Genomic DNA, 68,564 nt, shown 5'->3' with positions numbered 1-68,564 from the left:
GTACACACTTGAAATGTTAATTGAAAAGCTTACAAATAGTCTAAAATGGTTGTTTTTCGTTTTTAAAGCATCTCATTTTAGCACCCTATTACTACCACGCTTCAGATAAAAATGTAAAATGTAACACTGTTTTTCTTTTTCTTTTACTGTTTGGCTGTGATTCAGATACAGGCTTAGTTATAAGACAGTTATAAGACAATACTTTAACTATAATCACTAACCAATCAGAATGACAAATCCAACTTTCAAACTAGGTCTGACATCAAACAAGCACAGACTTCATAATAAATATATGTTTTAAATATCATAATCATAATTATACCCATTACCTTGCCAATACTTGTGGTCCAATCTCATTAATATCGATTTTTTCCCAGACTGCTCTGACAATGCTTCGCTCTTCTTCTGTCCACTTAACCATGACGCCATGGAATAAACAACAGGTTGACTAACTGTGTCCCTCCTTACGTCCACCTCATTAAAAGTAAAAATGTTCAACGATGCTAAACATCTTCAAAAATACATGTCTCTGTTTACTACTGTCTTGTTGCCAGCAGCTGCTCATTCAGATTATGCTTTAAATTTTCATTATCTGGACATTCAGGCGCACCACACCCAAATAAATTATCCGCAGGTCCACACAGTTGCCTTCACTTTTCGGAAACTCAATTACAAATTAGTTTGAAGTTTTAACGCCAAAATTAAAAGGATTAAGACTTATTTATTTAGTTTTCATACCATTCATAAACTTGAGTAACAGCAATGTTTCTACAGGTGTCATTACATGTCATCCATAAACTTATAAAAATAAATGTAAGGTGCAGGTCTCATGAAAGGCTTCCATGCTGACATATACAAAGTATCTTCTATAAAGTGCTGTCCTCTGCCTGTCATCTAAAATTTCTGTTTGGATCACTCACTACTTAGCATCAAAGGTCAACCTTCACAGTTCACAGTCTAGGTGGTGTAACTACATTTGGATTTAGGGTGACTCTTCTTTTATAGTTGCAAGTGTTTTGGTCTGGTCACCCCAAATTTCCAAACATTGAAATGCAATCATGCGTTAAAACCTGAGCACAGCAAAAACATGATTTTTTCTAAAACTGCTACTAATGTCAAGCATTGCATTACTATAGGCTATACTTTTTACAAGGAGGAGAGAATGAAGTCTGAAACGTACCATGTGAAACTTTCTGAAGTGGTGATATGGGGGTAGCCTTAGGTTGCAGGTTCAAGACCAAGTTGAAGTTAACATACACTTTAGATTTCAGAATGGCACATTTCCAGCTGTACCTCATGTAAAAGTACCAAAGACAACTGAGAAATGATGAAGCAAAAACAAATTAGTGAAAGTAGTTCCAAATAAAAGAAACTCAAAAGCACATGAGATATAATGGAAAAAAGTAATTCTAAATAAATTAATAATAAAAAGACTAAGATGTCAATGTAATTACATACAATAAATAATTTCCACATCATTTAGTTTTCTTTTTTTTTCGACATTTGTAGGCTACAGTCCTTAATGTGTCTTCATATTTCAGCATTCATTTTCTAACTTCATTGTCTTGGCACTGTTTGGTGTCTACAAAATGACCATCTTTTCAGTAGAAACACTGTGAAGTACATGTTGTTCACCTTGCTTTGTGTCTGTAAAAAGCTCCACTATTACATTTGTAACTGAAACATTGACCCGATGGTAGCAACTGAGGAGAAAACCCCAAAATGTAAGGTTAATATTGGGCTTATTTGAATCTTCAAATTTCTCAATATGTTTTGATATCCTGATCTCAAAAGCTCCACTGCCTTTCACTGCCACTTATTTGAAGAGTTCATCATTCACAAAAGTGAAGACATCTCTCAAGAGCTTAGACTCTCATTGGCACTCTATAAAGATGTTATTTGTTCTGTCTGTGTTATTGAACTTGATGTCAAATACAGTATAAACAAGCTTCTGAAGCCATCTCCATTTAGGACTAACTTTATCAGAAAATAATCCTGGTTTCTGTAAAGAGCTAAAGTATTTCCAAACTAGCTAAGTGCAAATCTTCAGTGTGAGAAATGCTGTGCACTCTAATAGTCTATTGTAACATTTTAGTACCTTTTACAAAAACCGCAAGCTTCTTTGATGTAAGTATTCAACCTGAAGTTTAATCCAGCAGCCATAGAAATCCTCATGAATGTCATAAAATACCAGGATGGCACTTTGCATGAGAAATCAACATTCAAGAAAACATGGTTGTAGCTCATGTGACTTGAGACAATTTTTTCTGAGAATGGCATGGTCTACATTAAAATACCTTATCTGTAAGTTGTTCCCTTACAGATTGTACTTATACACAAATAAATTTGAACATACATCTTTAAATGTTGTTATTCTATAAAATAACGTAGTTTCTATCATTTTAATGTAAAAGATCACATAGAGTTGCATATCCCAATTTTTATTGGAGTATTCGGTAACAATTGAGGGAATGATGAATGACTTGAATGACTGCTGATGTTTCTTTATGGAACTCCAGATCTTCAGTGGTACTGTCTGCCTAAGGCAGAAACGACCACGGCCAAGAACTTCTGCCAGGCCTCTTGGAAACCAGCGGTGAAGACACTTGGGCCAAACTTGGCAGCCACAACCACGGAGATGCATTCAGCAAGAAGCTAAAATTAAGAAACCAATCGTTAAAATTGCACTAAGTCAATTATTTGAATACCTGTGAAGTCATAACTTACTCTGAAGTTGTCAGGATCCACATGAAGCTTCTCAGAGTGCATAACACTCAGGTTGGCATAGGCATTCTTGATGTTGTCCAGGTTCTTCACAGCTTTTTCCAGCCCACCCATCACTATCTTTCCATGCTGGGCCACCTTAGGATTTCCCATTATGGCAGCAGGATTAGACAGGTTGCCAAATGATGCAAAGTGCCTCTGAGTCCATGGAAATACAATCAGAAGCCTGCAAGGACAAGAATAATAACTGTAACTACATACAATGTAACGTTATGAGTCATTTCTTTTATATTCAAAGTAGATAAAAGTTTACCTGGACAGAGCCTGTTGTCCAATTTCACCCACATCGATTTTTGACCACAGAGTGGCGATTGCGGTGCGTTCTTCATCTGTCCACTCAACCATGTTGACTGTTTAAAAGCCTTTTCTGACCTTATTATAAAACGACTTCACTGACCACGGATCTTTGTCTAAGTGTAAGTACATGTTTCTGACACCATTATTTATTCGTTACTGCACAGGCCATGTCACAGACCAGGGGGCATATGATTGGACAAGTTGTAGCCGCTGATTTAGTGACGTTCACGCCATGCGTCAAACGGAGTGCGTTATGCGTCTTTAATTTGGCAAAGAGTGAAGTGCTGTGACCTCAGCTGTTTTAGCAGTTCCCTCCTTCAAGAAGACTTCAATGTCCAAAGGTATAATGAGTTTATGTTGTTTTCAGATCACAGCACTGTTTCTTGAGTTGTAATTAGGAGGGAAAACGCGAGTAACGCGACCTTCCAATAAGAAGAAGCACTATAAAGTATGTTTTAAATGAGAAAGCTAGTAATAAAAAGTTTTCCAGAGGATTTGTGACTTCATTTGAAATTAAGATTTTTATTAAACCTCACTTTTTCCACACAAAACCAATAAAATGTTTAAACACACTGGGGCCACTTGGAATGCGTGTGTGAAGGTTTTGATTGGCGTTGCTTATATCCCTCCTTGATAAACAATAAGCATTAGGAAAAAATTTGGGAATAACTGACAAATTTGTCAGTTCCTATTGTAGACCCATCCACAAGATAGATTGGCGGAATTCCTGTCAATAACCGTCGTTTACGTAGCAATTACGTGATATTTAAGGTGTGGTAACTTTTATCAAATAAAACTGGCCATGAAATTTGGAAGCTTCGTTATCAGAGGTCTGGCATGGACTTCATACTCTGGCATGGTGCCTTTTGGTTTAATACAAAAGCACCGAGCAAAATTACCTTCAGCAGTCTTCTTGATCAGTATTTCCATTCTGCTCTCAATATAACTCAAAAGCAACCATGAGTCTCTCTCCAAAGGACAAGAACGTGGTGAGAGATTTTTGGGCAAAAGCTGAAGGCAATGCAAGCGAACTGGGTGCTGAAGCCATAGCCAGGTATGTAGTATGCAATATAATTGATGCAACTAAACTTGTGTTATTTTATATATTAATTCTGATCATTTTCTAGGATGCTGGTTGCCTACCCGCAAACCAAGACCTACTTTTCACACTGGGGAGATCTCAGTCCCCAGGCTGCACAGGTGAAGAAGCATGGTGCCATTGTCATGGCAGCACTGGGGAAAGCTGTCAAAAACATCGATAATCTTGTCAGCCATTTGAACGACCTCAGTGAGCTGCATGCCTTCAAGCTCCGAGTGGATCCTGCCAACTTTAAGGTAACTGAAAATCCAAAAGTACTGATAAAATTTAGAAATAACATCTTGTTAAAATAAGAGTCTTTATAAAAGAACTTCAAAAATAAATGACAAATGCTGAAGCATTAAACATTTCCATATTCCCTGCCTCAAGAACATTTTCACCGACTTTTTACATTTTGTGCAATTGCAGATCCTGGGTCACAACATCATTCTGGTCTTTGCCATGTACTTCCCTGCTGACTTCACTCCAGAGGTTCACGTCTCCGTTGAGAAGTTCCTGCAGAGCGTGGCTTTGGCTCTGTCCGAGAGATACCGTTAAACCCCTGGCGAAACATATCCTAATCAATGATTAAGATTGACATCATGTGGCATGCCACTCAACCATGTCAGCACCCTTGTGGGTGTGTGGGGGTTTAATAAATAAAAATGCTAAGCAAAAAAATAAGAAAAAAATGCGTGTCCGTTTGTGGCTTAATAAATATGGAAGATCAAAAATGCCAAAATTAACAATAAATACATAAATATAAAAATGGTTAAATAAACGAATTGATGCAAAACATGACACAAATTTATATTTCTTTTGTCATTTTCAACTGTTTTATTTGAACTTTTTGTTAATATTCCTATTTATTTACTTTTCCATGTAATTTTTGGAACTATTTATTTATTTATTTGGTGATTTTTCAAAATGTCTTTCCTCTTATTTTGAATTTGAAAATAGTTCAAATAGTTTTATTTATATATTTTTCCTGTATATTTGTCCTTAAAACTGATGGAAACTTGCATGAAGACAGAATTTAAATGAAGGCTCTGATATTCTCTACAATCCGAGAGGAGTTGTAGTGTTTTTCTCTGGTAGCAGCAGTTCCGGTGGACCAGGACAGGCATAAGGGGAATGATATTTCGGGGAAGGTTCTTTGAATTTTAGTTCAGCGGACATTCACGGAGCCTTTAAAAAGATTTTCATCTCAGGGATCCAGATAATATTCTCTGAGCATGACAGCCAACTTTACCAGAATCTTCAGCCTGTTGCCAAACAAAAAACAGTCATGTGCAATTTTTTAGCTAAAAGAGCTACATGCCAAAGATCCTGTAGGCTTCTGTTGAAAGTCAGCCATTTCTGCCGGGGTTCTACTGGCCTAAAACCTTCATTTCTCTCCCAAGGCCACAAGTGCAGAACCAGACAGACAGGGTCGACTGCACAGCTCTCCTGCACTAACAGCCTGTGACCTGCTCAGTGTTGATCGACCAAGACATGCCTTGAAAGGCTGCCCTCCTCGTTTACCAAATGAGCTAGAAATGCATACAGAAGTGTGAAAAGGAGACAGAGAAATGTAAAATGGTGACACAGCAATAAATGTTCTTGGAAAAATAAACAGAGGAAGAATATACAAGACCGGAAATAATGAGGATCTAAATTTGAATAAAAAAAGAAAAGAAGCTGGAAATAAAATACTAAAATAAACAATTATGGGGATAAGAAAATGTAAAAGAAAAGTAATACAGAAATAAATACTGGTATGAAAATAAAGGAGGAAAAAAATCAGAAAATAAATAGAACTGAAAATGAAATGGAAAGGTAAATAAACAGGATTATTAACACAAGTTAAATAAAAAAAAGTTGAAAATTACAAAAGAAATATAAATTTGTGTCATGTTTAATAGGTTTTGTAATGGGAAAAAATATAGTTTTTTGTATAATTTATTGGTGCATCAATTTGTTTACTTAGCCATTTTTATATGTCTGTTTTTTTGTTTTGTTTTTTTAGGCAATTTTGGTTAAAAGAAATGGGACAAAGTATTCAGAGAGCTTTACATTAAATGAAAACACTAATTTTAAAAGATCACGTTACAAGTTAAAGTCCTGTAATGAAGGCCCTGATTAAAATGACATTAAAGAAATTAAAACACACTATTAAGCAACAATATATTATGCTATACCTCAAATGAACATTCGAATGTATTCTTTTTTAAATCTACACACACTACTGACAAAGAAAAATGTGAGGAAAGGAAAAGAAAGGCATTTTAAGCACTGTCACCTTGCTCAGAAAAGTTTCCTGTCATAAGGTTAGCGCCTTTCTGTTTGGCATTTACACAAGCTTCCTGTGCCTATATGTGGGTTTCTCCAAGGCAAGGCAAAGAAAGTTTATTTGTATAGCACATTTCATGTACAAGAAAATTTATTACAGCATTACAAAAAGCATTACAGCGGGGTGCAGGAAGCAATAGCAAGTGCATTAAAAACTAAACTTAAAAGAAATAAAAGAAATTAAATGAAAATAGAAAGAAAAAAGCTAAAATAAAATAGATAAAATGCAAGAAATAAAGTTTCAGTGTGAAGAATTAGTGGTTGTTTAAATAAAAGGCAGCAAATAGATTTAAAACTGCAGAGTTTCAGCAGACCTGCAGTTTTCTGGGAGTTTGTTCCACATGTGAGGAGCATAAAAGCTGAACGCTGCCTCTCCATGTTTAGTTCTGACTCTGTGAACAGAAAGTACATTTGACCGTGATGACCTGAAGGATCTGGTTGGTTTATAACAAACCAGAAGATCCTGAATGTATTTTGGTCCTAAACCATTCAGTCCTTTGCAAACTAACAGCAGCATTTTGAAGTCAATTATTTGACAGACAGGAAGCCAGTGTAAAGATCTGAGGACTGGAGTTATATGATCCACTTTCTTGGTCTTAGTGAGGACACGAGCAGCGTTTTGGACTAACTGCAGTTGTCTGATGGACTTTTTAGAGACTTGTGAGGACAGCATTACAGTAGTCCAGCCTACTTAAGATAACAGCATGGACCAGTTTATCTAAATCCTGCTGAGTCATCAGTCCTTTAATCCTCAATATGTTCTTTAAGTTATAATAAGTTGACTTCACAGCTGTCTTAATATAACAGCTAAAATTCAGGTCAGAGTCCATGAAAACTCCCTGATTTCTGGTTTGGTTGTTAGTTTTGAACTTAGCTGTTTGAAGCTGAGTACTGACTTTTGATCTTTCTTCTTTGGCTTCAAAAACTATTATTTCAGTTTTGTCTTCATTTAACTGAACAAAGTTCTGGCACATCCAGACTTTAATTTTATTGATGCAGTTGACCAGAATTTGAATGGGACTGTCATCTCTTGGTGAGATGGTTATGTAGATTTGTGTGTCATCAGCAACTTTGTGTGTCAACTGTAATAACATATTATATTGTTTTTGCAAAATTTGTGCAAATGGCAGTGTCATCTTTAGTACACAGTCTCAGAGGCAACCGTCATGGGGAAAAGCACATAGGAGGCAAAATGACTGTGTAGCAGATTCCAGCATCTTCAAAATAAAGATTGGAACTTTTGTTTCATCCTGACTGAATAAAACATTTGAGGGATTTTCTCCTTACAGACAAACAGTCCCTCTCACTGCAAAGTGAGGTTTGACTGGTAAAAGCCCAGGACTCAGATTTATGACTTGGTTTTCAGTTCCACAGGTCAACAAAGGTCGATTCTCTCCAACCTGGACTGGGAAGTGCTTTGTTAAGTTATATCAAAGATCTGGGAAATTCCTGAACTTTAATCTTCTGCAGCACAAATCTGCCTTTTTAACGAAATAAAAATGTTTTATGGATTCCAGATGGAACTCCTCCAGAACGTTGTCCACTTTGAAGCCATTTTCTTTCTAAACTTGTGTTTTCTCCAACTGATAAGAAAAACCCCTTTCCTGCAGATTTCAACTCAAGGACCCTCAACACACCAAAAATGTTTATTCTTGACATACCAAAGCGTAATAAAACATGTAAGGTTTTCTCTGTGTTTCTTTTTGGACTGATCCAAAGCTGGACTTTTTATCTTATGCCATATCACCGCAAGCCATTCACTATCAATCCTACCACCAGCCGAGCTGCGGGATAGTCCGCATCAGCAGAGCTGCCTGATCCAAACCTTCGGACCACCACGTGACAAATCTTCTGGTCTTCTTGGGAGTCGTTCGGGATCCAAACCACCTGTGCCAACTTCCTCATTTGCCCAGGAGAGTCACCACAACAGTCGTAAGTCGACTCGATGCAAACAGAACCGGACAAGTCCTGCTTGGATCAATTCTCTGCTTGTCTGCTCAAGGAGTGGTTGGTGTGCAGTCCAGATTTGGCCTGAAGTATTAGTGAAGAAGTTATACATCTTAATTAAACTTCCAGCTTTAAACAGATGAGATTCAGTTTTCAGTCCCCCCCCAGTCTTCTTAAACATTAGTTGAATTAACACCACAGGTTAATTAACTTTTGTTTCACTTCTTCCATACATTTCATTCATTTTGACAAATTACATGATCTTGAAATAAGATTTGGGTCTGAACACCATATTCTGCATTTTACAAAGTTTGGTTTGTTTTCCCATGCGAAGTCCTTTCGTAAATATTTCCTTTTCATTTATGCATGATTAGACTAGTAATAAATATTTCATATTTATCCTAAACTTGTCTGGTTATTATGAACTCCTTCTTTGAGTCATGTTATGGGTCCCTTCGAATTAAGAATTCACGTTATTAGCGTCCTGAGACTGATTGATTGATAACTGATTGATTTGACTAGCTTGAATTAATTAATTTATTAAATTAATTAATTTAGTACTCTAATGGTGTCCACACAGCCATTAGATTAGTATAAAGCTATCTGTGTGGTGGTGCCCGAGGTTGAATCAATATTTTGACTAATAATTAATAATTTTTTTAAATTATTGAAATTAATAATTGAATTTAATTTAATGACGCTAAATCACTACAACTGGAAGTGACATTAGATTTCTTTATTGTCGACATTTTTTACATAAGATACCCTACACCAACCAAACAGAATGACCACAACTGACTGCTTACATAGTAGACGAGCTTAGTTGGATCGTACCATTTCCATGTGTTTCTAAAGGCAGCTATTTACAAAGAAAAAATGGAGAGCATTTACATTAAAAGCACTATACATATATTTACATAAACCCAAACTACTCAAAAATCATGTTAAATAATCCAACCAATAATTAACTAAACCATATAAAATTGCTGCCATATTCGTTCATAGTCTTGTCACCCCCCATCTCGACTACTGTAACTCCCTTCTGTTCGGTCTTACCCAAAAAACACTTCATAAACTTCAACTGGTTCAGAATGCAGCAGCTCGGGTCATCACAAGAACTGCATCCACCCGTCACATCACCCCTGTCCTGCAGCAGCTCCATTGGCTCCCCGTCACCTACCGCATCCACTACAAAATTTTGCATCCATAACCTTGCTCCTCCCTACCTTTCTGATGTCCTCCATGTCTCCATACCAGTCAGTTCCCTCAGATCCTCCTCCTCCATCCACCTCACCATCCCCCCAGCCCGCCTTGTTACCATGGGGAGCAGAGCTTTCAGCTTCTCTGCTCCTCATCTCTGGAACTCCCTCCTTCCAGACCTCCATAACTCTGATTCTATACAACTGTTCAAATCCAAACTCAAAACACATTTGTTTAAACTGGCATACTCACTGTAATATTTCACACTGCTTTTTATTATTGTTTTATGTATCCTTTAATTTATGAGTGTATTTATTGATTTGTTTTATTCTTGTGTTTTATCCTGTAAAGTGACCTTGAGTGTCAAGAAATGCGCCCACAAATAAAATGTATTATTATATTATTATTACTGTCTTTATCATCTTAATTATTTTTTACTAATATTATATACATTGAATATTGTAGTGATATTGCACCACAGATGAGTCGCTGTATTATTGTTCAAGATTAGAATGCCAATGTTCTCTGGTTAAAAAAGAAAAGAAAGAAAGAGCGCACCTTGGAGAGCGCCAAAGAGCACAGTCCTGACAAAAAAGGCTAAAAAGAAGAAGAAGAAGAAGGAAAAAAAAAACAAAAATAACTAAAACAATGGTGAAAACAAGACTTGGAAGAAGACGAGGAAGGAGAATCAACACTGGTGAGAAGGTGAAATGTGTTTGTGCTCATTTCCAGTGAAAGCTGCACTGGTCCACTTCTTGCATGATATAACAATGGAATAGTTCATAAGTTAGTTATATATTTTAGTAAAAATATAAATTAACATACAATTTCCACTGTAAAAGAAGTTACAAACCATGCAAATGTAAAAAACACTTTTTGGAGAGGGGGCTGAGTCTCTCAACATACTCTGACAACCAAGTGTCCTGAGAAAATGTTTGTGCAGAAAGCCTAATTAGTCACCTTTACCATTAGATAACTTGCAAGAATCATCCTTCTGATAAACAAATAAACACAATTAAGCATGTGGGTTGTACCACTTTTGGTATTATCTTGATGTGAGATTCATGTGCTGCTGGTGTGTGCTGATGACTGGCACCTTGTTAGCATCTCACTGATAAACAGACATTATGTGAATAAGATTCTGGGAGCAAACGCCTTCTTCTCTTTGATGACTCTTACTTCTTTGATATCATCTTCCAGCATGACAGCGCTCTACCCAGGGATTTAGCACAGAATTCTGGGCCCTGTGTACAAACCATCTTAGTAGGCCCCTGTTCTGACTTGATGAATGGTTTTCACACATAATCTTCCTAAGACAAAAATACAATCTTAGGTTAACTTATAAATGGCAAAATGGCTTTTTTGACCACAGTCATGGTTCATCTGGCAGACACGTTTCTGCATTGCTCTGCCTCCCATTGTCTTCCTGTTCCTCTTCTTTTTATCTCATCAACCTCCTCAGAGCAACCTCCACTTTTCATTTCTTCACTTGCATCTTCTCCGTTTCTCTTTTTCTCTGTACATCCTAAAGGAAAAACCAAACAAGCTAGATAGATGCAAGATTAGCTTAACCTGCTTATAACATGACTTACAATAGAAAAAGGTTACCTGATGTAGGTGTTTCTAAAATTCTTTCATCTGAATCAGCTGATTATTGATAGTATATTGATTAACTGAACTGCCTACATGAGCTCACCTTATCTCACATCCTCAGTGCAGTACATGACAATTGACCTGTTGCTGCATCTGAAACGGACTGAAAGGTTTAATATGTATGATTGTTGTGCAATAAGAACTTGCTAGGCTATACCACTAAAGACAATAGAGTCATGCGGTAACCAGGGTCATTACACCGTTTTCAAGGTCAGATATTTTTTTTAATCAGACATATAACAGACTCAAGAGCACCATGGCTTATAATAATCAGACACTGTCTTATTCATAATTCATCATGGCCTTAAAATGGTATTATTCTTTTCTTCTGTTTTATTTGATTAATTTAAAAATTACAATAGATCATGTGTTAAAAACATTATAGATTTTGGGGTCTGGTGTATTTATTGTTTTGTTTTGTTTTATTTTATTTTATTAATTTTTCAGATTACGTGATGACAGTGGTATCTTCACAATCCAGAAATTAATGGGAATCCACTGATACCAGATATGCTATGATTGATCACTGGGAAAAGACTAAAATATCTATACAATGTTAAGCTGTTTATATATAGAGAAAGAGAGAGAGGGGGGGGGGGGGGTCAAATGATTTGTGGTAACAAGTTAAATAAATTTCTGACCGTGATTAATCTATGTTGTCCACCTCTCTACTCCAAACAATTACTGAGAAGCTTCGGCATCCTCACTTTATTTTCTTATGTCGCTTTCTATCCATTTTCTGATACTTGACTTTCTTGGGGAAACACATGACTTTCACCTTCACGTCTTGTATGGGTTGTTTGCGCTGTATGTGTTGAGCCGAGCGGTGCGGTGTGGACTAAGCCATTTTGCACAATTTTAAGGGAAAAAGATGGGGTCCTCAAAGAGCATCCATCACTGTTGTTAATGTAACACACTGCACTTTGCTCCTTCATTCTGGCAAACTGAATTTGATCATTATGTCAATTAATCACAAATTTAAAAATGGGACACAATAAATTGGTGGAGGGAGCAACCCCTCACGTTAAGCTGTGGTGTTTATTCCACAGAAGCCCGATCCTTATGAGATACCTTCTTAGAGATTACTAATCAGGCTTCAACAATGTATAATACAACACCAATTGTTATTGTTAAAGGGGATAAATAATCGGCTAAACACAAATTTCCCTTAGTGCTGCTTATGTAACATTAAACATCATTATTTAAATTTTTTTTAATTAAAATTTATTTATTTTTGCTTGATCCTAATCAACTACAACTCACTTTAAAAATGAAAAGCTGTTGGACAATATTTGGACTTCTTCTCTTGCTACGGAAAATACAGTGCATGCCCTGTTTTAAGTAGTGTTAATCTTTCCTGGATGGTGTTAAACAGATGAAAAACAAAAGAACCAGCAAACAATATATTTATGTACCATACATATTTTTTTGCATTCAATGCTTTTATTAATCATATGCAGAGCAAATTCATGCAACTTCATCATTTAGTCCTGCTGTTTATCGGTACTTCTCAGACAGGGCCAGAGCCAAAGCAGCCAGGAACTTGTCCATAGCCACGTGGACCTCAGGAGTGAAGTCGTTGGGGAACAAGATGGCCATGACCACAAGGATGTTGTGGGAGAGAATCTGAGGAAAAAAAGATAAGAAGACAGATGTTTTAATGGCAGATCTTTACTTTCCGTCCAGTTTTCCCTCATTCGGCTTGCTTTTCATGTGCTACCAAATATCCCTTCTCAAATGATTAATATTTGAAATATAATAAATATAAATATAAGAAATATTATTTCAACCCATGTGGGCAGTGAATTATGTTAAAGCTGTTCCTTTTTATAGTCAAAAAAAGCAAACAAACAGACTCAACCCAAAAAGTCAATCTAATATAGCGACAACCCTGCACATTTTTCATGCAACAAAGTTTTAGAGAAACTTGTGTTAAAAGCTCTGGAGGTTCACCTTGAAGTTGGCAGGGTCCACTCGCAGAGTGAAGGCATGCAGCTCACTGAGGGTCAGGAGACCAGCAGTCAGGTTGTCGATCTTGCTCACAGCCTCAGCAACTCCTTTCATCACAACCATTCCGTGCCTCTTCACCGGGGCAGCGCCGGGGCGCAAGTCCTTCCAGTGGGAGAAGTAGGTCTTGGTCTGAGGGTATACTGCCAGCATCCTGCGTAAAAACATGAAAACGGTTGATGGGAAATGTGCGCAAATAAATAAATAAATAAACATTGATGATTTCAATCAATTTCTGGTAATATTTACCTGCACAGTGCATCATGTCCGATGTCATCCGCTTTGGTAGCTGCCTTGCCCCAGAAGGCTTTGACGGCGTCTTTGTCCTTAGCAGTGAGACTAGTCATTTTGTCTTAAATTTTTTTGGGCGAGTACAGCACTCAGTGCAGACCGTGAGGGTTTTATGCCGGAGACAAAATGTGGACACACCCAGCACCGCCCACAAGATAGGCACCGTTCAAGTTGAACACAAGCTGCATCCAGTCAGTTTGTGTAAGAAAAACAGAAATCTTTCTGAAGTGACACTGGAGAAATGTTATCTAGTTTATGGCCAGAACGACTTATAATAAATCATATATTATAGCAAAATTCACATGTAATAAATGATAATCTAATAAGAGGAAAATTAATTATTTTATCAGATACTCCTAAACAAAATACTCAGTCATTTTCCAAGTAGGATGTTTATAAAGTAACACTGTAGCTGTTTCTTTTGTCTAAATGTAAGTCCATAAACCTTCAACAAAGCAAACATTCAAGAAGAAGAAAAACAGATTCAAGACAGATTTGCAAGTTGTAAATTTGCCAACTCAAAGTGATTATTTATCTTCCCAGTTTACTGTACACAGTGACGACCAAATAGCCGAAACATGGGACGTAAGTGCACCTTGACAATCAATATGAGATGTCAGAAAATAGTTTCTCTACTTACCTTCCCCCTGCTATTTTAATTGTTTTACTTTTTCTGTATATTTTCCGTATTTGTTCAATAGCCTACCGACACCAAAGCAAACATTTTGTAGTGTAGGGGAAAGTAAATATTTTCTGTCCATATATATATATATATGTGTGTGTGTGTGTGTGTGTGTGTGTGTTGTTGAATTTTGCTTTTCACCCCATTGTGATCCATGCCTCCTCTTTTATTCTGCTTTTCATTATGATCATTTATCCTTGTCTTAATATGATTCATAAGTTTTCACTTTGACATAAATTTAGGGTAAATGTATTTGGAAAACAAAGCTCTAATAAGCAGCTTGGGCACCATCATCACTCGGAGTAACTTGGCACTAAAACAAGTATTTATTTAATTGAAATATTTATCACTCACTATGTTGGACTGACTTTTTCTCAACCAATGCTTTATAAAGTTAATTTTAGGTGACAATTTCACTGATTATTTCCTCTGTTTTAAGGACAGCACAGATAGCCCTTTTTATAGTTATTGTAGACTCATATCAAATTATTTTCTGTTCATTCATTGGGCTTTCCTAGGCTATATCTTGGGCTGGAAAAGTTAATATTGCATCTTCTGACAGAAAAGTAAGAGGTGAGAAAACGGCCAAGTGGACAGACTTTAAATGTGCCATTCTGAAGATCTTTTCCAAAGTCAGATATTCCTGCATCATAGGTTACACAAGCACTTCTGTTCATTTAGTAAGAAATAGATCTATTTATTTAACACTTGTATCCTCAGATGTCTGATTGCCTGAACTCTGAGGTATTTTGGTAGCTTTGAAACCCTACTGCCATTAAATCAAACTCATGGTTCCAGCTCAGTACCGAACTAGCTATGAAAGACATGGACAAAAGTGCACGTAAACAGATAAGTGAAAGACAGAGATAGTCTCAGCTCTTGGATAAAGCCTAATTGAACTCAAGCTTAACTCAGTCCAACTCAGAAGTGAAACACCCCCCCAAAAAAAATCAATTAATTTGGACTTGGACAGACATCTTTGGACTTAATAAATATATGGAATATAAAAGCACAATATTATACAGTTGCTATATCAGCTGAACAGCTTTGGTGTTTTTAATCTGTGTATAGTGTTAAACAAATGCAAAAAGAGAACAACAAAATAACCAACCAACAACAGTTTCATGTTTTGTTTTGTTGCATCCATGTGTTTATTAATCATATGCAGACCAAATTCATGCATCTTCATCGTTTAGTCCTGCTGTTTATCGGTACTTTTCAGACAGGGCCAGGGCCAAAGCAGCCAGGAACTTGTCCATAGCCACGTGGACCTCAGGAGTGAAGTCATTGGGGAACAAGATGGCCATGACCACAAGGATGTTGTGGGAGAGAATCTGAGAAAAACAAAATAGACAGAGGCTATAATTGCAGATTTTTGTTTTTTGTCTGGTTTTTCCTCATACATCTTGTTATTCAGGTGCTACATAATATCCCTATACTCAAATGATTATTATTTCAACCACAGTGAGCAGAATAATGGGTTATGCCAAAGAAATCTAATATAGTGACAACCCTGTACATTTTTCATGCAACAAAGTTTTAGAGAAATTTGTGTTAAAAGTTCTGGCTGTTCACCTTAAAGTTGGCAGGGTCCACTCGCAGAGTGAAGGCATGCAGCTCACTGAGGGTCAGGAGACCAGCAGTCAGGTTGTCGATCTTGCTCACAGCCTCAGCAACTCCTTTCATCACAACCATTCCGTGCCTCTTCACCGGGGCAGCGCCGGGGCTCAAGTCCTTCCAGTGGGAGAAGTAGGTCTTGGTCTGAGGGTATACTGCCAGCATCCTGCGTAAAAACATGAAAACGGTTGATGGGAAATGTGCGCAAATAAATAAATAAATAAACATTGATGATTTCAATCAATTTCTGGTAATATTTACCTGCACAGTGCATCATGTCCGATGTCATCAGCTTTGGTAGCTGCCTTGGCCCAGAAGGCTTTGACAGCGTCTTTGTCCTTAGCAGTGAGACTAGTCATTTTGCACCTGTTTGTTAGTTGAGTACCGTGATCAGTGAAGACCATGAGGGTTTTATGTCCGAGACAGAGCCCATACACACCCATCAACACCCACAGGCGGTCTAAATTTTGCAACTCATTCATTTGTGAGATACAATAAACCTTTGGGGTCTCTATGTGCTTCCAGATGCTGTATTAAATCCCATTGTGTGCACATTGAAAGTTACCATCAAGACATTGATACAACATATGCTATTACAGCTCATATCAAGTAGGGTCAAGAGATTTGAAAACCTTTGACAGATTTGAAGTTGAGCCATTTCAACAAAAACAAAATGTTAGTTTGTTAAACAAAAAAAAAAACAAAACAAAAAAAGGTTTTTCATATTAGTGCTCAGATGCAGTTCTAATCCAGGTTTCATATAATAATAAATAACAAAAGAAATTGTGAACATTAATGGACCATTGATTCAACTCAAATCTAAGCTCTGCAATCAAGTAATATTAATAGATTTTTTTGGAAACCTTCCAACTGGACAAGTAAAGCCAGTTTCTGCTTTTCCTGCCAACACGAGCTGCTTCTGAATCTTATCTAAGACACACACCGTAGCTGCATGGGTGGATCCACATATGGTGAACAGATAACTCTTTTTCTGGTTCAGCTGATGGTGTTGTGTTTTCAAGCTGCCGTCTTCTGTATAGGAACAACTGGACAATCTTGAAAACTGAACGTATGAATTAAATAGAATGTAAAACACATTTAGTGGGTTTGTCCCCCACCACACACACTCACACACAAGTGCACCTTTGAGGTACAACACCAATTACTAAAATACTAGAAAATTCAATGAACTCCTTTATTATGTATAAAAATAACTATCTTTTGTTTGAAAAGTTTTTTTTTTAAAGCTGATATAACATTTAAATAAAGTAATCCCTATCTGTGCAAATTCACAAACAACTTTAGAACAATAATTTGAATACAGAACAAAGCTCTGTAGGACACGCTTGTTTCATATACTGACATTTAGGAGTCAAAGGTTTTTATGGTTCACCTTTTTAAAATTCCATAAATCAGAAAATAGCAACAGCAATCAGATGACATATATTATCATGTTGTTCTCAAGAACAAAATATGAAACAGATTCTAAATAAAATTTGGAAAACAAAATCCTGCAAAAACATCTAGCACGTAGCAAGAAGATTTAAAACTGGGAATGTTAATATGTGCAAGTTTAGTGAAATCCAAACATCTTTGCTTGACAACTATATTCAGGTAAAATCTTCAACTATTGAATTTTTAATTAATTAGTCCATACGCAAATGTAATATTTGCTCCAATGAACCCTGTACACCCTCAAACACACACATGTATAGAAGCACCACCTGCAGAGAAAGGACGTTATAGCTCCAAAATGTTTGCGTAATTATCAAATGAATTTATAGTTTTATTTTCTACATACCATTAAGTATTAATTAGATCGTTAACACCAGCTGAGTTGTACAATTTTCCTGAGTTGCCACTTAATGTCCTTGACACCCTGAATGTATTTATATGTAGTTACATTGTCAGATGTAGAAGAAAATAGAATCAAAATCAATGTGGACTAGATCTTTACCAAGGTATTCCTCAGTATATAGTTAAGTAAAGAATATATTTCCACCTGTGTGATTCTTGTATGAAAATATTTACACAAATATTGTAGCAACATCTCCACCAGCCATTTTGGAGTTATCACACTATTATAGTGTGACAAGTAAAAATAAGGACGATAGTCGTGTGTAATACAGTGTTTTTGCAACTAACTTTGTTGTGCTTTAAGTCTTCTTAACTTCATGTCAATTGTAGTGGACACCACACAAGAGGTTAGATTTATTTTACATAAAACGTAATGGGTTTTGTCAGAACCAAACAGAGAAGTAATTTTTTTAATTGCTTATAACAGAAAACAAAATGACATGTTTAGTTTTTTTCTTTTCAGAAGGTTTAACAGAGTTTATAACTGAACTCATTCACTCATTCCACTTTCACAGAAAGGTTGAATTGGCAATTTAGGAAAGTTAGTGTATTTTTTAAACATCTGGATCACTTTCAGTTGACTGACAGGGATCTTTGGTCTTAAACATGACTCAAGCATTCATTTTAAGACTTAGGGCAATGGCTCCAGTTGTTCCTTATCTCATCAACTCCTCCCAAAGAAGCAGCTGTCTGAAGAGACCAGATGCTGATGTGACAGTGTTTATCTCATAGATTGGGATTAGTGTCAGCTTGCTCCAGATGACTGCACCGTTGTTTGTGAAGAGGTCAAATAAATGTGAGGTTGTTGCAGAATCAGCCCCTAATTTTTAAAGAAATTGACCTTTTTATTTTCTCCTAACAATAGAAGTAATAACTTTATATTAGCTATGCTATACCACTAGGGTCTCACTGATTTCTTTAAACTCCTCAATGGCCACCAGGGTTAATTTTAAAAGAGGGATGTCATCATATTCCTCTGTTTGTCATGTCAGCATCATTTTCCCAAATGCACACACAATACGTACAGCTGAGTCATCCTATTTCTTTTTTCTTTTTACCATAATTGGAAATACTTTATCAAGCATGTTCCGCTTCTGTCCTTTGCCAGAGTGAACTGTAAAAATATGCAATCATTTTATCTGTCACATACCATTCATCTATTTTTTATACCCATTTAATCCAATTCAGGGTTGCAGGGAACTTATACCAGCTGCTATCAGAGAAGAGACATGATATACCATGGGCAGATCACCAACCCACTGCAGAGTTTAACAGTTCACTCCTCAGGTCTGTTTAACGTAACATACACTGGAGTACTGGGGAAAGATCATGTTAACTCCATACAGAATGGCCTCTTGTTATGATGTCTCACAGATTTTTTTCTTTTCTTGAGAAATCATGAAAAAACACTGCATATGTAATGATACAGAGTATGAATCAAGTTAGACTAAGTTATCTATTTATTTATTTTATCTATATAAAAATTTAATGCTCATATGAAAAATGCATCATTACAGGAAAATGCTTCTTCTAAAGCAACTTTGCACCACTGTTGGTATGTTGATACTGAATTAAACTCCTGCAGCTGATTGTTGTGGGACGCCCTCTAGTGTAGCTTCTATAGTACGCACCACTCAGTGACCTTAAAGTGGTTTTAATGGACTCATCTGACAAATCTGTAAGAACACAAATGCGAAAATTATCATTCTGAATAAATGAAAAAAGAAACTTGTGGTCCACATTTATTAATTCTTTTTCAAAATGCACAAATTAGAAGAGACACAGTCTAGAATTTTACATAAACCATCAGATATCAAACTAGCTGTGTGATTACATAAGTGAGATTAAAAAATTCTACATGTATAAAAAGATAGGTACTTAAATAAAAAAAAAAATTATAAAGTTTAAAAATTTAATCACTCAACATAATTATGAAAATTGTGAAAAAATCTTTAAAAAGTAATAGAAATTTTGACATCAATAGCCTATGAACTTTTGTTCAAAGATTTCGGTTTTAGGCATGATAATTACAAGTTAATACTAACATATATTATTTCAATATTCATATCTTACATGGAGCATGCTTTAAAATCCAAATCTCTCACTTTCTGGTTTCCCAACAAATCTTCCCAGTTTCACCAGTGCTTTCAGTTATTCATCAGTGAAGTCCTCTTAGATCTTATAGCACACAATACACACAGATAAACTGCGATCCTTTCTAAACACCAACCTAAATACCCTCAGATGTTACCACCCCAGTTCAATTCCAAAAAGGTTGGGACACTAATTTGTGAATAAAAAAAAAACAAAATGCAATCAGCTAATCAGCTAATCTTAGAAACAGCTTTTTTATTCAAAACATAGAAAACGGGTCAAATATTACAAATGAGACCATATATTTGTCATGAGTTAAATTGTCTCATTTTTTGCATTTGATGTTTTAAATGTTCTACCGGGAATGAAATGACTGTTTCTAAGATTTGCAAATTACTGCATTTAGTTTTTATTTACATGTAATACAGTGTCCAGATGTTTTTGGGTTCGGGGTGTAGATAAATATAAAAAGCACAGTACCGAATCATTAACCTCATATGTAACCTCTTTCCTCCTTCATAATGAAAAAAAACCAGTGTTAATGTTTATTGTCTCAGAGTTGATGGAAGAGATATATCTATTGGCAGAGTTTGTGAAACAAAGCCAACACTTTAAATCAAAGTTTGTCTTCTGGTAACAAGTCAACTCCTGGTTGGGAAATAAAATAATGATCCTGGTAGGTCCTGAATTGAGTCAGAATAAAAATGTGTCAATACAAAAATACTCTGGCATAAATCAGTTTTGTGTAAAAATATTGATGTATGGTTGAGGTGGTGTGTTTTGTGTTATTATTTAGTAGCACCAATGACTAGTTGATGCAAGGACACTTATCTAACAGGGGTGGCTTTTGTTATTCCAAATGGCAGTAATGGTCACACACAATAATTATACTTTGTAACAGCTATTGTACAGATTACAACAAACACACTTAGCCCTATTAAAAACTAATATGAGACTGATGTGGAGTAAAAAAAAACAGGAAAAAGGTGTATAATAATGAACTGCATAATGAAATTTGGTAAAACACTTCTAACTTGTAACAGACAGTGCAGACAACTAAACGTTTGCATGGCAAGACAGATGATTAACAACTGCAACACCTTCACTTCATCTTTCTACATACGTTCAATCACTGCTGAGGTTACAAAAAGACAACTGTGTACAAAAAAAAACTTATGGTGAGGATGGTGCAATCTGTCATGCCATTATCTGCACATTATAATGTACCTAAATCATTCAGGGTGAAAGACTCAGACAAACTCATTGTTTTTCTAAATTACATGGATGAAGAAACATCTGTGGAATAGCTGCGTAGCTGGAGTTGTTTATTTTGGTTCAACAGCAGGAAGGGAGGAACCCAAGAGAGGAGACTTCGGAGAAACCTGGAAAAAATGAATAAAAAAAGAAATAAAATAAAACTGTTCCTAACTTTGAAGCTTAGAGGTTACAGCCACAACATCAAGCTTACTGGAAGATAAAGTGAGAGACACACCTCGTCTTATTACATTCTGAATTCATATGGAAGTTACTTTGTTATCCTGCTTTCCCCAACAAAACAGTAGTGGGTTCCACAAAATGCATTATGGATTAAGTTTGATTAATACTAGCTGCTTAAGATTCTTATAATAACAGAATCTTATATATCTTGTAATAATAAATAAAACAGCAAAGCATTAGAATACTAAATGGGTCACTGCAATAGTAATGGCCGAGGGTTCAAATCATTAGGACCATCCTTACAACAATTAAAGCTAGGTCAAGAAACATCTCTTAATTACTGCAACGTTGCAACTTTGCAATGTTTGTTGTTTTCCATGAATTGCTAAATGTTGCAGCTAAGGCTTAACTCTGAAGATTGTGTAAGCATTTCAATACTTACAGGGGAAGGAGGCTTTGCAAAGTTGAGGTGAGCATACAGGAGTACAGCAATGTCATTCTGACTGGCCTCCAGGGCAATGGATAAAGCAGTGCTGCCATCCTGTTTGACAAAACAAAATCCTTCTGGTGAGATGGTGGATTTGGAGTGGATGTGTGGAAAAAAAGGGAACAAAGACGCTTACATTATCAGTGAGTGTGGCATCACAGCCTGGGATGGACAGTAGTTGACGAACAATGTCCACATGACCGTGTTCGCAGGCACACATGAGTGCAGTGGAGCCATCGTCATCACGGATGTTAACCTGAGCTCCGCAGGACAGCAGCGCCCGCACCATGTCCCCTCGACCGTGACTCACTGCCAGCATCAGCGCCGTCTGGCCAGCCTACAAACACAGATTATTCAGAGTTCACTCTGATTTCTTCAGTGTGTACCCAAGTTGCTGCTGCCGAGTTTCCCTTTGTGTTCAAGCTACGCTAGCACTTTTTAAGAAAACGTGTAATTCTGAAAAGCATCTGGAAATAATATACAGCTTGGATGGTGGACGGTGGAGATGCAGTGAAATCTAATGAGCAGTAGAGGGCGCACCTGGCTGGCCTTGGCGTTGACATCCCCTGTGCGAAGCAGCTGCAGGACGGTCTGAAGGTCGCTGTCAGAGTGGAAGGCAGCGAGAGCCGTCAGCATGATGGCCGTGTAGCCTGCCTTGTTTTGCTTGTCAGCATTGCATAGGCCTGTCAGGTAAAGATGGAAATCAGTATGACAGGTGATCCAACAGCCCAAACATGGACATGTATGGGACAGATCTATTTTAAGGCTTGTTTGACGCTGAGTGATACAGGACATGACACAGACTACAAATCAATTAGAAGAAAATCACAATTTTAAACCTAATTTGAACAGATTAATATTTCTAAATTATACTGTTAAGTGATGACATTTGATTTTGAATGGAAATAAAAGTAATTTTCCTTTACTTCACATGTCCTTTCTCATACATAAAAACGCAAAATATATATGCAAAAGCTCACCAGTGTCCAGCAGAAGTTTCACCACGGGGAAGTTGGAGTGAGAGACGGTGTAGTGAAGCGCTGTGTTCCCGTTGCCATCTGCCATGTTGATCACAAACTCCAGCAGCTGAGGGGAGATTGAGGCGAAGGTGTCCATATAGGCCTTGACAACAGCTGTGTCGGCTGTTTTGTGACAGGACACTCGCAGCCATTCCTGCAGCACAGTGGTGTAGGCTGCCCTCTGAGATCAGACACAATGAGGATGTTTAGAGCAAATAAACACTTGACACACAAGCACTTGTTGGAGATCAAACCACTAAAGAAGTACACAGAAAATGTGGTTTGCTCTTTCAGAAAAGGAAGAATGTCTAATAATTGTAGAAAAAATAGTTTAGAATTGTGTTGTAAGTTGTTCTATTTGATATTTTTTAAATATAACTCATTTTATATAAAGAATGGGTCAAATGTTATATAACAGCAGCATTCTTTAGTTGTTACAGTGAGAAAACCGTTTCAAATTTGACATTTTTGGATTTCCCAGAAAGAAGTAATGAGTAAATTAAATTCAACACGTACTGCTCCTTGGTGGCTGAAGGCATTGGGTTCCCCCAGGGCTTTCTGCAGGGCATACAAGGCTAAAATCAAGCTTTCACTCAGCTCCAGTCTATAAAAGACATAAAGACAACATTAGCAATGGGTGCTCATAGATTTAATCTTCAATTCCAGATTGTCTGTAATTTTACGTATGTTTACCTGACTTGTTTTGAAGATACTGTTGCAGTGTCAGTTGCAATACTCTCAGCTGCTGGCTTGGACTGTGACTGACTCTGGGTTGCAGATGTCACTGACTGGATGGTGTGCTGCTGCTTGATAACCTCAGTGGTCTTAGTGACACATGCTGATGAAGAACAGGTATCTGAAGACTTGATGGAGTTTTGCCCAGGAGTGAATTCAGTGATTTTTGAAGAGGATGAAGTAGATGTGATCTCCTGGGTTAGGGTGTGCTTTTCTGATAATTGGTCCACAGTCTCTTCAGAAGCAGAATCCTTGGCTGGACATGGAGGAGCTGATGTAGAATCTGGTGCTGATTGCTGTGAGGCACATTTTTGTGCAACAGAGTCTGTTGCTGGTGACAAAGGAGCTTTGTCAGACAGTCTTGTGTCTGCAGTTGCAGGCTGGCTGGGACTCTGCTGCAACTCTGTGACAGCTGGTAGTTTGACTGCAGTTTGTTGAGGTACGCTGGTGCTTTCTTCTTGTGGTTGTGAAGTCTTGTTATGGGTTATTTGCTGGTGCTGGTTGTTAGTGTCTGGTAGTTTTTCTCTGGCTTCATGGTATTCACTGGAGTCACTCCCCTCATCTGAGCTCTCACTGCTGCTATCATCCGATGAAGTGGACTCATAGCTGTAAGAAAAGGGACTTCTCACTAATTCACAGCTCAGAATATTTGCAACTATTAATATTGTTAATATCAAATACTGACTTTATTTTTTCTTACTTGTCTTTCTATGTTGTATCCCACTGTATAGCCTTGGCTCCAATAGCCGCAGTGCTCAGTGGAAATAAATTATTGACTGCAGATCTACAGTAAGAGGCACTTACCCTCCATTGACTCCAATGAACTGTAGGTTTTTCTTTGTAGTGGGAGAACCTGGTTCACCTTCTGCTTTCCGCTTCATAATTGATCTCAGAGAAGACTGAGGAGATGAGGCTAGAAGAAAAGATTCCATCAGTTAACCATACAACAGGAATATAACATGGTCAAAAGAAGTTAGCATGTTGATGAAGGAGTTCAGTCCATATACCTGCTTTAGATGAACCCTCTTGCGACTGGACATAGTCATTGGTTGTATATGCTTCTTCTTTAGGATGCACTAAACCAGTCTGATTACCGGATGTTACAGCAACTGCTGGATTAGACACAGGTACTGAGGTGGACAGCCCGCTTCTCAGGACATCTCGTACCTGCTTGGAGCTGACTGCAATTGGCAATTCAAGGGGAGCCTCTGAAAAACGAAGAGAAATTTTTAAAACCTTTTCTTTTATATTTGATCTTATATGTTTTATTTGCATTTTTTTACATTTTTGAGAAGGAAAGCAACAAAGTAAATGCTACAGTAAACATATTCTAATGCAATCCAGTACAATAGCAGTGAATTAAATGTCAAACACTCATTAAATACTAAACTTTTCAAGTTTCACAAGTTATTGTGTTTGATTGCATATACAGTTAATAAACTGGTCACTCAGTTTCTTTTGGCGTACAATACCAAGTGAAGTCAGACCTTCAGTTTGTCCTTTGTGGTGACTCTCAGCGACCCCACTCACTGGTTGAGGAGGTGGAGAACTGCAGGTTTCCGCCCGGAGCCGCGTGCCCACCTCCACCACAGTAGGCTTCTCTAGTGTGTACACCTGGATCCCCACAGTTCTCTTTTCCCTCTGTTGTGGCTGCTGCGTGAAGCTGACCAGTGTGTGCAGACTGCAGCCTTGTGGTTCTTGCCAGCCCATGCTAGTTGCCATTACTGGATGCTCTGCCTGAGGGGTCTTCTGTACAGCTGCAACTTGCTGCTGTGCAGCCTGCAGCTCCTGCATTGTCCTCTTTAACTTGCCCTCAAGATGACCTACATGATCTCTGAGAGCTTCTGTCTCAGGCTTCAGGCCCAGATCCTTTTCTCGAACCCAAACCCCAACATGACGAGTGCCCCTAATGTCTTCTGGTCCCACTCCGATCGTGCGAAGTTCCCGCTTTACATCTGGTCGCGCGCCACCCACAATCACTGTGTCTTCAATCTCACACCCTGAGTCTTGCTTGGAGCCTTCAGGTGTGGTTGGAGACATTGGCCCTGGTGTCTTGTTATTCTTAGCTCCATTGCTCACCTCTTCCTCTGGGATATCAATGTAGAGCTCCCCACGGGGACGACCTCGGCTGAAACCCAGAGTGTGCCCAAGGAATTTCTGGCTCTTGAGTTGGACACTGAGCTGCCTTTTCTCCTCCTGCAACACAGAGATTTTAACCTGGAGCACAGGGATGGTCTTCACCTGCTCCTCAAGCTCCTTTATTTTCCTGAGAGCCGCAGCCATCTGCTCCCTGACATGTTGCAAGTGGGCAGGGGTTGGAGTCACTGGGGTAGACAGGCCGGAGCTCATGGGAGTAAAGGATCCACCTCCACCCTGTGCCCGGTTGAAGCTGTGTGCACTGCTGAGGGAGGTGTTAGAACCTGCTACACTGCTATGCATGCTGCCCAGGTTGGAAAATCTTCGCCCCTCTTTTTCCTCCTCTAGCTTCCTGCGAGCGTCTAAAAGCGTTTTTTCTACCCGAGCAGTACTAAAGCTAGGCCTCTGTGATGTGTGGTAGCCTGGAGCACAGTAGGAATAGGAGGAATGCCGGCTGTCCATACTGGCATTTGAGCACAGAGACTCAGTGGAGGTCCACCAGGAGCCAGCGTAGCCATAGCCACGAGGCAGGGAGCCATAGCGTGGCCGGCGTTGGATAGGCACCTTCTTAATAGTGTTCCCCTTTTCAATGTCGTTAACATATTTGAGGAAGTCTAGGTCCAGACGGTAGCCATAGGGGGTCTCCACTGAGTAGGGTGCCTCCTGTTCTTTGGTGTGCAGAGAAGGAGGAGCAGGCGGGTTGAGTTTCCCTGTAGGGGAAGGAAATCAACTTTAAACAAACGGAAATCTGTGTCTAATCTTGAGCTCAGACTTTAGAAAAAAAGCATTATTTCTGGAATACTGTGTATTTATGTTTGTGCTCTAAAACTATTCCCAAACAAGGTACAAAGTGAAATGGTGTATTGGCTCCAACGCCAGGTTAGGTCTCCAACCTAAATACTTAAATAAGTATAATTTATTAATGTTTCTATAATAGCCATATTCTAAGGAAAAAACTTAATTATTTGAGAGGCTTTTGGATTTCTGTTAACAGGCATATTTTCAAGTTATTCCTTCTATTCAAATCAGGGGTACAGTGTTTTGTTTGATAACTGAATCAAACAAAACAGTTAATGGGTTGATGCTACACTGGTTTAGCTCCACTGTCCACAACAAACTTGTATCTGGTCATTCAGTCAGATAGCAATGCCTTTTTATTTTATTATAAGAAGCTGCAATAGTCTCTGATGGAAAATAAGTGTGGAAAAAGAAATTAAAAGGCTTCTGCAATAAATATTTACAAATAAATCGGAAGTTGGCCAGAGAGATATGTTATCAAGAAAAAAAAGTCTTCATATATTTACTTGTTTTGTTTATTTATCTAATTTTTTCAGTCATGTTTATTCTTTTCACCACTACTTATATATTTTTATTTACATTGATTAGATGATATTATTATCATTATAACATCGTGACTTTATATTTATAAACTGTAAAAAATAAATAAATAAATAAATAAATATACAGACAGCACCTGGGAAGCTGGGGTCCATGTGCAGCACCTGAGCCATAATGAACCTGTGGCTGCTTTTCAATCACATAAACTCTCACCTGTGGGAAAACAGACAAGCTGAAATTACAATAGAGCATATTGAATAGAAACACAGACTAATGAAATGGAATGATATGCAAATATCTGACATAAAACACAACCTAACAAGAGTTGTGTTTACAAAGAGCCTGCCCTTTCCTGTATATGGTTTGAGTCCTGGCCAAAACTTATTTCCATTTTTGGCCATATTGTTCTTTCTGCATGATGGTGAGGGATAGCTTTACTGCTTCTTTCACTACATCACCCTCTTGCCTCCATGCCTGATTTAAGCTGTTCGTTTTTTGGAGCACAATTGTGTATTTGCTTCTGTTCATAGCATTCGGAGAAGAGAGGGGAAAGTTTCCTGGCAGCTGATTCCAGGACAGAGATTTGCCAGTTACGACCTTATTAGGAATCATCTGTGCGCACTAACCTCGCCTCACAATTTCGGGTTTGCACACAGTCTCTGCTCCTGCTTTCTCTAGTTTCTTTGTTTTGTTTTGTTTTTTAAATATCACCTACCACAAGTTTCTTTTTTTTTATTTGTCATTGCTTTATGCTTTTCTGCCCCTGTCTCCCTCTCTTTAATGTCAGCTGATGATCAGGAGGTTTAATCTGGTCACTTTTCTCTTTTTTCCACTGCCAAAAACAAAAAGAACAGTGACTTGCTGAAACTTATTTCAATGTCCTTTTCACTCCAAAATTAAAAGAGTTTGATTTCTATAAACAAAATATTGTTTTTTTCTTTCACAGAAAGCAACACACTGCCAGCAACCATTTAGAGATTCCCCCCACCCCCCCTCCCTCCAAGCCAGTTTCAAAGAGTTTGTGTCTGCTTGGAAAAGATTAACTTTCTAGGTCATCACTTTGTGGGAACAGGGAATGAAATGTTTAAGCCACCCACAGTATTAGTCCGTTGAACATCTTTAAATTATTGAGGCTTTAGGAAGCTAATATGAAAAGTTTCTTTCTTAAGGCACACTCAGTAGGATTCAGTTTAAGGCCATTTCGTTTTTTTGCTCCCTCTCATGTCTTGTGACCCTCAGTTGTGCTCACTCAATTGTAAAAAGTAGGGCACTTGGAAACACTGACTAAATTGACTTGGTATTTCTGAAGTGCTGTAGTCAGTTAAATTTCTTGGTGTGATTCCCCTTATCTGTATCCTTTCATCACCTTTCCATGTCAAGATGACCACACCCAATAGAGCCATGTTAATTTTGTATGCATTCGCATACAGACCCTTTTTAATGGTAGGAGTTTAAAGCACTTCTCATTCAACAGTGTTAAGAAGGAATCACATTGGCTAATTTAATTTGATGGGGCACCAACAATAAGCCAACTATCTTTCAGCTAACACATGAGGAATTTTTCAGATGGCCCAGATATAAATTAAAAGAGCCTTCATACATACTGTATGAAGGCTGTGGAGAAAAAAATTAACTGAAAAAATCCTTCTTTCATTAAAGATAAGATGTTCTTACTGAACTTGAATACTATCATGAAACATTACAAGGCAGAGTTTTGGCTTGCTGCCTTCATCTTTCATTTTGAGAGTGTTTATCGCAAATGTAGGTGTCAAACTGATTATGTGTTGCAGTGTCAGTATGACAAAATGTGTGAGAAAGTAAGAGCAGGACACAAGAGTGTCTGGAAGTGAGACGCTGTGTGACAGTATGTGGGCAGGAGGGTGGAGGACAGCACTGACAGGGGACAGTTGATGAGATATAATTAGAGCCGGCAGTTTAAGTAACTAAACAACCCAGCTAGACATGAAGGATGATGTTGTCCACTCAATGTCCCATGAATCCAAAATGCAGTGTTTCTTTTTTAACCTTAAATTCATATCTTAACATTTTTTATTGGTCAGTGTTTCAAATCAGTTTTTCTGGGAGCCATTCCTCCCACATAACCTCCCCCCCTAAAAATACCGATGCCATCATGCTTTCACATCTGCTTTTCAATCCGTAGCAAACTGGGTGTTTCAGACGTGTTAGTATGTATGAACTCCCCCGTGTGTCTGAGAATGGCCAGGGTGGAGTGGCTGACCTTCTTTCCTCTCCTTAGGCTCTAAAACAGACTTCCTTTGAGATGAGATCTGAACAGAAACCAGTGTTTACTCTTCCTCTGCACCATACTGCAATTCTTCTGGTGACTCTTCCTGGCCAGTCTAATCCAGGACAAATGCTTTGCCCCCCAAATTACCCCTACCCCACACACATACACACACACACTTCTTATACAACTGCATACCATGCTAAAGGAAGCTAAACCATGGTCTACTCCCTCCTTTCCCTGCTATTAAGATTAAGCCAACCCTCGGGGGGCAAGATGCAGGTCATCCAGCACAAAATACATGTCTGTGGTATGTCCTGTAAGATGTCACGAGAATAAATGCATTATGCTGTGACTTCATCACCCTGCTGCATAAATAGTTTTTTGTGCATCCAGGTTTATTTATTTATGTTCAAACTCTTACATCACATCTGAGGGCTTTACAACTGGGTTTGATTTACATCATGTATAAACATCCTTGTCTCTTTGGTGTGTCAGAGGATTGAGACCACCCTGATAAGTCATTTGAAATACCAGGCCATATACTGAGTTCACTTCTCCTAAATTTATCAGACTCATTACTTCCATTCATTAAGTCATCTTATTATTATTGCCATTACAAAGGATTAAAGCTCAGTATTGCTAAGTAAGAAATACAACTGTTTCCAACAGCCTGGAAAAATCTTTATGGATTTTTCCACTGCCTTACAGACTCTCAGGCTTTGTTGATGGCTACTTTGCAAAAGCTTGGGAATGGTTTGTGAATTAGGAAAGAAGGGATTTAGTTTCTGCCTCATACCAGCTGCTTGCACTGCGAGGATGGGATGTCTCCTCCCCAGGCTCCTTCCTCTCCTTTACTATACTGTACTTGCCTTCTTACAGTCAGCACCTGTGGGGGAAAAAAAAGAATAAAGGAAACTTGAACTTTGGCTGTCACTGCCTTACTGTAGCAATTTGAGGCCTAGAAAAATGAAAACAAAGACGATATCTGGACTCAGTCATCAAGATACATCAGTTAAACCTCATTAAAAGGTGTACAGCTCTGTTGACACACAGATAAAAATGGACTTACAACAGGTTGCAAAACAGTGGCCCCTGCAAGACTATAAACACAGGTTGCAAAGCTAGAAAAAACATACCAAAGCATTCCAGTGGTTTTGACTGACAAGCCGGATGTGAAGAATATACCCTCATGAGATGCCAGTTGCTCTGACATTGTGGATGAAGGCTGATCCATGTTCCTCTCCCAGCTTACTGAAACACTTTCACCCACCCCCCTTCCCTCACTTTGGCTCAGGGCACTCTAATCAATTCAAGGCCGGGAGCGGGAGTTTTTCTGCCATGTGACTGGGTAATGTGCTGTTTTCTAACTTGTGTGACTAAAACTCCTAAATCCAGTTGCACAGACACACACCCTCCATGTTGGTGGGAACCGCCATCACCTGCACAGACGCAGGCTGATTTCATGAGCACTGCCTTCATGGAAAAAACAGACTTAAGTACTGTGTGAGTGTCCATTGGTTAAGCTGCATGACAGTGTCTGCTGATTCTCATACTTTGGCAGCTCAGCGTAAGGCTCCTTCGTAAGAGTGGTCGACATTTTGTCTGAAGGCTGCACAAGCTGAAAATCACTGATGGGTGACCTTTGCATAAAATCATAACATGACTTGCTGTTGTTCAGTCCATTGTTTCATAATGTTGTCATGCCAGTACAACAGAGGGTGGAAGGTTGGTGGGAGAAACAGATCTTTTGGACTGGAGCGACAGCCAAATTACAAAGAGCCATTCATTGAGCTCCAAGCTCCACAGCTGGTTTTAATAGAAAGCAAGGAGGGGCATCTCAGAAACAGAGAGACTGAGAGGAACAGTGTGTGTATGTGCGGCAAGGAAATTTGCCTCAAAACAAACAAACGGTTGATGAGGTGCTGTTACGGACCCACACACTGACAGACAGCAAGAAAAAAGCATGATGTCCACTAAATCACTGATGTCTACATCTAGAGAGACCCCAAACTCAACAAGTGGGAAAAGATTATATATCATATAGTCCGATATGATTGTAGGAGCTTCTACAGTGTATCAACACAAAAGATTTCTCTCAAACTAAAAGAAGAAAGACAAAACCATTGAATGCTGATAGCTGTAAACACTGTGTTGGCACAGATGGTGAATACTTCTGTAAGATAAATACCAAACGCAACAGAGGAGACTAACTAAACTCCCATCGCCTCCCACACAACACATGAAAACACACAGATCTCAATACATCAACACTGTCTGAGTTCTAAAGACCCCCACAGATCAGCAAACACAGCTTAAGCTGATTTATTCTGGTAAGGGCACAAATTATATGAAGGTCAAATGATTTAATCGTTTTTAATTTGTCTACAAAACTTTGGCAACAGCCTTCTGACAAAATCTCACTTTTCTTGTGATAGTTTGGTGCAGAAACGCTCTCATTCCCTCAGTGCTGTCAGTTTATAAACCTCTATCATCATACCAACCTAATTGATGTTGCACAACAGAGATGATAGCTTGAGATCTGATGAGGAAAGGGTTACAGGAAAAGGGTTTTCATCTCTGTATTCCCCATGGACACAAAGACAACACAGTCACTTCCTCCCAGCCCAGGAGTAAAAGTAACAAGACGGACAGCTCACAATGAGAAGGAGAAAAAGGAGAAGCGGTAGGAGAGGGAGAAAGCGGAGGAGAGCAGTACCGTTAATGTATATGAGGTAAAGTGGGAAAAAAACAGTGGGAATGTGAAGGAAGAAAGGCAGAACTGCAAGAGGAGGGGGAAAAATGAAGAAATGCTGTAGGATTTTTAGATGGAAACTTCTCAAATGAGAACAAACAAGTTCTCAAGTTTGAACTTTAGTCTGCTGCTCTTAATGGTGGAATAACATCAGAAGATCACAAAGACAGCTACAAGTGCTCCTCAATGAGTAAATAAAGTTTTAGAGGAAAGTTTCTCATTGTCTGACAAGGGCCCCACCTAGAAGATTACTATCATTCATATAATCCATCCTCCCAAAATAGACAGACAATAGAGAATTCTTTAACAAATAGCACTTAGTCAAACTAAGAAAAAAACCCATTGTTGCTTTAGTTGTCCCCCATCAGACTAACAGGCAACAAAAAAGAAGATTCCTTCTGCCTTATGCAAAGGTCATTCAAGAAGACAAAGTTGCTGAGATATCTCTTTAGATTTCAGTGTCTCCATCCTTTCTATGCAACACAGAAGGCTTCGTTCAACCGACTTCTCCTGACTGAATAACAAATCAGAAAAAATTACAACAAATCTTTTTGTTGTTACCAAGCATGATGTTACTGAACAAAATACGTCACAGCTTGACAGAAAGAGCCCTCGCCATGTGCACTGGAGCCAGATGAGGTCATATTAACATGGTAATACAGTGTGTTCCAACACTTCTGGAGGGACCACTTCTGTGGTTTTTGACTAATGTGGGCTTTTAAATTCAGGACAGTGAAATCATTACCCGATGGGATGTCACCTCTGCCCTTTTGCAAAAAGCCCTGTTTTTCACATTAAAGAGTGGTGGTGTGGTGAAGCAGACGCTGCTGGGCTGGAACAGTCTGGTGGTAGCTAGAGTAAGGCCAAAAGGAGGGGCTGGCCAGCTCACATTACTCCTGGAACAGGAGCAGAGTAAACACCCGCCAGTCTGCTATTGGTCATTGTGCTGACCTTCAACAGGAAACTGAGCAAGGGTGGAGCTGAGCGGCACCGGGAAAAAGACACACTGGCAAAAAAAACGTATTTCAGAGAAAATTCCTGAGCAGTTGTGGAGGTGGAGATTAAGACTGATGGCGAGCAGAGAGGCAAAGTGCTTCTCTGTTTGGAAGAAAATGTAATATCTGGAGGGGAGGATGATAAAGACCAGGCGAGAGTCAAACTTGGGGAGAACAAATCAGGGTACTGTTGGGGTTAAAAGCTCATGCCAGTGTGTGTTTTGGTATACAGTTGACAGCGCAATAAAGCGGAGGAAGTATAGTCTCTCTGTGGTGGTAATACAGTTAAGTGGTTAACTCTCAGAGATTTGATCAATTACTTCCTGATATGAACGACCTGTTGATACAAAATACTCTGTGGACACAAATACATCAAAATGGGACAAGAAAACTCACCCTCATTGACTACTCCAACATGTTTATGTAATTTATTGGACAGAACAGTCCATTTGGCTTTTCTTAAAAGAGGATCAGTCAGATTATTCATGAAGATAATGAATTCTGTAAGACTTTAAAAGCCAGATTTTGACCATATGTTCACAATAGTCACTACACTGGTTTTGGTAATGAACAGTGATAAGTAGGAGTTTTAACTTGCTGTGTTTGCCTCATCAGGCAGGCATTACCAAGGTAATATTGGGTCTTACAGTTATCCCCAGCTTATAAGCTTACCCATCTCTTGCACAAAACGTCTTGTCTAAATGCCCTAGAACTATGCAGTGATAGTAATAATGACTTACAAAGACTGCTTTGGGTAAAAGAAACAGCAAACGAATAGGGTTCTTGTTAATTTCTGATTTGGATAGTTTATCTGAAGGCATAATAAAAAAAAACAAAAACAACTTGGCCCATAAACAACATAACAAGACCTTATATTACAAATATTCCTCATTGCAAGGGATGGAAAATACACAGTAATAATGATGTATTTTGCTTTAACAGAACAGTTAATTGATTAGGCAGTAAAACCTTTCAGAAGAGATAATCTGTTGTAGACCAAAGACAGTGACAGACTGTCTGATGAAGGTTTAGGGTGTAATTTCATTAGCCTCACTAAACCATTTAAGTGCCCGGCGTGTGGCCCATGTGTGCAAATGGGGTTTATAGCCCTGCATTCCACCCCAGCACCCCTGGGCCCGAACGCAATGATGAGACAATCACATTCCAGCCCAGCCAAGAAAAATGCAGAGGGAAACTCCAGCAGCACACAGACCTGACCATAGGACTCTCAAATTGCAGTTTTGGGGACTCCCAGAGTTGTCTGATGTGAATTCCTCAGGGGTCCCTCTATACACCAGGAATAGACCGTTTTCACATAACTCACAAGCTCTTATAATATATTCAGATGACACCTTATTTGGTTTACTATATATCTAGACAGTGCATCCCTTCAAGAGCTATAATGTTCCATTTTTGTTTAAGCCACAACTGAAAACAATAGATTCAACAATAGACTTAGTGCTTTGGAATATTAAGACAATATATGGGAGTACATCAGAGTAATAAACAACTACCCCTGTTCATGTGACCACACAGGGATCAGCATGCAGCTGCTACAAGATATTCCCAGTTAGGTGATTTAATACATCCAGAAAGCCATTATACAACAGCAGGACAGTGGCGTATTGTATGATGCAGTGTAACAGGCTGATGACTACACCCCCACATCCTGCCAAGTTCTGCATGTCCTCCATGAAAACAGCATCTGACATGTTTACTTACCAATCTAGCAAATATGTCACATAAAAATATAGAATACTGATTCTTAAACAAATAATGCTATTAATATAATGTATAATAAGATTTAGCATAGGCATTCTATTAAGATTTTACAAATCTGTTTGTATGAGAAATTGGTGGGGAAAAAAAGTAAAATCTACTTTGTTTACACTCCACCTGCCCTGCTGACATTCACCTCCTTCCTCCTTCAGACTTCATCCTCCCCTTGGTGAAGACTGACCTACTACAGCCGGCGAGAGCAGCAAATTTGAGGCAAGAAGCGCAAAGAAAAACATCTGGAAGTAATGAAAACTCGCAGGATGCCTGGGACCCACCCTCTCCCAAGAGTCCTTACTAGCTTAATTGAGTTTTTCAGTTTTTAATCTAATTAAAGATGTTGGGATATTGCAACATACCATGCATTAGGCATGATGAGGGGAAAAAGTTAACTAACAATGAATAAACAAACCAAAATCTCTTTCCGTTTAGGACAGTTAAGAAACGGATAATTTAAGAAAAAAAGAAAAAAAAGGTGCGTCGCATTGCTCAAACTAAAGACAAAAGTTGAAGTGGGGAAAAGAAGTCCTCCTCATGAGCGCTATGAAAATGACCTAACACAGCCCATGTAATGAATTTTACAATGGTGGGCTACTAATGCACAGCTTTTCCAACGACAAGACACATAAATCCCAAGAAATGTGTCCACCATGAACTCGCGTTACAATAAAAACAGGCGTACTTTCAGATAATGTAGAAATGATATAATGCAGAAGTGGGCTATTATTAAAGATAATTTTCTTTTGGTTAGAGGCGCTTCACGCGACCGTGAAGACCCTCCGATGATGCTCTAAACAAAAAGGCACGCACTGAAGGAGCGACCACGAGACTCACCAACACATTCCTTTAAAGGTTCACAAACGCTATAGCGATATTACGAAACCCAGTTTGTCTCAACATTTATGAATAATTATAAACGTGTAACTGCATCTGGGGTGGTTTTGGGGTACCATGGACCCGTTACTTCGGAGAAATAGGACCGGCGGAAAGGGCAAGACCGACGCTTCACAAAAGAAGTCTCAGGAAGGCGCGTCGTGTGAAGCGCTTTAAAACACAGTCTGACAAAGACAGACAAAATATTTTTCAAACTGAGGAAATATAACTTAAGTGCTGCTCTTACCTGCCTTCAGGAAATCCTTTCAGCCTTCTCGGCCCAGGAGCGCTCACTGTCGGAGACAAAAACACCGCAGCCAAGATGCTCCGGGCCCCCTCCCGCTACTCTTAAAGGGCCAGCAGTCACCAGGAAACAAACACAGGGGCTTGTGTCTTGTACCACTGTCAGAGTCGTCTGCAATTACCTGAAAGACCCTCGAATGGTCATTCTGTTGTTTTATTAGTTTATTGTCAGGGAGGCATTAGCAGGCAGTCTGCAAAATAGTGATAGATTTAATTTCTCAACAAACAAACGCAAAGTTGTTGTGTAATTTAGTAATGGGTAAGATAAGGACCCTCTGTTTTAATCCATTCTATTCTAAGGGGAAAAAAAGTTTTCTGTCGGTATTAATACTATTAAGTATTGGAGCATGTGATGTGGTGTGTTTATGAGTTTGAATGCACTTGCTATATACTGAAAAACTAAATTGAATTAGGAGTGGGGTGGTGGTGAGTGAGACACATAGAAATACATTTTAAAAGTAAGACTTGTTTGTGTTTAACACATGTTAAGAGACTGATACGGGCAACATGAGCTTAACGACAATTGGCCCGCATATGGCATGGACAGATCTGGGCCACATATACCAAATCATATTTGGGCCACATATGGCATGCCATGGTATAAACAGAGCCATCATTGCCAGACCTGGCAGGGACTAACACAAAAACCATATGTTGTTTCAAGTGATGTCAAGGAACTGTACCTCCTCAAGACATTTTAAAATCTATATTCATACCCTGTAAATATTTGTTATATATGTACATACAATATATTTTAAAGTTGCATTGAGTTCTGGTGTGAAAAGATTAATCCACATATTTAAATTTTAAACTTGATATGTTGACTTGTTTTGCTCAAGTTTAAATACAGAATAATTACAAAACAGTCACAGAAACATAGTTCAACTTAACATTATGGTAAATACCTTTCATATGAACTCTTAATAGAAAACATGAATATTTAAGTTGTACTTTAGTTGCTTACCATATCATAATGTAATACTGTACAGAAGGTACAGAATAACATAAGAATGATGAAAAAATATTTGTTTACAGAAAGCAACACTCACTAATTGGTAAACATACAGCAGTGACAAACATAATGCATGTTAATTATACAACTCAGTGTTACAGTTGTATAGCTTCACAAATAAAAGCAGGAAGTGTAGGAAGAGATATTTATTGGAAGAGACAGTAAATAAATAAAAATCTAATTGGTAGAAAAGCAGTTCCTTGGCTAGTTTACTTGTTACAGTGTTAATATGCCACAGCTTGTTTTACAATAGTGCAATTTAACAGATACAGTAGTAGAAAAAGGCTACATTAAATGCAAACTTTCAACAAGCAGTGGTGAACTTACACAACACATATGGAGTGCTTTTTGACAGCAGTTAAGGTTTAAAAAAAATCAACATTGCCTAACCAGGGAAACCATATTCAGTTATCACACCGTACTGCATCTTGATAGTAGATGCAGCACTTTGAACAGTTTATGTGGGTGAAGGAGACAGCGTGGCGAAAGGCAGTGCTTCTGTGATAAACATCTGATGTGGCTGCAGTGCATTACAAGAGAAATTTCACAGTTTAAAAAAAAAAACACCTTTAAAACAGGCCATCCTGTTGTTTTTCTTTATGTACAAGCCCAGAGGCCTGAGTTTACACAGGATGAGCCCACCGACTCTATATTGAATTCTGAAAACAAGATGTGCAGATAAATGTGACAACTTGAGAAGGAAGGAATGCAAGTTATTTGGTCTGTTGACAGCAAAAGAAAAATCTTATAGCAATGTCTGGCAGTGACTACCACTAGGAATGGTTTAGAAAAATATCCCTTACAAATAATAAAGGACATGACTAAACAGACCGCCTGCTGCCTCTGTAAACGCAAAAAGAAAACTGTTCAACTTCTCAATGATTTGGATACAAAATGTTTGGTAGCTTTTGTCTGTTAAAAAAATTAAGAATTAAAGCCTGATCAAACTTCAAGAGATTACTCTGGGTTGCCACTGAGTAATTACTTTGGAAAGCTTTTTTATCCTTTTATAATTCTGGCATCTTAAGAGCCTCCTTCCAAATAACAATGTTTACAGAGCAGATAACCTTCCAGTATAAACAGCTGAGACTTCTCTCCTACAGAGGTGTGGGACTGGTGGAGACGGGGGAAATGGTTCATCAGGAAAAGAAGTGACAACTAGCCGTGTGTGTTTGCATGTGTGTGGGTGGGTGGGGTTGAAGACATAACTGGGTGGCTGGGCAGGCGAAGGGGGTAAAATAACGAGGAAGAGGATGGTGCGTGTGCTTGTGACAGTTGGTGTGCCGGGTAGTGGGGGGAGGGGGAACAGACGGGATGGGATGGTGCTAATTTCTAAAGCTTGTTGCCGTGTGTTCTTTTTCAGTCATCTGCACCTCAACAGTCGACCTTGCGAAGACTGGACCTGCTGTAGGAGTTCCTGTAAGAGAGAAAAATAGATGGTGTTAATGAATACAATGAATTTTGTGACACATGAAGGATTTGTGTACACTTAATTAATATGAGGTGTAACAACTTTTTAAAAAGGTTTTTTTAAAAGAAAGAACACAGCAAAGGTTTATTAGCAAAATACAAAGTCATTAAAGTCAACTTAGTTTAGAGGGTCAAACTATCTCTCAATTTTTAATTTTTCTGGCAGGTGCCATTGTCTCTGGTTCTGTTTCTGATTTTAGATAAACAGTCCACTGACCCTCGTGTACACACACCGAGCTGCAGCCAAAATGAAATGATGACAACTCAAAACATATGGTGAGCATTTCCTAAATCAAGCAGGCTTCAGTTCTTAAAGAAGTGCACCCCTTTTTATCAAGGAATCTAAAATTAAAAAGTGTTTTTGCATGCCCTTTCACTAGTGTATGAGTCTTTAGCTGGCAGTGTGATAAAGTTTTGTATTATGTTACAGTTCAAGAAGCAGAATGAGCTCATTTGCGTGTCCCTGTGTGTAGGCGTGTGTGCGTTTAATGTCTCAAGTTACCGTTGTGTTTGCAGAGTCTGAGCTGGCAGGGTTTTGTACAGCTGGGGGATCTTGCGGTTGATTAGAGGACCCAGAGCTTCTTTCAGTTTATTGTAGTTTCGCTCCAGCTCTCTGTGGTACTCCTTCTGGTCTGGTCCAATCAGAGCCTTATTCTTCCTTAGGGCATCCTCACACCTGCATGGAAAATAACAACAAAAAAAAAAAGACGCACACAGTTGGGATTTGCTTTTGTTGTTTGCACAGCAGTCTGTGTGTGAGTTGTGGAGTGTGTCATCACCTCTTAGTGAAGTCTTTAAAGCACAGGCGCAGTTTGTTGTGATGGCGAAACAGCTTTGGGTCATGAGGAATGTCAGAGAGAAAGACCTGCGCCACCTCAAGGGGGCCCTGTGAGGGGGAGGAACTGTTACATATTTGCTGAGGAATGTCTATCTTTACTTCAAACACTGCCAAAAAGCCAAATTTTAATGGGACTAATTCTCCAGAGGACGACTGGCTTTAGAGACATTAAATATATTTTGATTATTAATACTTTGCATCAGAAATTGCAAATGCCAATAAGGCACCTGGTTAACAGTAGTTCCCACACAGCCCTGCAGCACCATTTGCAGCATCTTAGGGTCTGCAGGATCCTGGTTTGTGGCAAATGCGAGCTCCTGAGTCTTCTTCTGCATGTCTTCAATTGCCACCTCCATGGGGACAAGAATAATCTGCAGGACCAGATAGAACAATATGACAACATGCACTACACTTATTTAACATGTGATCCCACTAAAGAACATGTCTACCTCCTCCTTGTGGGTAACATTGATGCGTGTCTTTATGTAGGGGAAGGCGTGAGATGTTGTCAAGATGGTTTTCCGTTTGTACTGCTCATGCAGGTCGCCATGGGCACGGCCATCCAGAGTGAAGGGAGTACAGTACATGAAGGTACGCAGGTTGTAGTTCTTGTCAAAGTAGGTGATTCTTTCCTTCAACTCGTATGTGTCAAAGTAGGGCTCAACGTAGGTGATCTGGAGGTAGGCCTGTAACAATAAGCACTAAAGTTAGAAACTTTAAAACTTGTACAGGTTTTTCTAGTAGCAACAAACAAACACGTTATATTACCTTACTGGGATCCAGTTTGCTTTTGTCCACTGGGTTGGAGTCCTTAATAATTTCAACCACATCATCCCCAAACTTCACTGAGTAGAACTCCTGAACAACAAAGGGATTAATCTTTGGAGGTTTCTCTTAAATCACTAATGGCACCTTCATTAGTATCGTAATAAATCATCATGCCTCAAGTCTGTGGGAGATTTCAGCTAACTTGGTGATTGAAGGCTCCTTGTAGACAAACTCCTGCTCATCCAAGTCTCCAAACTGGCAGCCATAGAAACCCACTCGGAAGTAGGTGCCAAACATTCTCTAAACTCTATGAGGGGGATGAAAATGAAAGAAACTGAATTAATTGAAATCAACTGGCAGAATTAGAGAAAATAAAAAGAAAAAAAAAGAAAGAAGAATGTAATAAAGTTGATAGTGTATTAATATCTCTGGACTTATTAAATAGCTTTTGAAAACTACAACATGCTTTTATTTAACACTTGAAAATGTTAAAAAGAATATACATTTTGTTAGATATGAATAGATAACATTTTTAGTAACAGAAGAACTGTTGTATAAAAGAAGGGAAAATAAATATGTAAACTGAGAGTTTCTTTGCACCGTAGTAGAGAAAAAAGTGGATGGTGTCCTAATATATACAAAACATCCATGTAGAATTGTGACGGCATGTTTTGTATTACTCACCGGTGACATGTCATTTACACAGGAATTGAGGAAAACAAATACCCCAAAGCAGTGGAAGGAAAGAAAAATATTGTCAACACAAAACAGAAATTACTGCATAATTCGTTTTACCTTGTACTATTTTTAATATGTCAGATGAGCTTGTTACCTCCCATCCTGAACTCTGAAAATGTTGAGAAATAAGAAGACACATATAAGATGGAAAACAGTAAAATGTACAATTTTTCATAACCACAAAACTCTTTATCAGCCGGTGATCAAACTGAACTAACTTGGTTGTAGACTTTGTTGAAGGCATCTTGTAGTTTCCCATGGACTGTAGCCAGCTTTTTGAAATCCCTGTTAGCTTCATGGATGGGCAGCAGTATCTTGTACACTTCATTAATGGCCTCATACATAGCAGCCTGCGGTCACAGGATAATGGAACATTTCTACAGTCACCACTGAATCACATAACTGTCTTTCAGCCATGCTAATGCTCTAGCTTGTGCTGTGCTAGTATGTCGTCTGTGACCATGTAGTCAGAGAACGTGAAAGTTACCATGTTAAAAGAGGCAGCTGCCTGCTCCAGAAGGCCCACCAGGCCAGACTCGCTGAAATACTTTCCAGCACAAATGCCTTCCTCCTCGGGAGACAGGACGTCATCGGATACTGCTGACTCCTCCAATATGTTGGATGAAATATGCTGTGAAAAAAATTAACAAGTATGAATGAACAAAATAGCAAAAAAAAAACAAAAAAAAAAAACTGTTAAATCTTTTAATTTGTTCATGTGAAATGTTTGTCTGTAGAATGGGTATCCAAATGAAACTGCAAGCACCAACCTGAAATGTGACACAGCCAATGGGCAGGTAGCGGCAATCCTCCAGCATGTTGAGGTATTCTGCCACCAGTGCTGCACTGTGGACCAGACAATGGGCCGCCTCAGCGTGATTTCCTCTCTCAGAGTGCTTCCCTGCCATGTTCTGCAGCCACGTCAGGCGCAGATCAGGAGAATTCTGGTAGCCCTTGGCAATCCTGAAGCAGAAAAGGAGAGAACAATTTAGGTTTCATGCAAAACACTATTTTTGTTTACTAGCTTCATACTGGACATGGCTATACCTGTACATGAGGTCAATTAGCATTTCAGGATCCTGCTGATGCTCTTTCATCTTCACAGTGTCAGTTAGAATCATATGCAAGTTGAACACCAGATCCTGGACCTGCAGGTTTAATAGAACATACACCATTTTGTTTAGTCTTTTTCCATTTGAGTGGCTTAAAAACTGGACGTTATGAAAACAGCAAAGTTATACCTGCTCTGGGAAAGGTGTGTCACGTAGCTCTACATCCACTTCAGCATATGTCAAGATTGTCTTTAATGATCGACGAAGATGCTCTTCATTAAAGTTTTGTGACGTTCCCACCAGGGAGGACAGAGACATTGTGACCTGCATCTTAACTCGTGCAAAGTTCTGATTAAAGACCAGAAAAAAAGTTGCCATTGTGACTTAAAAAAATAGAGTTTGTAATCAAAACGTGTAGAGCCTGAGTAAGCCATGAAGATCAATTTCTATGCTATTCTTTTTTATAGTAACAATAAAAAAAACAACAACAAAATGCAAAGCAGTGTTTTAACCTACGTTTCCAATCTCAAAGTTTTGCCTCATGAGCAGGTAAAGGGAAGCAGAGGCGTGACTTCTGACAGAAGCAACACTGCTGCTGCAGTGACGCAGGAGGCGCAGGCAAAGGTCTGCACAAAGTTCTGTGTCTTCTTCAAACAACATCTCAGGAAACTGCACATAAAAATAGACCCTTTTCATTAATACAGTTTGGTCTTTACACTAAAATATTGTTCATGATTAACATCATTTTACGCTGGTTACTTTATCTTATTTATTTGTTTGCAGAATTTAAAAAAAAACTGTCAAAAATAAGACACACACATTATTTTCTTTGTTTCTACTCTAAATGGCTGTACATTATGTAAATGGAGGAATTTAAATTTGGAAGTTTTTTTACATAAGGATGATTAACCAACTGCAGACCTGGAGACACCTGAAGACAAAGAGAAACTGTTCCTACCTTGAAAACTAGAGCTCTCTGTGTAGTGAAGCAATGCTGCAGAAAGAGGGCGCTCTGGTTGCCTGCCATGCTGTGGAGAAGCACTCGCAGCACCCCACCTAGAACACTCTCTTTCAATTCAGATGCAACCACAGTCTAAAAGAGGAGAGGGACACAATAAACTACAGAAAGGAATTTCTATATGAAGGAAGTGCACCGCAAGTAGAGAAACGAGAAAAGTGCAGTACATTTTTTCAAATGTTATTTTTACCTTTACTACAATTTCCAATGTGTCCAGTACTATCAAAGATGCTTCAGTAGCCAAGTTTCCATCCACCACAGACTCCTGTTCCACCTCAGCTTTAGTCCTGAAAGTGTTATTTTACAGTCATTAGGATTACATTTAAACTCCGTGTACATGAGGATGCAGAATATTACACAAAAGTTTGCATATAATTTCAATTCTAATTTGGGAATCTGTTAGCAATATTGTGTATTACATGGACATGTTAAGTATTCAGCTTAAAACTTCTGCAGTTAGCATTGATGTAATTACTGTGAAGGTCATACTTGTCAACTCTGTCTGCATTTTGTCTCCAATGAGTGACGTTCTTTCTCCATCTGACATTCTCCTGGATGCCATAAGGACTCCTTTCTGTAAGAGTAAATTAATTAACCAGAAAAGTCACATTTCTGAAACAAAAATATGACAAAAACAAACAATATGGTGTACTAATTCTACTTACCTCTGCAGCGGCGAACCATCTCCTGACGGGCTCCAATAGTTCCCAGTATGGCTTCTTCCAGGCGGGCCTTCATGTCCTGAGACTTTTTAAATGTCAAGCTGTTGATCCTCTCCAGAGTCTTTTTCCCCTATAAATCCCAGCAACCAGCATAAGACTTAAAAAATGTGTCAATTCAGTAAAAGCTGCAGTAAAAGACTGTGGGAGGGGGTGTATGTGTGTGTGTGTGAGAGAGAAAGGGGGTGACCTGTCCTCCCTAAGGAGACTGTGTGATGAATTACAGTGATTATGAAATTAAATGAAATGAATAACAAAGCATTTTTTATTTAATTACATATTATCAAACTATGTAACAGTTTATTATATTAGTACCTTGTATTCAAAGCAGGAAACGCAGAGATGCAGCAGATCAAGCAAGCGATTGATCTGAAGTACAGACAAATCAGACACCCATCGCTCTAGGAGACTTGCATCTGCATTCTTCATCACCCACAGGAAACACACCAGCAGAGTCCTGCTGCACTCGGCAGACAGGGAGCTGGTTTGGCGCCCAGCCTGGTGAGGACAAACACACAAACTCAGAGCCAATCTTTTAATCTGCTTCAGAATATAACAAAAAGGCTGTATTAAGAAAATTATTTGTTTTTAAAAATGGACAAAGAGCCACCTACAGGCAGAGATTGGCTAAGATACTTCAGAAAAGAACAACATGGGAAAAAACATTGAAATGCTTTTCAAGTGAGTATTTTTAAGGAGTGATCGTCTATCAAACTAAAGGAGATGCCTCCTACACAGAGGCCGATGAGTGACCCGTGAGTCTGTAGGGCCCAGGGGAGCAGTCCGACCCTTGCTGCTATCACTTACCACTGAGGGGATTGCAAATGGGCTGGTTTTGGCATGAGGCAAAGGGGAGCCAGCAATTGCCATGGCAACAGACTGACTGATAGTGTTGCCACTGTCTGGGTCAGCATCATCGGTGTAGGCGGATGCATGACGGACCCAAGTAGGTGAAGAGTCTACAAAGAAATAAAAAAAAAGCACATTCAGATATTTTCTATTCCTGCCAAAAAATAGATATATTATAGCATTTAACAAATCTATATTAGCTGCAAAGATTTTCTGCTGACCACAGAAGTCGTGGAGATGATGCAAAGTCTCCATGACGATGGGGATGAGAGGCAGGTAGAGCTGAGCAATGTGGGCTCTGACCTGAGGGTCTCTATAACGGGGGTCTGCATCATGGCTGCACAGCAGGGAGTGTACAGCACTGATGGCTTTTTTATGAAGGAAGAAAACCCTAGAGATAAAAAAAAAAAAAGTTGCAGTCTTTTTTTCTTTATTGTGTAAATTTCATGTATACTGATAAAGGCTTTTGATTAGTTTCCTTTTAGGAATTCTTAAAACAAAATACTTAAGACATGAACACACCCTTCACCATCAGGATCAAGTATGAGAGAGAGCTCAGTAAGCACCAGTCCAGACAGGAAGTGCTGCTGACGAAAAGGGACGGAGAGCTCAAACATCGTGGCCACACCCTGGTCTTGCACCATACTGGAAAATGCTGAACTCTAGAAGAGAAATTTCAGTCAAATCTATGCAATCTAAATGCCTTGTGGGAACAAAAGTTTTCAAAATATGTCTTTCTGTTAATAAATACAATAAACTACAACAAATCTAAATCAGTTTTATTCCATTTTCCACCTTGCTCCTGTACCTGAGAGGTGGTGGAGGAAGTGGAAGGTGAGGGGGATGCTGGAGGGCTCAGCGTTGAGCAGGGCAGGTTGAGGATGACATAATGTTCATGGCTGCAGACGATACGAATGAAGTCCATCCTCAGGGCATTTAGAGAGCTGGGGTTTTGTGTTGTGTGGAGCTTGTTAGCAATCTGTTAAGCACACAAGTTTGTGGAAAAATATCAAAAGTGAGGAGGGAGTAATGGGGTGTTTGAAATCACAGGAAAAAATAAGAGGGAGGTAAATGTGCACCTGTTTGTAGTAGGAGCGAATGAGGCTGAACACAAAGCCCCGATCCATGAGAGACAGCAGGTCATTCAGGAAGAAGGCCAGACTGCTATTTAACCTCTCTACAAGCTCCACATCCTGAGAGAGACGCAGAGGGATGTCAAGGGGAAAACCAAGATGACGATTATTTCCAAAAAGTGATTAATTATGATAAGAAACACTTTGGAAGACAGACATGATTTACTTTATTTTATGTCAAATTCTACCGACAATGATTATTTGTTACAACAAATAAAGTAACTTCCTATTAGACAAGAAAAATTGGTACGACTCGATTTTTGTTCTTCAGTATACTCAAATCACAGTTAATAAAAAGAATGGTGGGAACTTTTCTCGTAGACTTCAAACTTCCATATGAAAGAAGGTAAGTAACAATTTGGTGTAGCCTTGATGTATCTGTACCTTGTGATACCGGCTGACAATGTCTGCACTGATGGCACATACAAGCGCATTTATGTCATCAACAAAGCGGTCTGGGAAACGCTGACGCCTCGGAATGTCCAATTTAGACATCAGGAATAAGTGATGAGCCATGCTCTTCATCTGCAGGTGTGAGGAGAAAAAGGAAATTATGAAACTGTTGACCAGTTATAACCAGTATGAGTTTGCTATATTAGCAATTGAGAGAGACATAAATTTATTCCAAAAAAAAGATAAAATACCAACCATGAGCTGGAAGAAAAACCAAGACTGCTGCAGTGCCGCTTCCCTCACAGTGCTGGTACTGACCACCCACTGCAATCCCAGCTCCTCGTGGAGCAACTGGACATGAACCAAAACAGCTAGATTTAGCTCACATGAGGACACCTTTTCATGAACCAGATTAGCTATTAAAAGAAATGTGATGGTTTGTTTTTACTTAACAGTCATGACGTGTAAAATTTGTTCTGTTAAGGTCTAAGTGCGGTGGCCTGATAGCGCTTCAATGTCAGACATAGATGTTAAAATGCGATGAATGATGATGAATGTTAATGACACTGAAAGGTTCTGAATGTGCGGGAATCAATGTGATAGTTTTACACAAAGAATGCCATTGAGTTTGTTACAGTATATTTCAGTTTTACCTTCTTGGTAATCTGCCTTGTGGGAACTGAAAACAAGGCCACGCTGTCCAGAAAGGCAGACATGCGATTGCAGCTGAGGTCGCTTGCCTGACATGAATTGATGGTGAGGTGAACACACAAACATGAGGAAAGCGATGTGAAAAAACTGGTGAATGGGAATGATCGAGTGGCCAGAGAATTCACCATGAACTCCCATGATTGAAAGGCTCGTAAGAAACCTAACAAGCCCCAGGCAGAGCTTCTGTCAACTGAGCACAACACATACTGCCTGCTAGGCAGTAGAGAGAAAATGTATTTGGAATAATGCAGCAGATGTAGTCATTGATTTAAAAAAAAAAAAAAAGGAGGTGACATGTAGGATGAGGTTAGTAGACAAAGAAGCAGACGGACTCAAAACAACCCAGAGAAGTGGGATAGGAAATTACCCATGAGAGTTGATCAGAGACTATGCAAGATAAAGGTAATGAAGGAGGTGGAGGTGAGGGCGAGGAGGAGGAAGGATTTGGCACCTGCTTAAGCTCACAGCTGGAGTTGAGGTTCCGGCGTAGCACAGATCTGGAGCCCCCAGGGGCATAAGCAGAATTTACCCAGGAGTGGGAGCGATCAATACCCTGCCATAAGCCACCGGACACACAAACAAAACACACACAAACATTGTGGCAAGAGGCAAGGACACAGTAAGTAAAGGGAGGGCAATAACCATAGAAGATATTACTTGAGGGGGAAAAAAATAAGGGCATAAAATGTAAAGTGGAAAAGGAAGTGGGTTGTGGGAGAGCAAGGAACTGGGGGAACTATAAGAAACACAAGGGACAGAGGAACAAAGCATAATTGCATTGACTAAGCAGTCTCAGTCATCTTGAGTTTATTGAATCTGTTGTGAAGAGTAAAGACACCATCAAAATACCTGGTTAAAGGGAAATCTGACATAGCACGAGGAGTTAAAGAATCAATGCATCACTATATTATGAAATTCAGTTAACATTTTCTTTTACAACAATGTTTATGATAAAAAAAAAATCTACACATATACATAAATCTATACACTGAATAATGTTTCTTTAAAAAGGCAACACCTGACCATGAGAACACAAGTCCAAACCAAGATATCAGAGCAGATTTCACAGAAAATATTAAAAAGCGACTGCATGTCATTACAGACAGTATTGATTAGGCTAACTATTTAGAAGTTTGTCATTTTTTAAAGAACTTGTAATAAAAGTAATAATAATAATAATAATAAGCATAATAATAATAATAATAATAATAATAATAATAATAATAATAATAATAAGCAACTCACCTTGCTTCCTATGATTCTTTGGACCTCCTCGTCAGGGGAAATTGGTGTGCTAGCCAGATCAGGGTTGGAGTTGCTAATACTCTTGGAACGGGACAGGTGTAGGCTGCTTGGGCGGGCCGTTGCCCTGGATAAGGTAGCATACTGCATTGGCATGTCATAAGACTGAGTACCTGCTATTCAGAAGGGAGAAACACAGATGAGAAAATAAACGGATATCCGGTAAAGTGGTTGTTGTCTGTGGTCGTATCAAAAACCAATTTTGCTGCCTTTTACAAACAGGCTGTCCCGTTTAGTCTGGTTACACACCTGCTGGGGGCATAGCAGGTTCGGCAGTGGGCAGACGGAAGCAGTAATGGATGTAAGATGCCAGCAGGCTGTTGCGGCCATGCTGGTCTTGGTTCCCTTCCAGGTTTTTGTGGATCTGGTTGACCAACAGAGCCATAGCTTCAAAAGCAGCTCGTCCAAGGTTTACTTTAGATAATTAAGAAATGAGACAGATTTTAACATTTCAGCTAGTAAATTGGCATCAATTTGGGTGCAAGACAAGAACTTTTCTGGTCTCTAAAGTATAAGTTAGATTTTTAAAAGTGTCCTCACCAATTTGGCCTGCAATGACTGGAGGGTAGACGATGAGTTGAATGAGTTTGTTGAGCAGCTGATGCAAAAACCTGACGCAGGTATCCAGCAGGGCCCCTCTCAGTGCTGCTATACTGGCCTTCAGCTCTCCCTCCATGTTAGCCTCAGTTATGATGACATCTTTAAGACGGAAAGGGAAGGAGTACTCCTCAAGCACATACACCAGAGTGAAGAATTTATCCAGGTGGGGGTCCTAGGGGGGCAACCACAATACAGATTACCAGTGCCAGGTGAACTTGATCAATTTTGATTTGACAGAATAATTTGTTTGATTCCTTAAAAACTCAAAGCTATTTCTAACCCAATAATTTTCTATAGCTGATTTAGTTCTTAAGTTATCAGACACTTAGTTTTAGCATAAGCTAACCTGACATGTTTCGACTGTAGTCTTCTGTTTTCATCAGCGGTGTCACTTGATGGTGTGTGACATGTACAAATCAGCTGATGTTCATTGAGGCTGTGTGGACCTGTCAATCCGACTCAGAGTGACAGGCGGACACCACTCAAGCTGAAGTACACACCAGATGATAAATCCCTTAATGCACTAAACTCACTGCACATGACATCTCCCCGCTTCTTCATTTCGTTGCCACATCCACTTATTTCCTATTCCTTATCACCATTTACAGAAAAAAAGGAGGTTTCGCCATTGGGGGACCCCTTGTTAGCCATTATGTGCATCTTTTTTTTATGGAAGATCTAGAGAAAAAAAGCCATAATATTTGCACCTGAGCACTGCCGACCAACGTTATGGAAGTGGTACGTAGACGACATACTGGAAAAGGTCAAAGTGGAAAATATGCAGCAGATCACAGACCACCTCAATACCATGGACGACATGGAAAAGACATAAAAATCACACACACAGACGATGGCAGTATAAAAATAAGAATTCGCAGGAAACCAACACACACGGACCAGTATTTACTATGGACTTCAGAACATCCCACCAACTGAAAACAGAGGAGGATAGAAAAGAAGAATAAAAAATATTTAACCGACCAGGTGTCAGAATCCATAATGGGCAATAAGAAAGGGACATAAACAGGTGGAACGGAGAGAACAGAACAAACTGAATAAATAGAAACCAGACAGAAAAACAGAAAATAAAGAAATGGTCACATTACCATATATCAGAGCTATTACAGAAAACATACAGAGGGCAATGAACAAACACCACTTTAGCACGCCGGTTAAACCACACACAAAACTAAGACAACTCCTGGTGCACCCCAAAGACAAAATCGACCACAACAATAAATGCAACGTCATTTATGAAATACTGTGTCATTCATGCAACAAAACATACTTAGGAGAAACAGGACGCCCTTTTAACACACGCAAAAAAGAACATCAAAACTAATGTGAAAGACAAACTAAAGAAAGACAAACACGATCAAGAAAATAACAGCCACTACAAGAAAACATGAAATCAGCAGTAACGGACCACTGCAAACAGGTAAATCACATCATAGACTAGGAAATGCCAAAGTCATCCGCTCGGAGCACAAGCATTAGATCATGTAAGTAGTGGAGATCAGAAAGCAAACCCACACAGCCATGAACGGGATGAGGGGGCTTTCCTGCTTTCCCACACCTGGAACAACATCCTCCAGTGGCAAGCCATCAGCAGGGGGCAGACTCGACTTGTCGTTCGGATGAGCTGTATTGGCGGGTCGGCGCCACCTCAATGAACATCAGCTGATGTGTATGTCAGCTTGCGTGGTGTCGGCCTGTCACTCTGATGAGTTGGATTGACAGGTCGACACCGCCTCTTTGAACATGAGCTGACTTGTACACGTCACACACCAACCAGTGACACCTCTGATAAAAGACTACTGTTGAAACATGTCAGGTAGGCTTATGAGAAAAAACAAAGTGTCTGATAACATAAGAACTAAATCAGCTATCAAAGTTATTTCCGTCCAGATTTAATATATGATTTTCTAAATGTACAGAATTATAAAATTGCATGAGCTCCCAGCTCATACAGGGACTTGCATAAATATTTTACTACTTCAAAATGTAGATAAATATCTCTAGAACATCACTATAATTATGATAGTCTTGCCTGAAAAAAAGCTTATTACCACTAGGAGGAAAAAGCATATAGAAATAAAGAAGAATCTCTTTAAAAAGTATATTTGTGTACCTGAGTGTGAACTGAGGAGGCTGCTGTCACCTCGACATTGAACACTCCTTTGTGATTATCCACCCACTTCATGCCTGGTAGCTGAACCTGCCATAGAGATATTAAACATATTTAACACTCAGTCATATCGCAAAGGAATAAGTGACAGTGAGTGAATTGATGTTCAAAATCTCTAAAAAAAAAAAAAAAACACTCACATCAGGGGTGAGTACAGAGTAGCTGGGTGGAGGTTTTTCCACAGATACTGGCAGGCTGAAGGAGCCAGTGCGTAGTCGGCCATGCTGCATCAAAGGTATCCACTGCAGGCAGGAAGAAAGACAAGTGATCTCTTATAGATGGCAAGACAACAGAAAGAGCTACCATCCAAATGAGTGTGTGGGTGATGGTTCTAAATGTGAGCCAGCTCATGGAGTGCACTCACAGTGTAGCCCACAGGGGTCTCCAGAGAAATGTTCTGTTTGGTCTGGCAGCTGATGTGGTAAAAGGTGAACAACAGATGGTGGTTGTCTGTAAGATTGGCAGGAATCTTCATCTTCGTCTCCTCATAGAACTCAGGAGACCTTTTAAGCAAGAGTTAAACAATGTTGAAAGAAGATGTGAAAAACTGTTGGAAACACTTCAGAAAAAGACGACTGAACCTTACTTGTTGTGGTAGATGACGGGTGTATACGCTTCTTTCATGAACTCAGAACAACTTGACTTTCCAAAGATGACCTGGTCAAAAAGGCAGTGAATAATGGCAGTTTGCCGTAACCAAAACAGGGCACACATTTGGCATTATCATCGTAATTATAAGGTTCTTATTTGAAACAGTGTTTCTACAGTTAAATACAGTAAGTACACACACTGCTGTTTAAAGCGCTCCACAACAGAATACAAGCTCCTTTAACCGTACTGTGACATGATGGAAAGATTTCATGAGATCTTAATGCAAGATTGTTGTCATTCAGTGTCGGAAGTACCAATAAAGGATCTCCAAAATCAACTTGTAGACAGGCAGTGCTAGTAGCCCTGCTTCACAGCATCTTGATTTTCTCCGCCGGCGAGGTCGGCTGGTTAAGCCATCAAAATCGCGACGAGTTGCTTTAGACGGCCTCTTGAGAAAATCAGAATAGCTTTTGTCGATCAATAATAATTTTCTTTTCTTCATTTTCTTCTGATCCACCTCTTTATGTGACATTTTACCCAACTTTTAAAGATGATTCATGCGGATTGGTTAAGGAACAATATGCTAAAAGCCTCTACATAAATTACAATTTAACACAAATTACAAAAATAGGCCATTGTCCTTGACTGCGACTCACCGGTAAAGCTTGGCTGGGGTCCTCTCCTGCCATGAACTGAACCTTCACAGCTATGTTCCTCACTGAACCCTGACGACTGCTGAAGTTCAGACTTTGTGGGTAAACGTATAGCAGGTTCCTGACAAGTCAAATAAGCAAGACAGAAAGGGAAAAATGAGGATTTTAACTCACGAAAATCTACTAAATGGTAAATGAAATTTGCCTACTTTCTAAATCCTGTTAAATTGTAAACAATATAACATCCTAACAAACTATAAAATAACTTTGAAGTTTTAGCCTCAGAAAAAGACTACAAAGATTAGTTTAAATGTGGACATGGGAGGAGTGTGACCCAGTATTGGATGTACTTGCTAAAGGTTACCAGGTCTGGTCCAAGTCAAACATTAGAGGTAACTATGGTTTAAATTTTGAAACAGCAGATTTTATCGATATCCTAAAGGGCACTGACTCATCACACCATCGCAAAAAAGTAAAATATCTATAACAGTTAATGCACGTATTATGATATAGCTCATTACAGGGTATTATAGTTTATTTTTAAGACACATGGGTGCTACATGCATTAGTATACGTATGTAGCAAGAGTTTGGGACAAAATTAGAATCACATGGGTTAAGCTTTGAAAGGAGGTCACTGAAGCCAAGGTCATGCACCTGGTCTTTGATCGAACCACAGTTGAGCTAATATTTTACCACGGCATTGCATGTACAAATCCTATAAAAGGAGCACAATCCACCCTCCAGAATAATCATCTAGTGGCAGATGATACTTAGCTGTGTACTGCTAATATGCACATTTTACACGGTTCATTTCTAAGTTTGCAACAACTTTATTAAAATCTTTTTTTCTGAGCTGGCTTAAGTGCTGGGGAAAAAAAAATCGAAAACTTTCAAACAAAGTGATCTGAGTAACGACGTATATCAAAATGATCTGGGGCATGTGTCTGCTTTATCTGGCTGGGAGTTTAAGTGTCGTCAGTGCAAGCCCAATCAGAAAGACCAGCAAGATGGACGGCAAGGCTGCACCACAGGAAGAAGTCAATATACTGATGTATGGCGTCATACAATTAAGTGAATCGCTTAACCATGTTTATGAAACCACTGGAGCAAAGATGGAGAAAATCCAGCAGATTTTGAAAAGCCGTGAGGGGACTCTCCAAAAGCTGGGGACAGAGGCTGAGCAGGCAGCAGAGGTGGAGAAACAGATAAAAGAAGTGATTCAGTTGCTACAGGTAAGAAAACACAGAAATATGTAAACAAGGGTTTTCTTATGTGAAACTGAATAGACAAGACAGATAACGTAGGAACAAGATGCAGAAGTAGAGAAATGCTGAGGGTGTGTTAAGTAAGTCCTCATCAGATTAAACTTCTGCAGACATAACAAAGCAGGTCTTTGGAGATTTGCAAAAACACAACAATGTCAATACTATGTCTACAATAATGAATAGATTATGCTTTTTTCCCTTTATTTTAAGATGGAGTTTAATAGTGTTTAGAGAGCTGAATCTTTTTGTTTTGGGACAACAAGCTGCCAGCTGCACTTGGACTGCATTAGAGAAAGAATAATATAGGCTGATGCTCTTTTGATAGGTCCAGATGGCCACGCAACAGGCTCAGACCCAGATGACAAAAACCACGCTGAACAACATAGAGAAGGACGATATGCAACTGAAGACAAAAGTAAAGGAGCTGGAGATGCACATCAACAACTTTTTATCCATCGACATCAATGAGCTGAAGGTAACAGAAACATAAAACTATGTTACTCCAGCATGGTCACTGTTTTACTTTTTGTCATATCCGAACACCAGTCAATGGTTCACTTCAACTTTACTCATGTTTTTAGGAGAGAGCAGAGGAGCACTCCAGCGTTTTACAAAGTTTACAGCTCTTCACACAGTTTCAAAACCAGATCATTGAGACTGAGAACGAGCAGCTCTCCAAACTGCAACAGATGGTAAATTATGTATTTGAGATCTGGTCTATTTTTCAATTAATTTCAAATGGTAATACATATTCAACTTTGGTGTGTTTTTTTCCTCATCTTCCAGAGTGAAGCTATGGCATAACCAACCTAAAATGCACCACGGATTCACTACTGCTTTGGATGCAAAATGTCATCTTTATCTCAACTCCTTCAAGTCACTGCACTCCCTTCTTACCCTGCGATGCTGTAGATTACAGTTCCTTAAAAGTGTCATCATTTTGTCCTTTTGTAGAGGCTCATCTAGTTCTCATGTAAGATTTTCTTACCATTTATGCCTTAACATTGATGATACTTTCTTTTAAAATGAGCCATTCAAATTAAGTTGTTAAATTATTAGACAATTTTCAACCATTTGTTTTTTTGCCTTATTTTTAAAAACTTGCTGTATGTAGAAAACAATTTCACTTGTTTCTTTATTTATATATTATATTAAATAAATTATATATCATTCTAAGTAAATGAATATATTATATTAGTAAAATAATGTGTTTAAGTTTGGAATTTCTGCTGTAAAATCCTCCAGCCCTCTAAACTTAGAGGCAGAAACAAATGTGAGGAAAAAAAAGAAATCAATAATCACTCACACAGGGAGTGAGCATTGCATGCAACGACTGGGTGAACATTTGTTCTAAGGGTCAACCTGCAGTTTGTGTGTACTTTTGTTAGTTGAATGCTCACCTGTAGGTGGTGTGTGGTGTGTATACGTGACGAGCCGGGAACTCCAGCACCTCTTTGGTTGGGCGAACTCGTGGGTCTGGATAAGGCTTCACGTGAAGCAGTTCTGGCGACAGACAATAATGCGGAGAGTCTGGCGCTGGAGAAATGTCAATCTTCAACTGAGCTGAGGAACAAAAAAAGAAAAACTATCACAAATTATCCATAAATATTCAAACATTAATCCTAATAATATTACATAAATATCTTGACAATGAGAGTGTGTCATGTTTACCAGTGACGGGCCTCAGTCGTCGCAGAACAGAAGACGGTCTGCGCATGTCTGCCAGAAACTTATAGAGGTCCTCATCACTCAGTCTGTCCCCCTCCTTGGTAATAGACAGAAAAAAACATTTTGTACTCGTAGGATTGTGACAGTTCAGTCAGAAAACTCTCATCTATGGCCTTAATGTCAAGTTTAATGTCTTGGTCTCATGACTCACTACAAGGAAACGTTTCACAGCCTACTGGTGGATGTTGGGTTGACAATTATATATTTTTTAAATGTTGTCAACAATGAGCGGCCTATCATCAAAATAGCAAAAGAATAAGCAAAGCAGTGATAATCAAAGTTCACAGCCAAGACTCAAGATGTTGTGTTTCGTATGTCTTGCAGTGAGATGGCTATTCCAAAGAAGACTTTCTGACATGGTTTGCTTTATTTGTGTCAACTAAAAAGCATGGGGCAAAGACAGAGAAGTACTTACATATCTTTTACTATTAAGAATTGGGTGCTTTAAAATCAGGGAAAATTGTGGTTAAAAATCTGTATTTTACATTATCACAATAACTGATCTCAAAAATAAGAAAGTACATATCATGTTGGGGGAAATTTGTTTTTCTTTGAAGGTCAGCAGTAAGATTTAAAGATCAGTAAGAACTCTAACAACGAACCAGTGAAGGGAGGTGAGTCTAGCAGTGATGTTTTCAACAAGCTAGAGCTGTGGCTGAGCATATTTATATAATCAAGCATGGCTGACTATCTAATGGCAGAAATTATCACATAGAGCATGATCTTGAGCTGGCCATGAGGCAGTTTAAAGAAAACACCTATCTGAAAGATCAGCTGGTTGAGGAAGGTGATGTTATTCAGAATGATGGAAAATGTCCTGTTGAACATTATATAAGAGAAAGCTATAACCACAGTACCAAAGTCTTTGTTTAAAAGAACTAAAATCGATCAAAAGTTAGACCAAAACAGACAAAAAAAAACTGTATGTGCAGTGAATTACTCAGCTTATTGCGTTCTTTCTGCAGACTAAAACCGGAAACTGTTGAAAGCACTGCTGTTACTCATAGCAGATATCACTGTACTGAAATGGGTTACTTCAGATCCCTACATAAAAAACAGTTTGTAAGTATCTCTATAGTTACTTAGAAGACTGGAGATGCAAACTGAGTTATTTAAGTCCAGGAAGAATGGCATGGTGTGTGTGGTTTTAATGAGAATACTGAACTTCAAGGACCGGTTGTTCAAACATAATCTGATCGGATAGGATCAAATCTTGAAAATGGGTTGTTCATAAGGGAAATCCGGATTCCGAAATCGGCTTGGATCACGTAATCCAATCCTGGTTGTTATCTGGATAAAACCCTAAGTTTGGGTTGTTCAAAACATTTGAGCAGAATCTGGATAACTTTTATCCAAAAAAACAGGATTATCCTGATCTCAACTGAGGGTAGGATTACAAGGTGGACTTCAGGAAGAAACTGCGGTACAACCTAACAGCTGATCAAATAATAGAACTTTTTATTCGGTGCATATTTGTATTTTGCACCTGACTTGTTTAACCATTACAGGGATAAAGTGGTTAACATAGGGATAGGCTACCTATTAAGCCTTTCAGCATAGTAAAGCAAAAATAAAAACATGACATTATCATGTCCCCACAAAATAAACCCCCAAACAAATCCAATAACAAACACAAATAAAATATTTCAATTTTCATCAGAAAAGAACCTGTCAAAAAAATACATTTCTAACGACTGCATCCCTCACTACACGCCCTGTGCATCTGTCATTCTGACAGAATGCCAGAGGTTGATCCGGCACCTCAACTCGGGGCTCAGGTGCGTCATTAACATTGTCACAGAGAGGGACATTCCCCCTGGTCGCAATGTTATGCAGGACAATACATGCACATATTATGTTACCTGCTCCCGGTGGTTACACTCACAAGTAAACCATGCAAACCGTCTCTTCTACCTGTTGTTCTTCACATGGCCGGCAACGCAGGTTGATGTACATGCTGGAAATCTGGATTTGGTGATCCTGAAAAACGGGATTTTGGATCAGGGTGATCCAATCCTATTTTGCTTTAAACAACCGGGGTAAAAGTAAGCAGGATTACGTAATCCGCAGTCCCAAAAAAATGGGATTCCCAAATCCGGATAGCTTTTATCCAGATTAAATTCTTTGAACAACCGGCCCCAAAAGTTAAATGATCAAGATTTGGATTTTACGAACAACCATACCTACTAAATAAGTCATAGATGTTACTTCACCAGAAAGTCTGACCTGTTTGAAGAAGTTGGTTACAGTAAGGGTTGCTGGGCGAAAAGTGGCAAAGTTACACATCTCATCCCCAACACTCATCCTCTCCAACCCCTTCTTCTTTCTCTCATTCCAGGTTCCATGGCTCTTTCGCTCTAGCAGAAAGTCAAATCATGTCAAATTAGAGACGTTTGAGAGTGTAACTGAACATACAAGGTTACGAACTGAGAATATGAGACTGTTCAGGGTTAGCAGTACCAGAGTCAGAGTCTGGGTCGGATCGATCCAGACCTCCCACACTGCTGACAATGTTGACGAGGTGAATGGCTGTCCAGGCAAAAGGCATGCGAAAACGGCCAAGACGACTACAAGACTGCTCTGCCTGAAGTCGCAATTTTTCCAGCTTTTCCTTGTGCTGCAGTGGAACAACACAAGGCAAATAAGTTTAAAAGATACCAAGCTTGAACCTGAACTGGCATGTCAAAGATGTTGACAGATATTGCAGCTACCCAGACAGAATTGAGAAATTTGTGACCAGACAGTAAACGGTTCAATGTGCATGCTGGCTGCAAGCACAGAGCATTACAACAGCTCAGAACAGAGTTTGGCTCCATTACCTTGGAAGAATCTGATTCTTTCATCACCATGTAGGGTTCACAGCATTCACCAATATCTCCTTGCTGAAGGACTTTTTCCAACTGAAATAAAATTGATGGCCATAATTTGTCACACAAAATGTAATATTTATCACGCAGCTAAATTTACTCTTTATTTACATAATGTATTCCAAGTATTCTCTGTACCTTAATGACCAAGAAGATGTCGGCAGAAGGGTATGTAATGGAGAAAATGGCAGAACGGGCCATTGTGGATATAGCTATGTGTGGCGTATGAGGCTTAAGCAGTCCTTTCATCTGATCCGAGTTTAAGTCAAAGTAAAAATTCTCAGAGATCTGTTGGGGGAAAGATAAGTGGGAAACAGCAAAGGGAGGAGACCGGAAAGATGAGAATGGAAATGCACATCAAAGGATTTTAATTGAATTTTGACTCAGTGATCTCAACTGTAAAACCACTTAGACCTTTTTGAGACAAGGGAAATTCGATTAGTCAAGTATGAGCTCAGCATTACGTATGTTATTTCACTGAGAGTATGAGCACTGGTTTTAAGAACATTCATTTAAAAATGTATTAGACCACAGACAAAACTATACCTTTTTCTTTTCCTTAACATCATAAAGGGCAAGTGATCCAAATATCGGCTCAATTTCTATTTCAAATCTGAAAAAAAAAAACAAAAAAAAACAGTACACCCATTGTCAGATAAGGAAATTGGATAATAAAATGATGCATGTATAAAAATAACAATAATAATAATAATGAAGAGAATAAAGACATAAATGTCAGCTTTTATATTCCACATGATCCTCACTTCAGAGATAGACACTTGACCATGATTCTCTGACCACAATGTTCCTTGGGGACTTCTGGCACCGAGCATCTTTCTACTGCTTCATCCTGCCACAGAACACAAAGCCACACACCAACATAACATTTACATAGATGTCATGGTAACGTACTGGTAATGAAACAGCAATGTGTACACAGCCATAAAGGCAGTGAGATGGAGAGAGAGAAAGAGCACACATGGAAAAGAAAAACTATGGAACCAGTACTGCAGACATTATTAACTTTATGGTGACATAATGTTACCCTGAGCTGGACAAATTGCAACTACATGCTCAAACATTTCTGCCAGCGTCTTCTGCTGGTCAGTATATAGTAGAGTTTTGTTGAGACATTGTGTTTAATTCTGTGTGGTCAGTTCTGTAAATTCCTTTTCTTTTGGATTTCTGTAGAGGGCATTTCACCAACCAAATTTAAACTCTTAACAAATTAGAGCACAAACAATGGCTGCTGCTGCAGGACATCTAGAGTTTTGCATTTGTGTTTAGTTTTGACACGAGGTAAGGAAATATTTTATTATGACATAAGTTGATCACCATATTGACCTCATATATGAAATAATACAACTTTCAGGTAATATTAAGTTTGCATGCAACATGCTAAAGACGTTGGAAACAGAGTTTATACAGAAGTTTGACACAAATTTTAAAATCTCCATGTACTGATTGGATGAAGCATAATAAACATAACTGTTATAATCTGGTGATCATAAAATGTGAAAGATATTTACATGTGTGATTAAGACGTTTTTCTTTGTCAACTACACGTGTAAGTTTATAACAAACCTCATCAGGAGGGGGGTACAAGCCAAGGAGGTCACTGTGGCGCCCCTGCAGGCGTGCCTCGGTATTGTGAAGATCCATGTCCTCTGCAGCTGTTCTTTCCAGCACCGATGGGAACAGAGCATCTGGGGAAGAGTTCTTCAGGTCAAAGATGCTCGAAGCCCAGCTGCCCCGAGGAGTTTCATCAAGGCTTACTGACCGCCGCTTTGCATCATCCTGAATGAAACAAGATGTAGGGGGGAGATCATGTGCTTTTTGTTGCACAAGCATGTATTATAAGGAGAGTAGTATACCAGAGATCCTTTAAGGTTGTTACCCATTTAAAATAATTCACCTGGAGAATGAGTAATGGACAAGATAGATCTACTTATCCATTACATCATGGACAAGATAGATCTACTTATCCATTAAGGATGATGACCAGAATACAACTCATAAAGCTCTTCCCATCATTATTGCTGTCCATTATCACCATCTTTTTGTCCAGGCATGAAATGATGGAACTGCATTTTTTAAACTTTCTCTCCTAGCAACATTTAGCCTTACTTAAAATTGACTTATTGGCCATTAAGTGTTTACAGTAGAAAGTCCTTTGAACATCACTATCAGCAACCTGGTCATCCTGGCGCTCAGCAGCAGCAGCCTCATCCAGTTCAAATGTCTGTTTGATCAGCCCTCGCTGCCTCTCCCTTTGCCGCACAGAGTTGTGGGGGGTGTATACAGTACTGTAGCTTTGGTACCTACAGGAAACAGCAAAGACTTGTCAGAATAATCATGCACATGTCAGTTATGTGAAAAATGAATAAGGGAGAAGTGTTACACATCATTAAGAATTAACAACAGATGGAACCATGGGTTAATTCAGTTGGTAACCCCATTGCAATCACTTACTTTCTTTGAATGACAAGCCATTCATCTGTGTAGACTGCCAAGGCATCTCTCACTCTGGGATCCAAAGAGCTACATAGAAAAAAAACATATTAATAATTGAGTGAAGCATGTTTTTAATATTTATGTGCGTTCAGCTCAAAGAGAAAGGCTTTATTCTTCTCTCCAGTGGTATTTGTCCTCCATTACAGTAAATTTAAAGCTCTGTGTGTGGTAATATAAGAACCAAAAAGGGATATTGGGTAAAATTATAAGCACTGGCCAATGACAGCTGAACTTACTCCTCCTCCTCCTCAGGCAGAGGGGGCTCCAGTGTAGTGCATTCTTTATCCAGCTGGAGGAGCTCCAGATCATCCTGGGGAAACTCCATTAGCTGTCTGAGGGGGCCGGGCTCCACCCCTGGAGCGTGACTGCTCACATACTCCTCGAAATCCACAGGCTCAACCACCTCCGTCAGGGGCAACTGTCAGTCAGCATTAAACTGTTATGTACCCATAACTATGACATGAACATCATGGTAACAGTGTAATCTCATCATCTGGATCAGAAAGATTAACATAGCGCAGTACACTGCCATTATACTACACCAGTACAGATTGTATAGCATTCACACAATAACAAATCACAGACAATGAATAAAAGGTTAATTATATTAAAGCATTATTTCTCGTTTTATTTTCTGACCTATTATTTTAATTTTTTTTCAGAAAAAGTATTTTATTTATATGAAGGTTTGGGCATTTATCATCAAACTCAAGTTTAATAATGTAACTTTTCCATGTTGAATACAGTGTGACTCACAGGGTGGTTTGAGCCTCCTCGTTTCTTGGACAGTTGAGGTGATCCATAGTCTCTGGACACTTGTTTTCTGACCTCTGCAGCAACAGTTCTAAAATTAAAAAAACAACAACAAAAAAAAAAACAACTTGTCAGTCAAAAAGTAATTATTGGAAATTTAGCATAAAAAAATCATTTATCAGTTACTTGTCAAAATCCCTAGTGATACATCCAAATGAACATATTTGAGTGGATGCATGGATCTGAACTTACGATGCAAAATTAAAGCATTTCTTTAAGCTTCACTCACAGTGATGGTAATTACCAAGTTTTAGCATCTGATATTATTTAAGTGAATTACACATCCAGCTACACTTTCATGGTTCAGCTTATAAGTTGCAGACATAAATCCATTTGGTCTACATGGCCCTTTTCCTATCACATTGTTTCATCCTCTGCTACTCGTAAGGATGCTGAAGGGCAGCAGCTGCTCTGGATAGGAACACCGATATTGCAGAAAGGTGGCGAACTAGCTCCCGGGAACAGGCACAGAGCCAGATCTCTGTCGCTGACTAACAGCAAATGGTAGGCTTAAAGAAAGACAAAGCAGGAAAAAAAAATCCTCTCACAGAGAAACCAAGCAGCTGCTCCTTTAGATCCCAAAACTGTCTGTTTCTCTCATAGAAACAGCTGCAAAAGTTACAACATTTTCATCCTGACTACATTCTCAAGCTAAGGTCTTTGTTTTCTTTTCATTAAGAACTGCTGACACACAGAGGAAGACTTAGTACATTTACTAATGTTCAATAATGATATGGGCTTCTACAAAATCCGGATTTTATTTTTCATGTTACTTCATAAATGAGCTAGTATTACTGGAAAATACAAGCTGCAGTTCTGCAAATCCCAATTTAACAGGAAAAAGGAAAACTAACGACTGCAAAGGCAATAGCCAGAACAGCCTTTCCCACCCTTTCCTGCATCCGGCACAAAACAATGGTCTTGGACCCAGTGAAGGCAGGATCTGTGGAATGCAGCAGGAGAATGTGTTTATCCCTGTATGATATATTTTGATCCACTAAGTGATGCTAATCAGACCAAGGTTTAGAACATCAGTATCCAGGATTGTTTTATTGAAACAAAATTGTTAATGGGATGAGAACCGTTCATTTGCAGGGCATTGACAAAAATTAAACTAGTTTGTTTTCATAAACAGAGACGTTACTTGGCATTACTTAAAGAAAGTATTATGAAGGTATGACAACTTGTTACAAAAAATACAGCAACCTGGACTAACTAAGACTGGTCAAGCCAGCTATAATAGCACTTTACTATAATAGTCTTTTGACTGGAAGTATTTGAACTAAAGTTATGTAATTTCAAGTGAGTGAATGGATACATACCTTAACTACTTCTCCGGGAATCTAATAGGCACTTAGCCTGAAATGAGTAATACTTGATGTCCAGTCAGTATAACACTTTGTCTTTTAAAATAGCGAAGTACCAGTTTAAAAACTCATTGTTTCTACAAGTTCACAAAAGAACAAAACAACTTTACTCGATTTTACGTATTAATACACCCTAATAACAAACTACAATCCTAGAGGAGCCTTGAAAATAGCAAGTGGTTATTGACAATAGTGCTCTAACGTTCATATCTGATAAACAGTTTTATTAAAGTCACACAAGTGTCGGAGACCAGTCGCGAGAACATAGTTTCCTTCTTTGCAGCGCTGCTTCACTACAGTAGAATACACCTGTTTTCGCGCTGAAGTGTATTTGGTACCTTTCAAGTCCTAGCATACTTGCTATGCGGTCTCTCACGCGCTGCAAACTGGGCGACTGTAGCTGTTAAACAATAACTTCTGTTAGTGTCTCACCGGTTGATTTTATGAGCAAAGGCCCTCCTATCGCTCGACGTCGATGTCATGTTTTCTCTCCATGAAAAGAAAGTCTTCGCGGTCAAACTTAAAGTATTATCTTGTCGTGGTTTCTATCGGTCCCTTCTTGTGTTGGGATGCAGACCGCTTCCTTCTCAACACTAGGACCAGACAAGGAACCCTCCTTGTTCCTCCTAGCGGCCGGGAGCTGAACCGGGCAAGGCCGTCGAGCTAACGTAATACCAACACTACGTCCGGTAAAATTTCAACATAAAAAGGAATCATCTACTCTAATAAACTCTTGATTAACTTCTAAGCAACTGAAAGGCGATTTTTTTATACAAAGTATTCAATCGCACATTTTTTTTTAGATGTGAAGTACCTTTAAATGACAATTTATGTTTTCTTTTTTGCTTTAATGCTTTGAAAATCATCGCCGCACATCCGGTCTTGCTACACTCATTCGCTAGTTTGACTAATTTGTCCACCATCTGCTCAGACAGAAATCTCACCTGACCGGTTTACGGCTACCGACAATTTGTACATAACCTAACCACTTCAGTTTAGGGTTTCATTTCTGTTTCAAATTTAGGAAGCGATCAAAAGACCGGTTTCTCTCTCAGAGGTGAAATTTCTCTTTCAGGACACAACTTTAATAGTTCTTAGTAGTGATCCGATTAAGATTAAGAAATATTTTACTAATTCTTAAACAACTCCGCAAAGAGGACCTCGTATGTTAGTGAGAGGTTTTGGGAGGGGAGCGGCATATGGAAATCTTAGGGAATGACAACAAGACAACGGGGCGTTTCATAACGAAACCACGCCAGTAGATGGCGCTGTTCACTATGATTGGAAAAGAAAAAGCCTTGCCTCATCAGTGATTGTTTAAGACTCAGTCCTGAAATTTGACCTCTCCAAGAAACACAGATAGCAGATACAAAAGAAATAAGAAATAGCCTTATATGTTGTCTATTAACTATAGTGACTGGAATTCATATCAGATAACTCAATGCATTTTTATATACTGAACAATGCAAATAATATATACATATAACATATATTAAATGCCTTATCTCTCTCCAATTTTAACCATGAAGAATTCACTGTCAGTCACTTTTCACTCTAACGGAGGACTTGTCAGTTATGATAAAAGCAGGTTTATACCTCTTTCCTGCCAGCTATCACTCCATTTCTCCATGCCTCCAATGAGGAAATTATTTAGCACTCACACTGCTACACAGCCCTGCCCATCACCCCCCTCTTTCTCCTTCTACCCCCACAGTTGTCCTATTCAGCACCCTGGAGAGCTGCTGCAGGTACTAGGCTGTCCTCTGTAAGATGGCTGATGAATGGCATGAATTGTATGGGAGAGATGTGAAAAATGAAGAGAGAGGAGAATTGGGGGAAAATTAGTCTTGCATGACAGAGGCTTGGCTGTAGCTGAGCAAGGACAGACATCTCTGGGATATATGTTTATGCATGGAACAGCACTCAGAGTTGCATCAGGTCTCACAGCAGTCATGAGTCTGGCCCATAGACACTGCTAATGAAAATAAATGAAGCCCACGCTCTCTATCTCTCCCCATATAGGCATGTTTCCACCATAATGCCAAAACTCATCTTTCTTTTCTTCTGTTTACATTTACCAAACTATAATTTAATGAACAACTGTGTTTTCTGTAATTGATTTATTCATTACTCACCTAAAATTGTTTTCCCAGTGTTCACATGTACATATTAGAATTAAACATTTGAACTAACCTGAAGACATATTTTTTCTTCACATTTACTACAATAATACTGTTGCATCCCTGTCTTTTTGAAAAGGGGATTGAACCCATGTCTGCTTTATCCCTCTGTCCACACCTTCCCTGCTTGCTTTCTTGCCTTTCTGTTCATCGAAGGCTTTCAAATCCTAGATCGGCACTATTGTTTGAGCGCCCAGCCCCCACGGCAGTAAGAGTCCCCCCCACCACCGCCATCACCACCACCATCACTGCTGTGTTACCAAAGAACAAAAGAGAGAGTGTCAGACACCACCCACTAGATCTCTTTCACACCAGAGCCCCCACCTCAGTTCCAGATGGGGTTGCCTTTTTTCAGGGTTTCTCTCAACCCCAAGAGTACTCCAAAATGGAGGCCCCTCCTCCCATTGGAGCCCACAACTCAGCTGCCCGTCATCCACCTGCTCCGTCGACACGCGCCCATGGCCAAGGCACTAACCCACCCCACCAGAGATTCTGATTAAAATCATTTACCACTTTTCTTTTTCTCAAACTGGAGTCTGCATGGGTGACCACAACTTAAAATAAAGGCCAAACAAACACGTCTTCTTTTTTAAGTTAAAATATATAAAAAAAAATTACACTCATGCAGAAAAAACTCAAAATAATTTCATGCTCATTTTAGATCTTGCTAGCTCAGCAGCTTTTTTTAATTACACCAGACTGAAAATTGTCATCAATATTGTAAATTTTAATATCCACTCCATAGTGGCGTCCTATACGAGGGCCAAGCAGATGCTCATTTGTTTGTTTCTCTCAAAGCATCAACATGTAGCAATCTTTAGGAGAATATCTGTTCAACCTCCACCCTTGTCTTGACCTTTCCCCTCCAGGGACAGAGAGCGTGCTGTAGCAACAGGACACATCTGCTGCAAGACAGCTGTTAAGTCTCCTAATGATGATCCAACAGTCAGGGTTGGAAGGGGAGTTAAAGGTAATCATTGCTGACTCACTCAGTATCAGCTCATTTGTTTCAAAATACACAAATCAACATGTCTTAGTAATCAACAAGCAACCAAACACTACATGAAGCTAATCAGACAAAGGGAATGTGTTTCAAGATTTATTCACTAATAAACTGCAGTAAACCAGTTGAATATAGTACCTTGGAAAGTATGAACAGCTGCAATTTCTCTTACACTACATGCATGGATGCATGCTATATAGCCAAGTTTATGGAAAAAGCTCTTCTAGCTCTTGTCAGTGCATGACACAGAACAGTGCTTTAATGTATGTTTAAATATGGAGATATATGCATATGTTTGAGTACTTTACTGTACTTGCTTTGGTCTTCTCTTTTTTTTTAGATTTTGTGCTGCAGGAAATGACTAAACCCCCATCACATTACCTACACCCCCATATCCCATCCCATCATCATCCTCTAGTCCCTAAGGGTTCAAGCACCCAAATCAATTGAAAGAAAGAAGAGTGCACTGTGGTCCTTCCCCTACATCTGTCAGGGAGGGAAAACAGGAGGGGCCTTACTTATGGGCTATACAGGGGAACAATATCACTCCATCTGTCACAAACCGTTTCATCTCTGATGGAGTGAAATATGGCTCACAAATATATCTCTTTCTATATCATCTATGTGTATTAGCTTACCAGTACCCAAACCTTTAGCAATTCCCAGAAGCATATAGCTTTTTGTCTCATATTACCTTCCTCCCAGCAGTCAGCACTCTCAGCACAGAAGAAACTGTTTCACTTAACAAAGTGAAAAAATTAATGAAAGTGTAACCGAGTGATGAAGAACCAAGCAACAACAATGTATATGTATGAGGTTCCAGAATGCAAATCTGAGAGCTTAATGAAAGCAAAAAGCTTGTATTGTATGTGGAGAAAACATTGATGCAATCTGTTAATAATATAAGTTCTCTTTCATATTTAAATAGTACTGCTGCTGTGCTTGGAGGATGGGTGTGGCTGCTCGATTCTTCTTGCCTCCTCAGCTGTCGCGGCTTTGTGACGTCCATGATTCCATTTGCTCTATCAAATTATGTTATCGGACTGGTACAGAGGACAAAAATAACAAGCCCAAACAATGCCTTAAAATGTGCACAGTGTTGCTCAGGGACTGCCAACAAAACTAAGTTGCCCAGTAATTTGGTAAGCTAGGAGCAGCATAGGAAATCCAAGCTATTTACTTGAGGAAGAAATGGAAAAAAAAAAAAAAAAATCCACATCCCAAAGAGCAATGATGTTTCTCTCTCAGCAGCAGGTACAGCTGCAATCTCAGTCATTCATATTTAATTCCACAAGAGTTTCCGGCCAGTCTAATGTGCTATTGATTTCAAGTCTCCTATTACTGAAAAAGGGAAGGGCCATGAGGGTAGAAAGCTGGACTACAGGGAGTAAGAGCAAGAGACTGAAAGAGGAGGGGAGAGAAGACAAGAGAAGGAAAGAGGACAAGGGAATGGGAGAAAACTGCCTATGCTGAACCACTGTGCTTTTCTAGGAAACATTACAATATTCCACTGTAACAGCCTATCTAATTGAATAACTCAATTTCTTCATAGTCAAGAAAAAACATCAAATTTTTTATGATAGGACAACATGTATCACTGAGGTTGAAGCAAGAGAAATGTATTATATTATTTATTGTTTATGAACTGAAGCTAAAACCAGCTTAATTAACAGAACAGGCATATTTGCACCTCCCTTTCGTTGTTTTATGTATTTTTTCTTCCATGTCAAATATAAAGAGAGCAGGAGGAAAATAAGACAAAAAAACAAAGAGAATGTCTAAGAGCTTTGTATGTTTAAGGTCTCTCCCTTGATACCAACTCAGACAGGACAAGATGAAAGATTAATAACCACGGTTTTATATTTTAAAAGGGTTTAAAGTAAAACACGGGCTCAGTAAAAAGAGATTTGCCCTGCTTAACCCAACCTTAACACCACATTAAGATTTGTAAATACACTCATGAACATACACCTGTGACAAAGATAATCTTGTGAGTGACACAAGCACCAGCTATGCATATTTTTTTCTTTTTAATTAAAATTATATGAATGTGAAAAATACTTTGGAAAAAGCAGCTCAACAGATATCATGTTCAGCTATGAATAAATACAAACAAGAAACACCTACAGTACACTGAGAATTAAAGAGGCACATGGAACGAAGAATATCATACATAAATAAAAAAATATGACAAGAGCGTCTACTTCAGAGACTTCCTCCCACCAGCCTGTCTACTCTAATAATAGCCCAGAGACAACACATCCAGACAGACAGAGGGAGAGAAGGATGTAGAGAAAGAGAGCAGAAAGACAGAGAAAAAGTGCGAGTGAACCCATGAGGAAGACCACAAGAAAATTGCCAAATAATACATAAAGGGTTGAATTAGGCCAGTTGCCACTATCAACAAATGTCCCTTTAAAAGAGGCTAATTTATTTTTGGAATCTTTCCTGAAAGCAATGACTGCTTCACTGCTGCTGCCACAAAAGCCTGAACTGCCAAGAGCCAGGCCTGGTGGAGAGACCACTAAATTAACCAGACCTGAGGCTGAATCATTTTTCCCCCATCCCCCTGATACACTGTCATAATGTCATCCTCTCACTCTCCCTGTCTCTTCCCCTTTCTTCATCTCGGCCACTATCCTACTGCAGGGCAATGGCAACAGGCATTCTTTTTGACGTAATACAAGTAATATTGATGAGGAATAGAGAAAGGAAAGCTGATAAATATAAAGCTTAAGTGGTTTTGTGATTCACCAGTTGTCATATATTTACATCCCAGATATCACATATATTGAATTTTAAATTCATACACTAGCATGTCAATGATTTTCTGATAAAGGTCAATAAAAAGTA

General features: G+C 39.0%; 8 protein-coding genes across 15 annotated transcripts in view; 2 read left to right on the top strand and 6 right to left on the bottom strand.

Moving 5' to 3' along the window:
- The window catches only part of LOC121655959 (hemoglobin cathodic subunit beta-like), a 1,186-nt gene extending 666 nt beyond the window's left edge, over nt 1-520 (bottom strand). Inside the window, exon 1 of the mRNA XM_042010912.1 lies at nt 330-520. Coding sequence (XP_041866846.1) covers nt 330-421 — 92 coding nt within the window. The 5' untranslated portion in view covers nt 422-520. The remainder of the gene's footprint in view (nt 1-329) is intronic.
- Nucleotides 521-2,425: 1,905 nt separating this feature from the next.
- Nucleotides 2,426-3,212, bottom strand: LOC121655949 (hemoglobin subunit beta-A-like). The gene is made up of 3 exons (XM_042010901.1): nt 3,038-3,212; nt 2,728-2,950; nt 2,426-2,655 (listed from the first exon to the last, which is right to left on the bottom strand). Exons 1-3 carry the CDS (start codon nt 3,127-3,129, stop codon nt 2,524-2,526), a joined length of 447 nt encoding a protein of 148 aa, XP_041866835.1. The 5' UTR covers nt 3,130-3,212; the 3' UTR covers nt 2,426-2,523.
- Nucleotides 3,213-3,970: 758 nt separating this feature from the next.
- LOC121655969 (hemoglobin subunit alpha-B-like) lies at nt 3,971-4,851 on the top strand. The gene is made up of 3 exons (XM_042010924.1): nt 3,971-4,135; nt 4,209-4,416; nt 4,589-4,851. Exons 1-3 carry the CDS (start codon nt 4,041-4,043, stop codon nt 4,715-4,717), a joined length of 432 nt encoding a protein of 143 aa, XP_041866858.1. The 5' UTR covers nt 3,971-4,040; the 3' UTR covers nt 4,718-4,851.
- Nucleotides 4,852-12,726: 7,875 nt separating this feature from the next.
- LOC121629418 (hemoglobin embryonic subunit alpha-like) lies at nt 12,727-13,761 on the bottom strand. The gene is made up of 3 exons (XM_041969108.1): nt 13,547-13,761; nt 13,244-13,451; nt 12,727-12,916 (listed from the first exon to the last, which is right to left on the bottom strand). Exons 1-3 carry the CDS (start codon nt 13,642-13,644, stop codon nt 12,788-12,790), a joined length of 435 nt encoding a protein of 144 aa, XP_041825042.1. The 5' UTR covers nt 13,645-13,761; the 3' UTR covers nt 12,727-12,787.
- Nucleotides 13,762-15,475: 1,714 nt separating this feature from the next.
- Nucleotides 15,476-16,246, bottom strand: LOC121629450 (hemoglobin embryonic subunit alpha). The gene is made up of 3 exons (XM_041969111.1): nt 16,149-16,246; nt 15,846-16,053; nt 15,476-15,604 (listed from the first exon to the last, which is right to left on the bottom strand). The coding sequence occupies exons 1-3, from the start codon at nt 16,244-16,246 to the stop codon at nt 15,476-15,478; spliced, it is 435 nt and encodes a 144-aa protein (XP_041825045.1).
- A 3,227-nt stretch (nt 16,247-19,473) lies between these two features.
- kank2 (KN motif and ankyrin repeat domains 2) lies at nt 19,474-36,005 on the bottom strand. 2 transcript variants are annotated; one of them, XM_041973136.1, is made up of 13 exons: nt 35,882-36,005; nt 30,035-30,124; nt 27,127-27,203; nt 25,004-26,362; nt 24,524-24,724; nt 24,321-24,429; nt 23,475-24,122; nt 23,298-23,385; nt 22,743-22,962; nt 22,303-22,445; nt 21,899-22,099; nt 21,718-21,816; nt 19,474-21,220 (listed from the first exon to the last, which is right to left on the bottom strand). In XM_041973136.1, the coding sequence occupies exons 3-13, from the start codon at nt 27,161-27,163 to the stop codon at nt 21,164-21,166; spliced, it is 3,162 nt and encodes a 1,053-aa protein (XP_041829070.1). In that variant the 5' UTR covers nt 27,164-27,203; nt 30,035-30,124; nt 35,882-36,005; the 3' UTR covers nt 19,474-21,163. The 2 variants fall into 2 exon arrangements, with proteins under 2 accessions (XP_041829070.1, XP_041829080.1); XM_041973146.1 differs by lacking the exon at nt 35,882-36,005 and adding an exon at nt 30,375-30,487.
- A 1,075-nt stretch (nt 36,006-37,080) lies between these two features.
- On the bottom strand, nt 37,081-63,129 carry LOC121648210 (dedicator of cytokinesis protein 7-like). Of its 7 annotated transcripts, none has more exons than XM_041998216.1 (50): nt 62,961-63,129; nt 61,105-61,192; nt 60,585-60,766; nt 60,307-60,375; nt 60,029-60,155; nt 59,419-59,631; nt 58,599-58,684; nt 58,381-58,447; nt 57,973-58,122; nt 57,787-57,867; nt 57,428-57,584; nt 57,194-57,324; nt 54,911-55,004; nt 54,640-54,802; nt 51,976-52,093; nt 51,315-51,385; nt 51,093-51,231; nt 50,869-50,970; nt 50,672-50,758; nt 48,481-48,712; nt 48,190-48,354; nt 47,884-48,056; nt 47,090-47,191; nt 46,581-46,667; nt 46,183-46,278; nt 45,919-46,059; nt 45,481-45,594; nt 45,210-45,380; nt 44,924-45,063; nt 44,623-44,792; nt 44,360-44,511; nt 43,868-44,050; nt 43,499-43,625; nt 43,323-43,407; nt 43,024-43,120; nt 42,774-42,908; nt 42,332-42,484; nt 42,005-42,163; nt 41,811-41,911; nt 41,534-41,726; nt 41,251-41,394; nt 40,982-41,113; nt 40,858-40,872; nt 40,200-40,325; nt 40,026-40,115; nt 39,707-39,943; nt 39,485-39,628; nt 39,199-39,305; nt 38,922-39,095; nt 37,081-38,366 (listed from the first exon to the last, which is right to left on the bottom strand). In XM_041998216.1, the coding sequence occupies exons 1-50, from the start codon at nt 63,008-63,010 to the stop codon at nt 38,324-38,326; spliced, it is 6,363 nt and encodes a 2,120-aa protein (XP_041854150.1). In that variant the 5' UTR covers nt 63,011-63,129; the 3' UTR covers nt 37,081-38,323. The 7 variants fall into 7 exon arrangements, with proteins under 7 accessions (XP_041854150.1, XP_041854158.1, XP_041854167.1 ...); XM_041998224.1 differs by having other exon boundaries at nt 47,884-48,053; XM_041998233.1 differs by having other exon boundaries at nt 60,588-60,766.
- angptl8 (angiopoietin like 8) lies at nt 52,739-54,373 on the top strand. Its single transcript, XM_041998267.1, has 4 exons — nt 52,739-53,206; nt 53,565-53,714; nt 53,821-53,931; nt 54,026-54,373. Exons 1-4 carry the CDS (start codon nt 52,901-52,903, stop codon nt 54,041-54,043), a joined length of 585 nt encoding a protein of 194 aa, XP_041854201.1. The 5' UTR covers nt 52,739-52,900; the 3' UTR covers nt 54,044-54,373.
- Nucleotides 63,130-68,564: the final 5,435 nt, after the last annotated feature.

Source organism: Melanotaenia boesemani, chromosome 2 (assembly GCF_017639745.1).
Source record: "Melanotaenia boesemani isolate fMelBoe1 chromosome 2, fMelBoe1.pri, whole genome shotgun sequence".
NCBI lineage: Eukaryota > Metazoa > Chordata > Actinopteri > Atheriniformes > Melanotaeniidae > Melanotaenia > Melanotaenia boesemani.
The sequence above is the reverse complement of the archived record's forward strand: the minus strand, read 5'-3'. Positions and strand labels throughout refer to the sequence as shown.

Coding starts and splice junctions, on each gene's coding strand:
- angptl8 (XM_041998267.1), top strand. CDS start 52,901: ATGATCTGGGGCATGTGTCTGCTTTATCTGGCTGGGAGTTTAAGTGTC. Junction 53,207..53,564: donor AAGTGATTCAGTTGCTACAG/GTAAGAAAACAC, acceptor CTCTTTTGATAG/GTCCAGATGGCCACGCAACA. Junction 53,715..53,820: donor TCGACATCAATGAGCTGAAG/GTAACAGAAACA, acceptor TCATGTTTTTAG/GAGAGAGCAGAGGAGCACTC.
- LOC121629450 (XM_041969111.1), bottom strand. CDS start 16,246: ATGACTAGTCTCACTGCTAAGGACAAAGACGCTGTCAAAGCCTTCTGG. Junction 16,054..16,148: donor GGACATGATGCACTGTGCAG/GTAAATATTACC, acceptor GTTTTTACGCAG/GATGCTGGCAGTATACCCTC. Junction 15,605..15,845: donor TGGACCCTGCCAACTTTAAG/GTGAACAGCCAG, acceptor TGTTTTTCTCAG/ATTCTCTCCCACAACATCCT.
- kank2 (XM_041973136.1), bottom strand. CDS start 27,163: ATGGCTCAGGTGCTGCACATGGACCCCAGCTTCCCAG. Junction 26,363..27,126: donor CATGGACCCCAGCTTCCCAG/GTGCTGTCTGTA, acceptor CTTCCCCTACAG/GGAAACTCAACCCGCCTGCT. Junction 21,221..21,717: donor TTGCAAAGCCTCCTTCCCCT/GTAAGTATTGAA, acceptor CATTTTTTCCAG/GTTTCTCCGAAGTCTCCTCT.
- LOC121655949 (XM_042010901.1), bottom strand. CDS start 3,129: ATGGTTGAGTGGACAGATGAAGAACGCACCGCAATCGCCACTCTGTGG. Junction 2,951..3,037: donor GGACAACAGGCTCTGTCCAG/GTAAACTTTTAT, acceptor TTGTCCTTGCAG/GCTTCTGATTGTATTTCCAT. Junction 2,656..2,727: donor TGGATCCTGACAACTTCAGA/GTAAGTTATGAC, acceptor TCTTAATTTTAG/CTTCTTGCTGAATGCATCTC.
- LOC121629418 (XM_041969108.1), bottom strand. CDS start 13,644: ATGACTAGTCTCACTGCTAAGGACAAAGACGCCGTCAAAGCCTTCTGG. Junction 13,452..13,546: donor GGACATGATGCACTGTGCAG/GTAAATATTACC, acceptor GTTTTTACGCAG/GATGCTGGCAGTATACCCTC. Junction 12,917..13,243: donor TGGACCCTGCCAACTTCAAG/GTGAACCTCCAG, acceptor TTTTTTCCTCAG/ATTCTCTCCCACAACATCCT.
- LOC121655969 (XM_042010924.1), top strand. CDS start 4,041: ATGAGTCTCTCTCCAAAGGACAAGAACGTGGTGAGAGATTTTTGGGCA. Junction 4,136..4,208: donor GGTGCTGAAGCCATAGCCAG/GTATGTAGTATG, acceptor ATCATTTTCTAG/GATGCTGGTTGCCTACCCGC. Junction 4,417..4,588: donor TGGATCCTGCCAACTTTAAG/GTAACTGAAAAT, acceptor GTGCAATTGCAG/ATCCTGGGTCACAACATCAT.
- LOC121648210 (XM_041998216.1), bottom strand. CDS start 63,010: ATGACATCGACGTCGAGCGATAGGAGGGCCTTTGCTCATAAAATCAAC. Junction 41,114..41,250: donor CAGCTGCCTCTTTTAACATG/GTAACTTTCACG, acceptor CTGTGACCGCAG/GCTGCTATGTATGAGGCCAT. Junction 38,367..38,921: donor CAGACTCTGCAAACACAACG/GTAACTTGAGAC, acceptor TCTCTCTTACAG/GAACTCCTACAGCAGGTCCA.